Source organism: Eublepharis macularius, chromosome 1, assembly GCF_028583425.1.
Source record: "Eublepharis macularius isolate TG4126 chromosome 1, MPM_Emac_v1.0, whole genome shotgun sequence".
NCBI classification, from domain to species: Eukaryota; Metazoa; Chordata; class Lepidosauria; order Squamata; family Eublepharidae; genus Eublepharis; species Eublepharis macularius.
Window position 1 is genome coordinate 185115459 of NC_072790.1, and position 72089 is coordinate 185187547.

At 42.0% G+C, this 72089-nt stretch overlaps 1 protein-coding gene across 2 annotated transcripts; it reads left to right on the forward strand.

Annotated features, from left to right (window-relative positions):
- Positions 1 to 12506: 12506 nt before the first annotated feature.
- Positions 12507 to 57730, forward strand: DUSP10 (dual specificity phosphatase 10). Of its 2 annotated transcripts, none has more exons than XM_054981429.1 (4): positions 12507 to 12615; positions 15140 to 15981; positions 50925 to 51308; positions 56865 to 57730. In XM_054981429.1, exons 2-4 carry the CDS (start codon positions 15183 to 15185, stop codon positions 57128 to 57130), a joined length of 1449 nt encoding a protein of 482 aa, XP_054837404.1. In that variant the 5' UTR covers positions 12507 to 12615; positions 15140 to 15182; the 3' UTR covers positions 57131 to 57730. The 2 variants fall into 2 exon arrangements, with proteins under 2 accessions (XP_054837404.1, XP_054829632.1); XM_054973657.1 differs by having other exon boundaries at positions 12508 to 12591.
- Positions 57731 to 72089: the final 14359 nt, after the last annotated feature.

Consider the following 72089-nt stretch of genomic DNA (forward strand, 5'->3'; position numbering starts at 1 on the left):
TTCCCTGTCCTCAGGAGGCTCTTTTCCAAACCAGCCTTACTCCATTCTTTTTGGGAAGAGTGCAGTCCAAATGTGTGCTGTCTGGATTGGGTAGTGTGTATTTTCAAAGGTCCCACCCACATCAATACCCTATATCTTCCCTAAGCCCCTGCAGCCACCATTGTTCCTGGTGTGTCACAGGATGGCTTGGGGGATGGATGGACACTAATTAGTATAGTGCCATACCATTTACAAATTAAAGAAATGGTGGTGTGACAGGAAAAAAATCAGGGAAATATGAAGAAAACTGTGTGCAAGTGTGCCCTACATGGTGAACATATTCACCATCATCACTACCCCACACCATGGTGAGAAGGAAAGATGCTCCTTCCTCTCCTCTCCAGCACTCCAGGGAGGGGAGGAGGAAGAGGCCCTGTCACCAACCCCAAGTCCCAACACAGGGAGTGAGGGAAGGAACAGGCTGGTCATGGAAAGCCTGCCAGGGCTGGGGGCACCTCCCAGGGCAGACGCTGGTTCCACAGGAGAGCTGGCAGGGTGGCAACAGGTCTGGTTGGCATCCCTTCACCTATGGCACCTTAGGCAGATGCCTAAGTGCAATTATTGGATGGGTTGGCCCTGGTGAAGTCTCAGGCTGAAAAGAAACAGGTTTCCAAGTGTGGTACAAGTGGTTTGAGTGTGCATTTATGACTCTGAAGTTCTGTGGCTCTCTGAGGTGCAGGGTTTGCCTGGTGGTGGAGGTTAAGGTCATACCAGCTGGCCCTGCCTCTTTGACCACACGTTTTGAGATCCTTTCTGCACATATACCGCAATCCACTTAGGCTCCATATACACCATCTGTATTATCCATTTTTGTTGGAATAGACCGCTCAGTTGGAACCTACACTTGAAGACTGCGCTATGCAGGTAGGACCACTGAACACACAAGTTCTGTGCAGTGAGGGGACAGCAGCAGCAGCAGCACATGGGATCCTCCTGGTTTCCCTCCCTATGCACACACTGTACCCTGGACAATGTCTTCCCAAGGCATTTGTTCTCAGTGCAGAGAATTTCCCCCCCAAACCACTTTTACTATGTCTGTCTGTTTTGATCCTTGATGTATTTGCATTTACTTACATTTTCCCTCCCCACAACTCTTCTTTTCATATGGAATCTATTACATTATAAACCGTTTCTGGCAGAAAACTGTCTATTTTATTCTTTGTACACACATCCCTTAGTTGGATTGTAAACACTAAATAAATGAGTACGTTCATCTGGCCCTCTCTGCTACTGCATCAGAGTCTCGTATTAATTCCACCACCAACCACTACAGTGTCCTCTTCTCTCTTTGTTCCCATTGCTTCCCTCACTGCAGTTTTCATATCACTTTTCTAGCTTCCTACTTGACCTTCTGCCTCTTGGTCTTCTTTAGAAGAAAAAGTAGTGCTTATCTCAGTGGTGAATAGAGGCACACTTGGAAGGAGGGGAGATATTATTTCCATATTCCCTTCCAGAGTCAGAAACGCACCTTGGGAAATGGCCACACATTTAGCAAAGATGCATGCCTTTGTTTGTAAGTAACACAGCCAAGAGCGGGTGAAAGTCAGAGAGTCACGAGCAAGGAAGATGGTTCGGAAGCTCTGCTGCATGTATCTCTCAGTCTTCCATTTGACCTTCAGACATTAGAGATTCATCTGTTTTTTCTGAATGCCTCCGGAATACATTTTTATAACGTGAGGGAAAGACAATGTCTTTCTTTAAGGACAGAGTAAAAGCTCATGACAGGCTTGCTAATTAAACTGCACATATGATCCTGAGATTCCTGACTTTCTAGGTCCCAGGCTCCAATGCCACAAGTAATTAGCCGGTTGACAGTGAGCAAAAACAGAAACCTTATCCTTAAACTTAAGGGCTAGATCCTAAGGAATGTCAGTAGAGTTGTGCTTAAGGAAGGCAATTTCCCCATCTCCACCTTTCAGCCTTTTGTAGTCCTCAAAATTGTGTTCTGGTGGATAACTGGATCCCCATAAACAATGTAGAGGCAACTATAGGAGAGGGAAATTCACCCTCCTCTCCTCAGCAAATGGAGATGGTGTTCCATGGGGATGCTGTTTTGCCAACAGAATGGCAGCTTAGGATCCATACCTTACAGTATCATCTTAAGCAGTATTACACCCTTCCATGTCTACTGAAGTCAATGGGCTTAGGAGAGTGTTCCTCTGCTTCTAATTGCACTGTATCTCATTTTCATAAGGGGTCATAGTAGGCTACCACATAGATTTACTGTGAGGCTGAATGAAATAAGACAATCTTGGCTGCCTAGCCTGAATGTTAGTTTGTTTGCTCTCCCTCTTCTCCATTGAAAAACAAGAGTTTACGCTGAAGCAAAGGAGCTAGAAACAGAAATGTCACCTCGTCAGACATCTTTCCCTATTTATTCAAAATTGCCTCTGTGGGTTTCCCCCCCAGATGTGCCAGCCCCCTTCTCACTGAATTACCAGAGGATCTGGTTCTCATGACTTTAACTCCTGGGAGCTCCCACCAGAGGAATATTGAGGTTGCTTTAATGAGTGGAGAGCTGTTAACACCTCTGTGCTGGACAGAAAGAAACATGAGTGGGATGGGTTTTCCATTCTAAACTGAGCACTCAGAGATTTGCAAAGAAAAATGTATTGAGGAACTCAAGTTTGTTGCATGCTCACTTAAGAAAACCATTCACTGTAATTTTCAGGTCTTTCAATCAAGGCTTCTGAGCCACCTGCAAAGGCAAGATAGCAGCTTTACTAATAGTAAAGACATCCTTTTCTTTGCCTATACAGCCTCTGTTTCCCATTTTGTTCTTGTTTAGTGGAATCAAACTTGTCACAGATATAACTTTTGTCACTAACAAAGTTCTGTCAGGGGCTGAATGTTTATATATTGCAGGGACCCTGGCAGGAGGTCCTAATGTTTGCACTTTACATACCATCACATTGTGTCCTTCCCCCTATGGGTCTCTGTCTACTGTCAGGTTTTGCCCCCCTCCCAGTCCTACCAGATGCAGGCAGAGAGCTGTAGCTTAGTGACAGGGTACCTGCTCTGCACTCAGAAGTTCTCAAGTTCAATCCCTGGCATCTGCCTTGAGTCTAAGGAGATAAAGTAGGATATGAATGTTTTAAATAAATATATATAAATAACTCCAGTCCAAGGATCTCAAAAGACTTTTCGTCTGAGACCCTGGAAAGTCTTGGTTTAGGGTAAGCAACACCAAGCTAGATGCATATCGTGTCTGACTCAGTAGAAAGCAGCTTCATATGTTTACTATTCACCACTGTTTCCCTTAGAAAAGAATAACATCAATTCATGTCTTGATGGGTGGCTTCAGCCTCCTGGGCATAAGATAGAATTCTTAGTCCCACCTCTCCACCTCCATAGTCAATGATGAGCCTTCCTACCGACAACCTGCAAACACCACCCCCTCCCCAGAAGAACAAGTAAGGCCAGCCTAGTGAAGCTGGCCTTACGTAAGAGCTGTCTGTGTCATCCCAACATCCTGTTCTGGAGAAGACGATAAATGCTTCAAAAAACGAAGTTCTGTTTTAAACGTTGACAAGCATAACAGCTGCAGAAGTAGTTGATTCACACCAAGCACAGAGAACTTTGTTATTTGCTTTGTGCCAGTCACTAGGAAAGGGCAATCAGATATACGCCTGTGGGAAGGAGACTTGCCTGGCCGCAGAGACGCAGAGCCATTGATGTCTTTGGTAATCAATTGAGTTGCACTGGTGTCGCTGCGAGAGCAGAGGCCAGTGGTGCTCATCCTTTTAATCTGCATGATGTTTAGTTCCAGAGAAGTGATTTCAAACTTACTCTCTTTCTGAAAGGCAAGGCAAAATCAAGCACATTATAAAACCAAAGTGCATTCATAAAGCAGTCTTACCCCTTCATGTGCAGCCTCCTTTTTCTGTGCCACATTTTTGCTGCATGCTTCTGGAAATTGTTTTTCAGATGCTGCAATGGCCCACAGTTTGCTTTCATTCTGATTGGTCTCATTTGAAGGATTAACATAGAATTAGTTTAGGAAATCAAAAGAAATCATGTCACTGGCAATTAAGGCTACACAGAGAAGCTTCCCAACTTGAGATCAGAGTAGGACTCAGCCCTTGCATAGACTAGTAACACAATTCCCCAGCTAATGCAAGTAAGAGAAACTTTGCAAATGATGGAATAAAAAACAATCATTTTTCATTCTTAAAATAATGGCAATATCCCCAAAGGCACCCAGTCCCCCCAAGTGTCAAGTCTACATTTCTCTACCTAGGGTGGACAGAAAGGCTATAATTTACCCACACTAAGAGATCCATGGGAACGTCTATCTGCAACTAAAGTAACAGAACTACTAACACACAACAAAGCACAATTTTAGTGAAAGTACATCAAACTTAGTCCAAATGTCATTCTTTGAGAGAGACAGAAAGATACACAGACAAGCACAGAAATTGCTGGTTTTATGTATATTTTTATCCTGTTTTAAATTTGTATTATTTTACTGCCCTGAGCCTGTTGTATTATTATTTGTGTTATTTTACTGCCCTGCGCTTATTCATGGGGAGGGCAGAATATAAATATAATAAAACAAACAAACAAACAAACATTAACCCTTAACATCCTTCCACTCAAGAGGCAAGTGGCAGACAGCAAATCCATTCCCATGTCTGCTCCATCTATGCAAAATAACTAGGAGCCAAACTAAGGGCCCTGATTGGATCTCCCAGTGTGTTCTTTTTTACACCTAAAGAACAATTGTGTGGGACAGGTGTGATTCTGCATAACTGAAGCTGCACTGCACGTTTTTACGTCGCACAACATATTCTCAATTGAAATTGACCTTTCCCCTGGGCTGTTTTAAGTCCTGGTAGGGAAGAGGCCAAGGTCCTCTCACTGCTTGCATCCTCCACCCCCTGGTGTAAAGCACCCTAGTGGGAAAGATGTCTGATCAGGAAGGGGTAAAGGAGGAAGAGTAAGTCCACCTTCTCCAGTTTTCTGGGCTGGCCCTAATCTAGATCTGTCCTCTTCCCAATGCTCTTTTTTATGACCAAATTGCACCCCAAAAGTCCATGACTGCATCCAGACATGTAATAGGCAGTTAGATATGACTGACTGTCTAAGGGTCAAATCAGATGTGATACTGGACATCTGTGACTGGATCTCCCAAAGTGTTCAGTTTATTAGAAAGCAACCTCAGGGAGGTATACATCAGTAAAACTGGATCAGAGCAATGGTACTGGAGAGAGAATGTATACTTCACCCCTTCCTGAATGATTTCCTTGAAAGCTTTCAATTACAGCCCAGGGGATAAGGAACCTATATCATCTCTGTCTTTTCTTCCCTTGCATGGTTAAACACTTAAGGGAGAATTCAGAATGAATTAAAAACAGGTAAACAGTACAGCCCCTTTCCTTCCCCAGCAGTATTTCCCCAATTCCATTTTTCTTACCTCCTTCTGCCTTTAAATAAATATTTAAATAAATATAATATATTAGCCACTCTCCTGCCAACCATCTGGCTTCAACCATTCCTCATTTCCCCCCCAATATACAATGGCAGTTATGGTTTCCCCCAGATCCTCTTTTTCTTGCAGGCCAGGGTAGCTTCCTAAAATCGGCCTAACTTTTTTTTAATTACACTCACTTTGGATCCTTGTGCAACAGCTGCTGATACCTTTGTGAAGCTGCCAAAAGTTTTGCAGGCCATCGAAATAACTGAGCATATGAAAAGATGAGACTGAATATGTAGATGAAGCAGGCGGGGTTTCTGAAGCAGTTCTCTTGGATTGCCACTAGATGGCAAAATCCAAGAAGGCTATTCATCAAGGTACAACTGACAGGAATGTGAGGATCACTGTATATGCATAAATCCAGAGGAGTTAGCCATGTTAGTCTGTAGTAGCAAAATCAAAAAGAGTCCAGTAGCACCTTTAAGACTAACCAATTTTATTGTAGCATAAGCTTTCGAGAATCAAGTTCTCTTCATCAGATGCATGATCCGAACTGGTCAAATACAGAAGAGGAGGGATGAGAGGGGAGAAAGAAAGGGACATATATCACAAGGAGACAGAATGCAATTAGCGTGGAGGCAGTCAAAACATTCCTTTGCTTGGAAATGTAAACATCTCCTTTTGGTGTGCAGTCAGTTTGCCATATTCATTTGTAGCAGTGAAAGTATCCAATTCCTATGTAGTATAAGCCTTCGATGACCACAGCTCTCCCTGCCAGCTGCATCTGACAAAGAGAACTGTGATCCCCAAAAGCCCACACCAGGCGTCACTGGGCTCCCCCAGACCACGTCTCTGTAAAGGGAATCTGTTACCTGTGATAATGTGATAACCATTCATAGTCTCTATTCAGTCCCAGCTTGACAGAGTCAAATTTGCATATGAATTCCAATTCAGCAGCCTCCCGTTGGATTTTGTTTTTGAAAGGTTTCTGTTGAACCACAGCGACCTTTAAGTCTTTGGTGGAATGTCCTGGTAGATTGAAGTGTTCTCCCACTGGTTTTTGGACGTTTCCATTTCTAATGTCAGATTTGTGTCCATTTATTCTTTTGCGTAGAGGTTGGCTGGTTTGTCCAATGTACAGAGCAGAAGGACATTGTTGGCACATGAGGGCATATATCAGATTGGAGGATGAGCAGCTGTAAGAGCCAGAGACAGTGTAGTTGATGCCATTGGGTCCTGTAATTGTATTCCCTGGGTAGATATAGGGGCAGAGCTGGCATCTGGGTCTGTTGCAGGGCCTGGTACCTGTGCTGGTGACTCTGCTGGTACCAGGCCCTGCAACAGACCCAGATGCCAGCTCTGCTCCTATATCTACCCAGGGAATACAATTACAGGACCCAATGGCATCAACTACACTGTCTCTGGCTCTTACAGCTGCTCATCCTCCAATCTGATATATGCCCTCATGTGCCAACAATGTCCTTCTGCTCTGTACATTGGACAAACCAGCCAACCTCTACGCAAAAGAATAAATGGACACAAATCTGACATTAGAAATGGAAACGTCCAAAAACCAGTGGGAGAACACTTCAATCTACCAGGACATTCCACCAAAGACTTAAAGGTCGCTGTGGTTCAACAGAAACCTTTCAAAAACAAAATCCAACGGGAGGCTGCTGAATTGGAATTCATATGCAAATTTGACTCTGTCAAGCTGGGACTGAATAGAGACTATGAATGGTTATCACATTATCACAGGTAACAGATTCCCTTTACAGAGGCGTGGTCTGGGGGAGCCCAGTGACGCCTGGTGTGGGCTTTCGGGGATCACAGTTCACTTTGTCAGATGCAGCTGGCAGGGAGAGCTGTGGTCATCGAAGGCTTATACTACATAGGAATTGGATACTTTCACTGCTACAAATGAATATGGCAAACTGACTGCACACCAAAAGGAGATGTTTACATTTCCAAGCAAAGGAATGTTTTGACTGCCTCCACGCTAATTGCATTCTGTCTCCTTGTGATATATGTCCCTTTCTTTCTCCCCTCTCATCCCTCCTCTTCTGTATTTGACCAGTTCGGATCATGCATCTGATGAAGAGAACTTGATTCTCGAAAGCTTATGCTACAATAAAATTGGTTAGTCTTAAAGGTGCTACTGGACTCTTTTTGTATATGCATAAGTTGCAGTACATTTGCTAATATGCCTCTTTACATGAAGTTAGGTTTCCTTTTCTTGTATTTTTGTGTCTGCAGCAGTAACTCTGCTGTGGTGTACTTTTATGCTTGTTTCTCTTCTTTTTATTTTTATTCATATGAATACAAAGTGTATAATAATTCAAAATTCTCTGAATAAACAAAATGTTCTCAAGCAAAAAAACCATTATTACACTAATAGTCACTTATGCAACAAAGTATCAAGAAAAAGATCCCAGTCTAAAAAGGAATACATCTCATGTCTTTAATGTCTCCGTCCATTGCATAATTTTTAACATCAATATTTTTCTGTCGCACAGTGAGCCTAATTAAAACAATATCTCCTTAAGTTTATTGAATCTATATCATTTCTTAGCAAAACTTTCCCATTTCCAATATCTACCATGGATTAGCCAAGCTGCTCTTATCAAAAATAATAATAGCTCTGTCTGAATTTTTTTTCCAAATTCATCTAAACTGAGAGAAACAATCTCAGATAATCATGAAAGAATTATTATTCCTCTTTAAAAAAAAATCTCTTTGGAGTTGTGCACAAACCTAAATAGCATTGGAACATTCTTGCTGATTAGATTTATGTCTTTGTATTGGAGGTATCTGGGATTTCTTCAGAATGATTGTGTATAGAGGGTAGTAATGGAAGTAGATCTCTTCACCACTTCACAGGATGATACAGGCAACCAGCTACCCCAGAGTGAAAACACTCACCCAAAGGCTGTTAGGTTCAAAATGTCAGGCCTCGTGATTCCTTCCTTGCCTCACTCCATATGTAGTGGAGTATTACATGAAGATGTTGAGCCACATTTTTTTTCTGTGGAGTAACTAAGTGGTCACATATTTATGAGTCTTCAAGTACTCATAAAAGAGCAACAGATTTGCATATCATGAGAAAACCTCAATATTGGCCTATTTATAATTAACCAATTAAATCATTAATTTTTAAATTCTGCTTTTCAACACAAATGCTTGGAGTGCCTCACAGAGCCATGCTATATAACCTAGTAGAACCTTCTCTGAGTTGTACTGTCACTCTTTAAGGCTGAGTCTGCATGCTGTCCTTTACTACTGCTGCACTTGACTTGTTCCTGTCCTGTTCCAATTGGCTCTTTTCTGGTAGCTCTCCAGGTGGGGTAGTGGCCAGAATGGATGCTGTTGACAGAGCAAAGTTGATCTTGTGCTACCAAGCCTACAACATAACTAACAACAATAGTGACCAGAATGCATCTAGCTGCTCTGAATCATGGTTGCCAACTCTCTTGTTCTAGCTTGGTTCCTGCATTATTGCAAGCTGCTGACAAGACAATTTTTTTGACTGGTGAAGCTTTACTCACCATGAGCAAGCAGTGACAGGAACAGCTATACCAGTTATTCAGCTGTCTGTTAATATAGCTTGTAAAGGCACATAGCCTTGCTAGAATGAGGAATTTGGTAACACTGATCTCTCTGTCCAGTAGGGTTGCCAGAGCATGCCCGACAACCAGCAGGAGCTTCAGGGAGTGGGGACATGGGGTGTGTGCCATCATCTGTGTCATCTGTGTGTGCCATCATCTGGGAAAACAAGGGAGTGATGTTGGGTAGCTCTAGGAATCACCATAAACTCAATGGCAAAACTCTACAGTCATTTTTGCCCTGGTATACATGGCTGGTGTTGACACCAGGGCCATTGGGTGATTCCAAATGTCATGTGGCCTGTCCTTTTCCTGTGTGAAAGTGCTGAATCATGATTCAACAACACTATCCTACTCACCAACCAAGGGATTTCTCACTATAGATGTTGACAGTATCTTGGCCTATCCCACTCTTCACAGATGTTAATTAGTTCTGCTATATCTTCACAGATATTAGTTCTGCTGTATCAATATAGTTTTGTAATTGTAGTAGTTCAACTCTACAGTTTCCTAGATTAGATCTGATTTTATGTTAATCCTACTTTGCCAGCAGTTGGGAGTGGTTGTTTCCTACAGTGGATTGATTATTGTTTTGATTGGATCTTGTTTTAAACATCTCTCCTCCTCACCACCTTTTTTTTGGTCTGCAAGCCCGAGTATAAACATATCTTTGCCTGTAAATGAAAACTTCATGCATCTGACTCTCAAAGGTTATGTTGGATTAAAGGTTTATTAGTCTTTAAGGTTTTGCTGCACTCCTGTTTAATTAACAGAGCGCTTAGTTAAGCAACTTAAAGCCAGTTGTGGCCAAGAAAGTTGTCATGTGTGTTTAAGCTCTGATTAATACAGTTAAACTGATCGATAAATTCTAATTCAGCATTGTCATGCTAGAGCCTTCCTTTGAAATTCTGTTGCTGACGCATGATGATGTTTAAATAAGCATTCAGTCCCAGTAGACTGAAATGTTCTCTCACCGGTTTCTGAACATTGTCACTGTTTATGCCAAATCCCTGTTCCTTTATTGAGATAGTTCTGAATTTTAAAAGTATAGCAAGGTAGATTGCCTAATAGTGCAATCCTAAACAAAGTCACACCCTTCTAAATCCATTTGAGTCAATGGGTTTAAAAGAGTGTAACTTTGTTTAGGAGTTGAGAAGACTTTGATCGTGTTCCCCCTACGTGGAGTCATGCTCAAAGCAGAGGGTACTTCTGAGTAATCCCAATTTGGGGGGGGGGGAGATGAGTCATAGCTACAGCTTTTAAAACGAAGTACCAGAGGCCCAACAATATGGAGGCTGGGTTTCAAAACAATGTGGCCAATAGGACCAGAATACTGCAGACTGGTTCCACACTCCCAGGAGAAAGGAATGATGACCAAGGGTGTGGCATTTCTTCATACCGACTCTTGCCCCAACTCTAAATTTGGTCTCTCCTGCTCTTTCCCCATCACAGCTCTATCCCACCTACAAGGGCATTATTTTGAATCACAACCAAGTGGGGAGGAGACATTGCAGTTGAGGGTAAAGTTGCCAACTGGTCTGAAGTAAAAAAAAAAAAGTCCTGTCTCTTTAATAGAGGGTGTTTTGGGGAGAGCATCAAGTCACAGAGAACTTAGGGCAGCCTCACATAGTTTTCAAGGCAAGGGATGAGCAGAGGTGGTTTGCCATTGCCTGCCTCTGGGTAGCAACCCTTGGCTTTTTTAGTGGTCTCCCATTCAAGTAGTAACTGAGCTGACTGTTTAGCTTCTGAAATCTGGCCTAGCTCGGTTATTCAAGTCAGGGTAATAGAAGTTTAAGGAAATCCTATTCTTGGATATCATGAAGAATATGTTGCATATCTTTATACTCCTCCCACCCCTTTTAATTTAAGTGAACCTTTAAAAAAACCCTTGTAATATAAATGTATTTAATTTATGCATAAGTATAGCAACTCATTGTATAGAACTGGTGTGATTGCCCCAGAAGAGGTCTCTGCTCTTAATGAGCTGTGGTCATCGATACATGCTTGGGAGGCAGGGCTGCTCAGGGGCAAAGAGACTAGGGGCAAAATTTGGGGGGGAGGGCTGAGGCTGAACAGGTCATGGGATTTGTTTTAATGCACTGTTTGGGTTACAGCTATTTGGTGAGAAAAAGTCAGCAGGACTCATGGTTTGGGCAGGGTTGCTGTGGCATAGTGGTTAGAGGCTGGACTGTAAATCAGCACTCTGCTGGTTTGAATCCCACTATTTTCATGAGCTCAGTAAGCGGCCTTGGGTAAGCCACTCTTCTCAGCCTCAACTCCCCAGCTGCACTGTGGAGATAATAACAACATTGACTTTGTGCACATCTCTGAGGCACTAATCTGTCTAGAGGAGCAGTATATAAGCATAGTTGTTGTTACTGGCAGCCAGGTGTGTCACAAATCCCAGGGGACTAGTCATTTACAAGAATTTCATAGTACCTTAAGAATCAACATATTCACAAACCTTTGTGGATTAGAGCTTATCCATAAAAACTAATGCCATAATAAATGTGTTAGTCTTAAAATGCCACAATATTTGTTTTTGTTTGCCCTACCCAAGTGTCAGAAAGTGGGGACATTCAGAATGAAGTAGTATTCAGGCATTGGCTCTCTCTCCTTATTCTTGGTTCCTTGTTCACATATCACTGACAGTGAATATATAATATTATTAAGTGAACACTCTGCCTTGATTTTTTTCCTTTTGCATGAAAAATAAAACATATGGGTTGGGAGAGCACGACTCTTGCCTTTTGTCTCCTACCTCTATTTCCAGTTTCTGAAGAATGGCAAATTTTGTTCTGTGGCACGTCCGGCCCATAGACTGGCACAGGTGGCCAAATCAAAGGCAAATAATAATTCAGCTTCTGCCTTCTGTGTGTTGCCGGCTCGAAAGAAGAATCTAGTAAATGTGCGATTCATTCATCGATTCGTCCTTTCATTGAAAAAACTGGTGCCATAGAAATTGAGATTGTGAATGAAGAAATTAAAGAGAAAGGGAAAGGCGAGCAAAGACGAGGAATGCTGAGAAAGGCAGTCAGTGCGCCATTGACAATTTTGTGCAGTGAAGGGTTAACCGCGTCCTCCGGGTTAAGTTTACATGTAAATAGAGAGCAGCTGCTCTTCTCTGGGTCAGGCTGGCCCACTGGAGCTTTTGATTGGTTGCCAATGACATCACTCCCTCGCCCCTCTCCGCTTGTTATAACACAGAAGACCCGAAGCAGCTTTGAATAAACCATCCCTTAAGAGACGAGAGTCCAGCCTTTGACTCCACCCACTTACCCGCCCATCGCCAATCACTGGAGTCCCCGTGAGGAGGATCAAGAGGCTTTCAGAAGTGGACTCCTATTGGGCCAGTACGCCGTCTATCCCGCCTCCTACCACGCCCCTTTCGAACCTTACATTTACTGTGTAGCAAAAGAGAAAGTAACTATGTTGCGTCTGGAGATCAATGAAGCCAAGTGAATGGGGGCTTAATGCGTAAATCGATCGCTAAAGACGAGCGCCAGATGCTGGAGGAAAATATTCGTTTATGAAGTAAGCGGAGGACTTTAGTTCTGCGTGAGTTATGAAAATTATTTTTAGTAAATAAGTACTGGCTTTTAAAAAGGATGATTTTTTAAAAACCTAGTTAATGTGATTAACATGGGAAAGGATGTAGGGAATAAGGTATAACACCCCACCCCGTCCTCGGTCTGAGTTTTCTGCCGACCCGCGTGCATTTTTTTGTGAACGATCGCCGCCTGGATCGGAAAAAACGAAGGCTTTTCTCGTTTGGGATTGCTGCAGTATCTAGGGGGGTAGGAGGAATCGGAGTACCCGAGACGTTCTCAGCTTCGGTATCCCCCTCTTTTCCTGAAAACCCCCATTCCCTTGTTTGTGTGGTCTTGATGGACTCAGGAACGGTGAATGCGTGAGAGTGAAAAGCTGCCTCTTTTGGCTGGGATCTTTTAACTCCAGTCTGACTTCATGCTTTGGCTGGAAATATCTTACCTCTGCTGCAGAGATGCAGATCTGACCAAGTACCCTTGCAATATGAAGGAAACAGATCTGTCTACGACTTTTATCAGGGATGTAAAAAATATAATTTGCTGGACCCACAGGTGATTTGTTTACAATCTAACAGCCTGTTTCTGTGTTTCACATTAAAAGAGAATACAGTTTGTCCCCTTCCCCCCCCCACGTCCTTTTTGATTACTCGCCCGTTGGTTCTGCCTTGCCCGTTCTTGATGTGCAGGATGTTACATGTAGCTGCGATTGATCCCAAACATGAGAGAGAAGGCGAAGACTCGTTTTGTAAAGGTTAATCTTACTGTATTTTAGATTTCTTGCCTCTGTGCATTAACCCGTAGAACTGATAAATAGTCTCTTCTCTCTTCCCATTACAATAATAATTTAAATTCGTCCTGTAAAGACTTTTTCTTTCAGTAGGTGATAGAATGGCTTTTTTATGTTATCTGCTTGTGGCATTGGGGTAATGGCCATTCTGAATGGAGATGAAAAGGGACTTTGTTGGATTATAGGAATAGGCAATGTAATGTTGGAAAGGACTAGAGTCATTTTCTTCAGTTTTAGATTTAGCGGTCTTTAGTTTTAGGGGCACTGCACAATTCTGACAGGGGTAAGGGCATATGGGATTATTTCTAGTCCAATCCTAAAGCAGCATCCATAAAACTAAGCTCTTGGGACAGGCTTTTTAGCTTTACTTAGAAATGCAGTTTTTTAAAATTAAGATTTTTATTAAAGTTTTGACTCCCCCCCCCTCCCCAAACATTAGAAAAAGAAAACCTTGAGAAAAGAAAGCAACCATTCTGGTCTGTCTTTGACGGATCCCAATGGATTAAGCCAATTCATTTGGTGCTTACATAGCATCCTAAAGTGGACCATTTTTAAAAAATCTTGAATGGTGGTAGGATGATTTTAAGAAGGAAGATAATCTTAAACTGCCCCTGTGTATGTAGCATGAAGGTGACAAGAGTGTGTGGGGGGTATTAATACCACAATGTTATCATATGAAGGTTATATTAGCCACTGTTTAAAGTGCCACTCCAAAATAGTACTTCTGCTCCTAAGAAACATGGAATATACATTACTTATCTTGCTTCTTTCTTCCAGTATATCTTTGGATTTCTAGCAAGTTTCTTGAGGTATTTTATTCACATAAAAAATAGAAAAGGCATTTCTCTCCCTAGCAAACTATTTGACTTGAACTTCCTCCCAGGGCAGATTGGCTGTTGTGCGTCTTTTTAGTTATCAGGTTTTTGTCATCTTAATTTGTAAGAAAATGTGGGAGTGGAGCATCTTTTCATGCTGGAGCTGCCTTGCTTTGGAGCATATATAACTTGACTTACTTGCATGTGCTCTGCAGGTATGTGGTGTCTGGTGTGTTATGGATTATTTAGATTCACAGGGCTATGTGTACTTTGCCATCACCCACACATGACACACACACACACAAAGTTCTGCATCAAGGCAATCGAAATTGTGCAACAGCAAAAATGAATTCTTTGACTTATGTAAATTAGCCAACTGAAGTTTGTACCTTGTATTTAGCATGATATATGCTACAGTATTTTTTGTTGGTCAAAGGAAGACAGTAAGGGAATTGAATCTCTGCTCAGTGGAAGTTCTCGTTAAGCATCTCCTTGGTTTCTGATTTCACTACGTATTGCCTACTTAAACTTGTTTTTAATCACAAGGGCTAGAAAGTTGCTTTTTCCCTTTACATGAGAAGCTCAGATTCTTGAGCAGATGAATTCTGTAGCTTTTCTACACTTTCCAATATACTCTCTGAACTGCAGCATACTTAGTGCCCTGGTCTCCAGGTGGCTATTGTTTGTTTATTTCCTGCCTTGGGATAAGGGTTGGGATGAATGACCTTCTGACTTCCTGACAGCTTGATGGGTCTACATTTCAAAGCTGCAGAGTATCCAGAACAGATCTGGGTTGAGCTGCAAATAGTGGCAGCTCATCATAAATTCTCTGTTTCATTAGACTGCCAAAAACCCGCAACTCTAGTATTCCAGATGTTCGAATGACATGCTGTGCATCGTGGGATATCTGATATCTTTTTTTCTTTTAACAGAGAGAGCTTGAGTTCCTTTTGGCTTGCCATTCTCAGCCTCCTCATGCCTCCATCTCCACTAGACGACAGGGTAGTAGTGGCACTCTCCAGGCCCGTCAGACCTCAGGATCTCAACCTTTGCTTAGACTCCAGCTACCTTGAATCTGCCTCTTCCACCAGTGAGAGCCACGTGAGTCTCCTAAGCTCTGCTGTTGTGTCCCTCAAGGCTGCGAATCTGACGTATATGCCCTCATCCAACGGCTCTGCCCGCTCCTTGAGTTGTGGATGCAGCAGTGCCAGTTGCTGCACTGTGGCAACGTACGACAAGGACAATCAGGTCCAAACTCAAGCCAGCACCAGCAGCACCTCGGCCACCGTAGGAACCTCGAGCCCTTGCCCTGCAAACCAAATGGTCAACAGCAATGAGAACTCTGGCCCCCTGAGTCCCTCAAGCAGTGTGGGGAGCCCAGTCGCAGGCACAGCAAAACAGTTGGCTAGCATCAAGATCATCTATCCCAATGACTTGGCAAAGAAGATGACCAAATGCAACAAGAGCCACCAAGGGCCGGTCATCATTGACTGCAGGCCTTTCATGGAATACAACAAAAGCCACATCCAAGGGGCAGTTCACATTAACTGCTCTGACAAGATTAGCAGGAGAAGGCTTCAGCAGGGCAAGATTACTGTCTTGGACTTGATATCTTGCCGGGAAGGCAAGGACTCCTTCAAGAGGATCTTTTCCAAAGAAATCATTGTTTATGATGAGAATACCAATGAGCCGAGCAGAGTAATACCTTCCCAGCCACTGCATGTAGTACTGGAGTCTCTCAAACGAGAAGGCAAGGAACCACTGGTTCTAAAAGGTATTGTTCTATGTTCTGTTGCTTCCCCCCCCCCCCATTTGCTATTGTGAAAGTTGAAGTCCTTGTGTTGGGGTTCTAAATGTAAGCCCTGACTTTTTTTGTTTGTTTGTTTGCATGTTGAGGCTTCTTGGTGTAGAAGAGCAAGAGAATTCATGATTAAATGCATGACGTTCATTATTTCAAACAACTGAGGTTAAGATTCAAGGACAGTAAATGATCCTTTATTAGGAAAAAATGAGTTTCACAATGTTGCATTCAAGCTTTTGTATCTCATGGGACATGCTTTTTAGGGCTGCATGTTTAAGAGAAGTAATTGACAAGCAGGAAGAGATGTCTTGGGTTGAGGGTATGATGATAAGCCTTGTCTGCATTTCTTCAGCTTTACGAGGGTGATGAAGAAAGTCCTTTGTGATTGGTAACAATTGTGCCTTGTTCAAAAGGTCCTGGATTATCTAATGCATGCTGGGACTGAGGAGCAAATGGAGGATGTCTTTTTGGAACTGGAAAACCAGCAGTTATCTAAGATCTTCCTGAGCTCTGATTGTTACATGAGGGTCCCTTGTAAGCAGAGTACCAGATAAGGACAAACATGGTAGTCCTCACATTCTCATTGCTAAGGATTAATTTTATAGCGTGCATTAGTTACAGTGTTTGAACATGGATGACATCAAGGAGCTGCTTCCAGTGTAATTAAGGGAGGTGAAAGAAGTGTGAGTGACTTGTGCTTCCTGTTCAATGTGAAAGCAGAATTCATGAGATCCATAACCCTCAGAAGGCTTATTATGAAACTCATAATGGGTACAAGATGAGTATTCCATCCCCCCATATAATAGTGGAATAAAAAATGGAGGAGGCCTACTCCCCCCGCTTCATTTTTAAGCTATACGCACTCTTTGATTACTTTAAGTAAAAAGGTAAAGCAAGCACTGAGTCATTACTGACTTGTGGGGGGATGTTGCATCACGACATTTTCTTGGCAGATTTCTGTTACGGGGTAGTTTGCCATTGCCTTCCCAAGTCACCTACACTTTACCCCCAGGAAACTGGGTACTCATTTTACCAAGCTTGGAAGGATGGAAGGCTGAGTCAGCCTTGAGCCGGCTACCCGAAACCTGGCTTCCGCCAGGATCGAACTCAGGCCATGAGCAGAGCTTGGGCTGCAGTTCTGCAGCTTACCACTCTGTGCCATGGGGCTCCTCTGTGATTACTTTACATGTTCCGAAAAAGAAAACGATAGAATCGGCCTCCTAAAACAACGAATATACTGCAAGCAGATTTTGTACTGAAATATTATTTTTAATGCTATCACGAACGTATGTTATTTGGCTGTCAGCCCAATTAATTTGAATGAAAATTATTTTTAGTAGTAGTTCTCTGCTTGGTAATGTTGTGAGACAAACTAGTTAACTAAGTCACAATTGCTGTATCCTTAGTCAATCTGTTACTAGCTTTAGAATATAGATTAATTATATCTGTTTTGTTTTAGTAGGCCATGTTGGCTAAAAGGCTATCAGAGTTTTTCCTAATAGAAGTAATATGTTAACCTTTTATAAAACCTGTTGAAAGAAGGTGGACAAAGCAAGAAAATAAAATATCAAAGAGTAGGCAACAACCATTCAGAACTCATACATAGGGATAGGGAGCTCTGCTGCTGTGTAGTTACAGCAGCGGTAAATCTGGGATCACAAACTGTGTGGTTGGTGAGGTTTCAATGTTCTTTAGGCAGTAGTGGCTCAGCGATGGAACATATGTTTGCATAAAAACAATTCCATGTTACATCCTTGGTATCTCTGGTTAAAACTATTTCTGGTAGGAAGAATAGCAAAGATGGAATGTCTGGAGAATTGTTGCCGGTCTCCAGCAGAAGTATGCAGTTCTGGGTGAGATACACCATTGTTCTGAGGCAGTTTCTTATGATCAAATATTAATTTTCATCCTTTAATTTGTAACCATAAGGGATTTTATAATTTTTGAGCAACAATGTATTAGCTAGTGGCTTTTAGATGAATCTTAAAGAAGAGGCTATAAAACAGTCTGAATGAGTGCAGCCTGGTTCATAAAGCAATTTTCCTACTAAGAAGGATTTGAGTATACACTTTTGAGAAGTTTGTAGCGAATGCATTATGTACAGTGCAAGCTGCATTGCTGTAAGAAACTGGAGATCTAGAAGTGTGTGTGGAACAACAAGGCAGGTGAATGGCATTCTAAAACATAAATCTGGAAAAAATCTTCCAAATCTAGAGCATACCAGAACACTTCTTGTATCTTGTGGTCCCCTCACCCCATCAGAAATCCAAATGGCTCAGGGTGTTTACAAGGAGAAAACTATTGCTTTGTCAAGGTCTGAATTTAAATCTCCCATAGACAATATACACAATCCATCAAGCCACCTTGTTTCTCAGAGCTTGTTAAAGAATGATGGTGCAAAGAAATACACGATTCTGATCATATGTGATTTCCACCGCTTTGAAACTGGCTTTATGTTATGCTAATTTTCTCCTAACTTTGGCACTGACTTTGTCTTCTATTCTATCCTGGGGCAGCAGTTACCAGGTATGTGATATTTCTTGAGATCTCTTTCTCTCCAGTCATCTCCAAATTATTATTTACCAAAGTACTTCTCTTAATTCAGTGGTGGCCAGTCTTTCTAATATGAGTGCCGCTAATTAAGTCCAAAGTGTTATACAGCATTACTCTTTTTATTACATACCAACATTCTTGTCCCTCCCCCATGGCTTTTCTCTTTAATCTATGGTAGGAGGGGGGGGGCAGACAGCAGTGTAGCCCTTGGAAAGCGCACAGGAGTGTAGGCCCAACTCCCTCTGCCACCTCAATAGGGTTTTACTAGTGGCCTTTGGTGCATGCTATCATTGTTAATGTTTCCCTTAGGGTACATTATTTTGGATGAAGAAATAGTTTAAAAATCCATTGTGGGAACAGGGTTTTTTTTTTTTTGCTTTTATTCTAAATACAGTAACATGTTCCTAGGTCCCACTACTGTCAGTGGAATTTTATTCCCTTCAAACATTTTACATATGTTTACACCCTCTCCTGATACCATAAGCATGGTTTTTAAAGCTCTTGTTTTAATTGCTTTAATGATGTGTTGTTGTTGTTTTGGCTTTTAATGGCTTTAAAATGTGATTTTTATTATGCATGTTTTAATTTATCTGTTTTGGTGGCCTTTGTGAAGGCAGAAAGGCAGGATATAAATTTTGTTAAATAAATAAAAATAAATCTATTTGCAAACGTGCAGTAGAGTAAAATGGGGACATGTTACAATCACAGCTTTATCTTCTAGAAACCTGCAGAATGGGCTGAAACTTGAAGAATTCTAGTCCAGGTGTGCATATAACTTGTAAAAGATACCCCAACATCTGCCAAAAAAGGGAAAGGTTGTTTTTTAAAAAGGCACCAGAAAATATGCACTGTCTCTGTTAAACTGGGATAGTTAGATTACACAGAATTTGACAGCCTGGGAATGAAAAAAAATTACTATATTTAAAACTTAGGGCAATGTCAGGCATACCTAGTAACAGGTTCAGGTTTTTCTGCTCTGGAAGAGCTCTGTTTACATACTTGTTTACTCCCCACTCCTCCCTGGTCTTCAGCTTGGCTGTCTACTTTTTATTCTGTTTTCCTTCAAGCACCAGGCCTGTTTACCTGATCTCATGTTCGGTGACTTCAAATGGTTTATATATGATGTTTTAAAATATTTAAAAATCTATTTGGAGAGGGAGGGAAATTGGTCTGGCCAAATAATGTTGTGCACAGCCCCGCTCTGGTAGGTGAGGGGCATGACTGCCTGGCCCTTGCAGTCACTGTGCAAATCTGGTTTCTGCCACAAACCAGAAGAACAGGTTTCCCCCGAGTCTGATCCATGTAAGAAGGGAACATGTGACAGAAATGTCTTCCAAAGTGGGCTCCCTGCTGAAACTGTGTAGATCTGTGTTCATCTTTAGGCTCTGTACTGAGTCCCTGATCTCGTCATCAGGCAGTGATGGAATCCTTCCAATGTCATTCTGTGAACACAGTTCTGGTTCTGCTCTGAAGTCAAGAGTTTTAAATTTAGATGAAAGCACTTAAAAGCTTTATCTAAAGAAGCTTTATAAGAAAAGATTATTTTGTTCCTTTCCTGTGTCAGCTGGGAAAAATGCATATAAAGATCAAGGGATTAATATTGCAGTTTTTACTAAATGATGATCCAAAAAACCAACAAGAGCAAAGGAATTAACAGAAGCAGGAAAAGGTAGAATAAAGCAGCACCATATGTTCACTAAAAACACAAATACTCAGACAAACAAATAACTCTAAATTGCTCAGGAAGTACAACCTAGAGAGGGAATACATATTATAATATAATAAAGTTCTGCTTCAGTATCTGTGCTTGCAGCATGATAGGAGAGGTGTCTGTTATTCAATTTCACTTGTCAGATGGGATTTTTTCCATCACGCATCAGTAGCTTTTAATGCCCTGCATATGATGCAATTTTTTGTTTTTAGGGATAGAACTAAAACTGAAGCCAGGCTATAAAGCCTCTTTGCTTTTTATGTTGAGTGGAGGCTCTTGCTTGACTGCGATCCAGTCATAATTTATTGCTGGCCCATCTGATCCTCCTGGCTTATGTTTGTAAACATTGGTTGCTAACTGCCCTATCCAAGTTTGTCTCTCCCCCACCCCCCTCGATCCAGTGCCACATTTTCCATGTTTGGTGCGGCCTGTCAGACCAGCAGCTCTGTTGCCATTTCAGTGGTACGGTGTCATACAGAGGAGAAACTGATCAGAGAGCCTTTGCCTCCGGGGATTGAATTACCAGCTTAATTTACAGTTCTGGCTGGTGACCTCAATCAAAATATATATTCCTATGCTAGACGTCTGGTGCTGTTTTTAATCTTTAGAAAGTGAACAGAAATATAGCAATCCCTGATAGATGGCCAGACTTCCCTGCTGATAAAATGCATTTTATACTCCAATACAGACTTGAAGATGCTGGTTGACAGACATAATACAATTTAATTCTCTGCTTCTTCCAAGAAGCTGACAGCCCTATGAGGTAGGTTAGGCTTGGAGATAGTTACTGGTCGTGCAACTGAGCAGTGATCTGATCCTGGATCTTCCCCATCTAGATCTGAGACAGTGCTTAGGTCATGTCTATAAACTAGGACCTTCTCATAAGTTGTTGTAAAGACAGAACTCATGAAAGATTGTAAAGCTCTTCCAGGTTACACTGTGCTACATGAGTATGTACAAAATTATTTCAGTCCAAAGGAACTGTGTATATGTATATTTGCAGTCTGTGTGTGCAGTTAGAGAGAGCGTGGTGATATCGTGGTTACAGTGTTGAACTAAGCTTTTAGACCTTTGAAGATTTTAAGGTGGAAAGGAGGATCAGAAAGGCCCTAAATAAAATAGAACTGAGAAGACATCAGTTCAGATCCCCATTTGCACATTACAAAGAATTCTATGGCTTTAACCATTGTGGGCCCAATTTGTATTGGGAGTACAAGAACAGTGTGCTTATCCTATGAAAGCTTTCTTGGGAGTAAGCTCCAATTATAGGCTTGCCCACAGTGGGTGCCCTCTCCCCCAATCTTCTGCCTTCGAGAAATAGAGTGTGAGAAAAAATAGCTCTCAAATGGCCTCCACGGTGATGCTCTTAAGTGTCCTTTCCCCCAGTCGTCTTGCCTCAAGAAATTGAGGAGCATGAGAAAAAACGGCTCTTAAATGGCCTCCATGGTGATGCTCTAGGAATTTTCCTATGTCTCTATGGTATTTACCGTAGAAATTAGGGGAAATTGCTTAAGCATCACCCCAAAATAATATATCCTCCCCAGGCACTGCCCTCAAATCTCCTGCCATTTACCAAGGCAGTACTGGCAACTCTACCCATCGCATAGACCTGACTAGGATTCTTGGCAGACCTGCTTAGGATTGCTTGCTAAACCACCCCACCCTACACCCTTCACCCCACTTGAAGTAGCTCCAGGGAGCTGCTCTCTGCCTTCTGGGGAAATTTGTTTATACTTACAGCAAAAAGGAACTCATTGGGGCTATTTCAGGTTGGGAAAATAGCAAAGGGCGGGGGGCGGGGCAGCGGCTTAAGCACCTTCTTTTTGCATGGTGCAGTCCTAATCTAAATTGTACTTATATACAGAACTTTCAGAACACATCTTTGTAATGTTGACATCTTTCAGGCCTGAAGCACGCTTCAAGGCCAGTAACACTCTTCCAGCTTCAACTACCTCATAAGGTTGTAAGGATAAGAAAGAACCATGTACATAGCCCTGAGTTTCCTGAAGCAGGAAGATGTGGTAAAAATGGGATAATGTTTTGAGCGCTGATAAATTACTCTGCTCTCTTGTTCTGAAAGTTCCTACCTGAACTTTCCTGTTTGCGAAATCATAACTTGAGGTTCAGTTTGTGGTGCTTCTTCCTTCAGAGGTTAGTTCTGTAGACACTAAGGCCTTCTATTGAATACCCTTCTCTGGAAATATTTGCTTGATGCCTACCCTTGTGTGTTCAGTTATCACATTTTAAATTCTTTTCTGAGTATTTAGTGAATGAGATAATGCTTTTGTTACTCTGTTGCTACTGTTTAATGGCATTGTTTGTTTTGGACTGTCTTTATCTGAAATTTACTGTAACGTGCTTTACTGGTTTTGTAAGCTGCATTGACGGCATGGTAACAGAACAAGGAGGGAGGCATCAATGTTTTAAATAAATAAAACCAGCCTGCCTTAGTTGCTGTATGATCACAGCAATGAAAACTCTAAAGAGAATGCCTGCTAAATGTATGGCTTCTTCTAGGTTAAGCCAGGCTGGAGTTTTGGGGGGTGTTGACTTGTAGGCTGCTGTAACTCTTAGCCCCTCCTTAAGGTGGTAGCAATAATGGGAATATTAACTCCAACCTGCATCTAGTACAGTAGGGTGACAGTGACCTTGGGCCGAGGATGTGAAACTTTGATATATGCAGTTCTTAAAAATTGATCATTCTTGTTTGATCGGGATAGGCAGAGGAGTACTTTCATTGCAACATCCACCCCAGTGTCTCTCCTTCAGTTCACCTTGATTCTGATTTTTCTCTGAAAGATCTTCCTTGTTCTATCATATGCCTTCTCCTTTGTCTAATTCCATGAGAAGTTAGCACTCAAATGTCTAATTTCAGTGAAAATACATGGTCTTATGAATAATAAGCATCTAAAATGTTTTTTCTTTCTGCAGAAATATCACCAGTGGTTAACACTTAGTGCACAATTAGCTGTAATTCTGAGCTTTCTGGATCTAATCATACTTAGAGCTGTTACTATTTTCATTAGGTTGCGTGACGGCTCCCTTTCTTACACTCCAACATTTTAAGAATAGACTGTAGTATCATGTGGCTCTAGAGATGCCAGGCCACCAGCTGTCATTCCCAGGAGCTTTAGGAGCAGGGTGAGGGGTGGAGATGATGTTGTGCCATGTCACCTCCACCTGAAAACCTTAATATGATGGAAATACATCAGGCAACACTCTGGCTGTCCTCAAAATCTCTGTGATAAGTTCTATGAAGATTTCATGGATGGTCAGAGTGCTGCCTGATGCACATGTGACATTCAGGTTTTTGTATGGATGTGATGTAACACAATGCCATTTCTGTTCCTGGACCAATGGCAATTGATAACCAAATGTGGCTTTGAAAACAGAGCAAAACAAAATTCTCTAGTGGTATTTTTTCTTTGAACCTCATGGGCTTTGCCCCCTCCCCACACAGGTCTAGATTCAGAACAGCCTCTGAGTGAGTACACGTAAAATGACAATGTGTTCTACCCAGGCATGTTTTCTGAACATTTGAGGGGCAGTCTTCTCCTCAAATATGAGCTGATTACTAACTCAAGTGTTACAGCAAGGTTAAGGATGTGACCTTCAGCCCTTTCTTAGGGCTGTCCCAGGCAAAGTCCAGAAATAATGCTGCCAATCTCTCAAGTATAGTTATGGGGTGAGGACTGGGCTTTTTTCAGCCTTCATTTCAAAACTGTATCCTCGTTGGTACTAATCATGCTTAATTACCAGTATGCACACTGACTCAGAGTGTTGGTCTAGAATTGGGGAGACCTCAAACAGCTATAAGATTCAATGATCTGGGCCAGTTTATCTTTTTCACCCTGCCCAACTTACCTCACAGGGTTGATGCTAGAATAAAATGGAGGGATGATTCAAACATGCTACCCTGAGGAAGAGGTGGGAGAAAACTAGAACAACCTGGATTTATCTACCAGACTCCAAGGGGTGGGGGTGGCATTCACCTCTTGAAAAGAAATAGTGCTGGTGTGATGACATCACTACTGGAGTGATGTCATCATGCTGCCCCACTTCTGGGCGGCTGGACTGGTCAGCCATTCCTGGGCAGTGACATGCAGGCACCCGGGCAAACGGAGTGGGCAGATGGCTGCTTCACTGGTGTGCAGGCACCTGGACAAGTGGGCTGAAAGCAGGGGGAGTTGGCAGGGCAGCCCCACCAGCCACTCTCCTGGGAGTGCTTCCTGCAGAGGGAGGGAGCAGAGGTGGTGCCAGAAGGCTTGTTGGCACTACTGCCAGCTCCTGCAGGCCTGCAGTCAGCTACACCTCCCCTGGGCAAAAAATACCAGGCATTTATATGTCCGGTATTTTAACTGCTTTTACCCAGACAGTCCAATGAAAATCTGGACTGTCCAGTGGAAAACTGGACACCTGGAAACCCTATGTACACCTCGCATGTATATGTTTACATCCATTTGCAAGAAAGAGCCAATACCTGTTCTCTTTACAAATGAAACCAGGGACCAGAACCTGCATAAATGTGAAGTTAATCACATGTTTAGCTGTATATGTATTGAATGTAACATGCAAATTACTAAATGCAGATATGAAGAAAAATCATGTGTACACTCACTGTAAACATTTTGTATAACTTGTGAACAGGGCTAGAGAGAGAGAACTGCAAACTACTGTATCCTTAGCAGACGTATTTTAGTTGCTACGACCTTGCAATATGTAGAAGAAAATAAAAACAAAGTAGTAAACAAGAGAGTATTTTTTTGGACAGTCTCATAGAGTCACAACTACACTCTATGAACATATTTGGATGTCAAGTTGAACTTTATAACATTAAACTCTTTAATGCTGTACTATTTTCAGATATATTGTAGCATATTAATTGTGGACATGATTATTCACATTTAAACAACAAACATGACATTCATTCTCCAATGCTATAGAATCTTGTAGTAAACATTTTACACAACACATTGTGAGTGAATAAACGTCTTGTCTTAAAAATAATTTCACTAATTCCAAAAAAGAAAATATTTCATAGGATTTTTTTTCAGTTTCCCCCCAAATTTCCAGTGTTCAGCTTGGAATACTGGAAAAAAATTGTCATCAGGAAAAAATGCCCCCCCCTTTCCATTTTGTTCTTTAACTTAATGTCTCTCTCTGCTGCTGAGCACAGTTGGTACTTTCAACCTCGTGACATTTTCAAATCTTCTGTCAGAGATTCTTTTCATAAAGAGCCTATTCTGACAAAAGTATTACAGGAATAATACTCCTGCATTACAGTAGTATGATAGCCATTCCTGGCTAGGGTTGCCAACCTCAAGGTAGTGACTGGAGGGGTCCCAAAATTACAACTGATTTCCAGATGACAGAGATCAGTTCCCTGGAGAAGAGAGGCTGTTTTGGAGGTTGTACTCTATGGTATTGAACTCTGCTGAAGTACCCAGGCTTCACACCCAGAATCTCCCAACGTGAAGCTGGTAGATGCCCCTGAGGGATTCCCCCAAAGATCTCTTATATGCAGGAGAAGTGACCGAATTTTATCCCTTTGTCCTAAGATGGTGCTGTACTAATTACATGACTGGAGCAGTGCAGACTCTCTTAACTTAAAAATGAGATCTAGGCTGTGATATGACATCTGTGTTGATTTTATGGTTAAGTTCTCTGATGAACCACCAGGAATCTACTATTTACTAAATATTTTCTAGATCTCTAAAATTATATATTTGGTTACAAATATAATTATTCATTAAATGCTCTGGAAAACCTATCGAATAGAGACAACGTGCACTTCCAGTAGCTTGGTTGGTATGAGCACTGGTGGATACTTTTAGTCAGGGGTCATTTTGTAGAAAAAGAGCTGCAGGAACTCATTAGCATAATTTATTAGCATATGCCACAGCCCTTGACCAGGCTTAAATGGCCAGGATTTGGCTGCTGCCAGAGAGAGGAGTGTTCCCCCACCTGGTAGTAGCCTGATCAGGGCCGCTTTGGCCCTAATCCAGGCTGAAAGGGGCCCAAATTGGCTCAAAATGGCCATTTTGGGCACGTTTTGGCCTGGATCGAGCCCCAAATGGCCTAGATTGGGTCAGTACCAGGCAGGGGAGGGGTTTTCCGCCAGGCACCGACCATATTCTGGTGGTTTTGGGCCTGGATCAGGGATGAAACAGGCCGGACCAAGTCAGTGCCATGCATGGGAGGGTTTCTCCACCCAGCACTGACATAATTCCGGCCATTCCAGCCCCGATCCCAGTGAAAAAGGGGGCCAAAAATGGCCATTTTGGGCCCAGACCGGGGCTGAAATGGCCGGAACCAGGTCAGTGCCAGGCAGGGGAGGCTTCCCCCACCCGACACCAACCCAACCTGACAGTTTTGCCCAATCCAGACCGAAATGGGCCCAAAACAGCCGAAAATGGCCATTTTGGGCCTGTTTTGGCCCGGATCGGGGCCTAAATGGCTGGGACTGGGTCGGTTCCAGGCAAGGAAGGCTTTCCCCACCTGGAACTGACCCGATCCTGATGGTTTCAGCCACAATCCTGGCTGAAACAGGCCGAAAATGGCCAACAATGGCCATTTTTCCCGTTTTGGCCTGGATCAGGGCCTAAACGGCTGTGACCGGGTCGGTGCTGGGCGGGGTAGGCTTCCCCTGTCTGTCACCGACCTGATCTGGATGGTTTTGGCCCCGATCCGGGCCATTTCCGCCACAATCCAGGCCAAAATGGCCGAAAATGGCCATTTTGGGCCCATTTTGGCCCGGATTGGGGCTTAAACGGCCAGGATCGAGTTGGTGTTGGACAGGAGAGCATTCCCCCCACCCGGCCTGATCCAGGCCATTTCAGCCCTGATCTGGGCCGTTTCGGCCCCAATCAAAGCCTAAACGGCCCAAAATTTTTCAAAGTCAGGTGGGCAGGGCCACCTGACTGTTGGGGGAACTCCCAGAACAGCATTCCGGTGTGTTCCCCCTCCAAATGAGCCCTGCTTTTAGTGTCATTTTTATAGTACCACAAATGATTATCAGTGGCTGGGGGAGAGGAATTCCAACAGCAATTGGTATTCTATGAAAGATGTCAGGCAGGGAAGGGGTGTGGTTCAACGGTAGAGCATCTGTTCTGCATGGTTCAGTCTTTGGCATCTTTAGACGAAAGAATCAGATAGGAGGCGATGTGCAAGATCATTGCTTGAAACTATGGAAAGTCCCTGCTGCTCAGTGTAGATGATATGGAACTTGATAAACTAATGATCTGGAGCATCCTCCCCCAAGGAAAAAAGGTGTCCTGACTGTGCTGTGTAGTATTCTGTTACATAGGTTGTCAGGATCTTTTAAAATCAAAGTTGTTCTTAGTACTTTCCAGGTTTGTTATTACCACAGGTGAACTGAGGTGATTCAGTTTCCTCCACTGAATTATTTGATTGCTTCTTTTTCTTTGCAAAGCATTGTACTCCTTAAAGCATTATCAAAATCCACATTGGAAAATGAATGATAAAAGATTACAAATTGAGCTAAGGGAAAAAATGACGTCCTGGTTCCAGCCATTTCAGCCCCAGTCTGGGCCCAAAATGGCCATTTTTGGCCCCCTTTTTCCCTGGGATCGGGGCTGGAATGGCCGGAATCATGTCGGTGCTGGGTGGAGAAACCCTCCCATGTATTCTACATGTATTCTAGCAGTGAAATGCAGTTGCCTGTATATACTGAAAGAACATGAATTCCAGAGAGATTTCATCTTACTTGGGCCAGGCTAATTACTGTGTCTAAGCAAGCATGTGCAGAGATTTTGACACTTGATTGTTCTAAGTTCAGCTTTGAGCATGAACTTCATCTCCAAAAAACCCACAATCAAAAGATTTGAGAGAGGAAATAGGGAAGGGGGCTTTTGGATAAAGTGTAATGGCTCAAATATCAGACTAGGATCTGGGAGACCCGGATTCAAATCCTTAGTCTGCCATGGAAGCTCATTGGGTAACCTTAGGCCACTCATACCCTCTCAGACTAACCCATCTCACAGGGGTGTTGTGAATAGGGGTGCCAGATCCCCAGTGGGGGCAGGAGATCCCCCGCCCTTGCCCCCCATACCCCGCCCCCACTTACCTGGCCAGCGGGGGGGCATGCACCCTCCATGCGCGCTGACTTGTGGAGCTGCGCACTCCCGCAGATCGGGCCCATTTTGAGCCGCTGCAGAGCACAGAAGTGCTCTTGTGTGCTGCAGCACCCCAAACGGGCCCGATCTGCACCAAAACCGCCACAGATTGGGCCCATTTTGATGCGGATTGGGCTCGTTTTGGGGTGCTGCAGCGTTCAGGAGCGCTCCCATGCTCCACAGTGGCTCAGAATGGGCCCAATCTGGGCCAAAATGGGGCCGTTTTGAGGCGCTGCGGAGCGCAGGAGTGCTCCTGTGCTCAGCAGCGCCTCAAAACGGGCCCAATCCACGGGCGCTTTTGGGGCTGCTGTGGAGTGCAGGAGCGTTCCTGCGCTCCACAGCAGCCCCCAACATGAGCCCCTGCGGAGCGTGAGTGCACTTGGGGGGAGGGCCCTGCACAGCATGATGATGTCACTTCTCGGAAGTGACATTATCGTGCTTAGCGGGCGCGCACCCCCAGCAGGACAGAGGTAAGAGCCAGGCGCTGATCCCCTGCTGGGAGCTTGAGGAGGCCTGGCAAACCCTAGCTGTGAAGATAAAATGGAGGGAGGATAACAATACAAGCTGGCTTGGTTCCCCATGGGAGAGAAAGGCAGGATGTAAATAAAGTAAATAAATAAATAATTGTCACCCCCTTGAAAATGAGTTTATAAAGTACCAACTGGCAAGGCTGTTAAGAAATATTTGATGTTGTAGTATAGTAACTGGTCTATGAAAAATATTTGATAGGGAGCAATGGTGTCTTAGGGCCTTTCCTGACAGCCAGCTCTCCCACCTGACTAGCTATTCCAATATCTCTTAGTACAAATGGGTTCCGGGGTATTGTAGGAAGATCTAGGAAGAGACCCAGTTTGGTGTAGTGGTTAAGAGTGACATGTCTCTAATCTGGAGAGCCAGGTTTGATTCCCCACTCCTCCATTTGAAGCCAGCTGGGTGACGTTGGGTCAGTCACAGCTCTCTCAGAGCTCCCACATGGGCCGATTCCAGACGACTAACCTGAAGGCGCTGCATGCTGCCATGTTCCGGATCGCGACGGGGAAAACGCGATATTTCGCATTTTCCCCGTCGCGATCCGGAACATGGCAGCATGCAGCACCTTCAGGTTAGTCGTCTGGAATCGGCCATGGTGATTATTATGGGGATAATAATAACAAACTTTGTAAACCACTTGAGTGGGTGTTAAGTTGGCTGTATATAAATTGAATGTTGTTGTTATTATTATTAAGGTCTGTGTTCTCTCCCCTTTACGAAGTCAGCAAATATTTAAAGAATCCTGTTAAGGAGCACTGAGCAGGAAGATAGTATAAAGTTGCATTAAAAAGAGCTATATGTTCCATTCAAGGGCAAAGATGTCTATGAGGCTGCTGACTTCTTAGTAGCACATGCAGGGCTCATTTTGAGGGGGAATGCGCAGGAACGCAGTTCCTGTAGTTCTCCAAAGAGATCACATGTCAGGTGGCCCTGCCCACCAGGCTCTTGGCCATTTTGGGCCCGTTTTGGCCTGGATTGGGCCCGAAATGGCCAGGATTGGGCCTAAAACAGCCAGGATTGGGCTCAAAACAGCCAAGATCGGGCCTCTGACAGGTGGTGGATCACTCTCCCGCTCAGCAGTGGCCCAATTCTGACCATTTTGGGCCCCTTTTCAGTCATTTTAAGCCCCTTTTGCCATTTTGGGCCCAATTTCGGCCCTGAATGGCCAGGATTGGGTCCAAAACAGCCAGGATAGGTGAGGTCAGGGTGTGTGGCATATGCAAATCTGTTATGCTAATGACAGACTTCTGGTGATGACAAGGGGCATGGCATATGCTAATGCGTTACGCTAATGAGTTCCTGAAGCTTTTTTTCTACTTGGGTGGGAGATCTCCAAGGATGACCAGGGTCACTCTGCAGCAGCAGGCAATAGCAAACCACCTCAGTCAGTCTCTTGTCTTGAAAACCTCAGCAGGGGTAGCTATAAGATGGCTGAGACTTGGCAGCACTTTACAATAGAGAGGGAAAGTCCTCATAGTCAGCTGAAGGAAGATTTGAACTGGTTTTTGTGCACATTTACCTCATGCTAACTTCAGACAGTTTTCCCTGGTTTTCTGATCAGGACCACAACTTAATTCAGAGCCATTAGGCAGCCTTTTCACCCTTCTCCTCAAAAAAACTATAACACAAACACAGGGATGGAAGCTGCTTATTGCCTTGCCTTGCTGAAAGATAAAAAAAGTTGGGGTAGTAGGCAGGAACTGTAAAAGACCTGTTTTGAGGCTTCAGTTGTTGCTATGATACATATACTTAGATAGCATTCCATGTAAGATTTCCATCACTTTCTCCCCCCCTCTCTCTTTTTGTGTTTTTATGCAATTTTGTATGAGCAAAACTGTAAATATGATTAATAGTACACATTGATATACTAAAATCAAAAAGAGTCCAGTAGCACCTTTAAGACTAACCAATTTTATTGTAGCATAAGCTTTCGAGAATCAAGTTCTCTTCGTCAGATGCCTGATCGGCATCTGACGAAGAGAACTTGATTCTCGAAAGCTTATGCTACAATAAAATTGGTTAGTCTTAAAGGTGCTACTGGACTCTTTTTGATTTTGCTGCTACAGACTAACATGGCTAACTCCTCTGGATCTATTGATATACCAAGTTATGAATGATGCATTTGATGATCTTAAATCAGCAAAATAAGTTTAAGTTTGATAAACAAGTAAATATTTATAATTCCCTATCCCATCCCAAATTCCTGTTTCTTGGAAGAAGGAACCCCCTCCCCCAACAATTTTCTTGCAGCCTACATGATAGGAAGGAGAAGCCAAGGAGTGATTGGAGTGGAAAGATGGATGGGGTAGGTGTGAAGAGACTTCTGAACAAGAAAGCAGGAATTTTCCTCTGGCAAAATGCCTCAGAATAGATTATTCCAATATATATTATATTGTATATTTAAGTAAAAAGGTAAAGATAGTCCCCTGCAAGCACCGAGTCATTACTGACCCATGAGGTGGGGGACGTCACTTCATGGTGTTTTCTTGGCAGACTTTTTGTTACAGGGTGGTTTGCCATTGCCTTCCCCAGTCATCTACACTTTACCTCCTGGAAACTGGGTACTCATTTTACCAGCCTTGGAAGAATGGAAGGCTGTCAAGCTTGAGCCGGCTACCTGAACCCAGCTTCTGCCAGGATTGTGAGCAGAGCTTGGGGTATGGTACTGTAGCTTACCACTCTGTGCCACGAGGCTCTTTTTATTGTATATTTATTTAACAATACATAAAACACTACAGCAGTACAAATTGTCTTATGGTGTATTGATTTTCTTTTTCTGTTAGGGTAGATGAAAAATAAATATGAACCTGAACCTTTAAAAAATATGTTAAACCTTCTCAAGAATGAAAGTCAAATGTCTATGTATTTTATCCCTGCTGAAAGGAAAGGATTTCTTAAATCTGGATTGCTATTCTACCAGCAGAAAAATTCCTACACATAAAGTGTTTCTCTTAGGAAAGTGCTCCACATACTGCTGGGCAGGAACCAACAGATTCTTAAGGGTTTGGGGGAGGGCATATATTCTATACATTACAATGGCATGGTCTACTTCTCTCCTGATATTTGTGTGAGTTATGAAAGCTGGTTTAGTTAGAAACTAGGTTTAGTTGTTCCCCTTATTGAAAAGCCATCTTATGAATATGAAATATCATAAGCCCCTTCCTCATGTGCCATAAGCACAAAATACTGCCTGCCCAGGCAGAACAGATGCCAATCCTGGCTGGAGTTGGAACATTACCAGAAGGTGTGTCAGGCTGCCTCTCTACAGCCAAGAGAAGTAATTAAGTGTAATAAAGACGTCTTCCAAGAGTTCCTGCTTGATCTCATCAACACCCTTTTGTACCTTCCTCCCCCACCTTTCCTAATCTGGGCTATTCAGGGACCTGATAAGCCCTTTCCACCCAGCAATTGTGGGACATCAAGCACCCTTCTCACCTGTCGTTACTCCCAGATATGCACAATCAAGCCTTTCCCAATTTATTGTTTCACCTCCAGGCAAGCCATCAAGCTTTTGTTTTCGGAGCAGAAGACATAATTCTGCCCCAGGATATATTTTGCTCTATAATTAGGCTGCCCCTATTTTGGAAATTAGCAGAGTTAATGCAGAGAATGTGCATTGGAATTAATGAGAACAGACATACACTCCAGTGTAGCTCTGTAAAAATACTTTACTAAAGGATAAAAAATAGGGTTACATTGGAGGAAAATAAGACATTGCTAAACTGACTACATCTTGCTAGAAAAGGGAGTGAGAGAGACTAAAAGCAACTGAGAAGGCAAGTGAGACAAAGAGCAATAAAACTTCAGTATATAGCATCACTTAATTGCCTCCCTCAAACAGGTTGCCAAATAGAAAATCCTAATTCTACTTCATTATGCTTAGAGACTCTCATTTCTATGGCCAGAATCTAAATTTGAGGCCTAAGTGGTTACATGCAAATAAGTTTATTAAGTAACACAAATAGTTTAACTGTTTCATGACTGAAATGGAAACACTTGCTAAATCCCAACACCCCAGCCATGTGTTACGTGTATGTACTTTGGGTTTCCAATTTGGGTTTTTAACCTGAATCAGGGCCGATTTGGAAAGATTCAGGGTTCCCGAATCTGCGCCAGCATTGCTGAGCTGATTCGAGAATCCTTAAGCAAAGCTTCCCGAAGAGATTTTTATTGCTTCGGGAAATTTCAGGCAAAAAGCAACATATTTCTTGCTGCTTGCAAGCACAAGAAAAGTGTTGCTTTCAAAACATGGCTACTTTACAGCTGATGAGAGGGGATTCCCCTCTCATCAGCTTATAAAAGCCTTTTAAATGCCCTCTGCTTTTTTCAGCTGATGGGGATTCCCCTCCCATCAGCTGTAAAGCCGACAGCATTTGAAAGCAACACCTTTCTTCCCCTTTGCAAATGGCAAGAAAAGTGCTGCTTTGAGTTTCGGTGTGCTCTGTAAAGATTTGAGAATCTTTACAGATCACATCAAAGCATTTAAACATCCAAATCCCGAAGCGGCTTGCTCTAGGAGCTTGCTACCTCCCGCCAACCGCTGGTGGGTTGGCGGGCAAGATGGCAAATCCCCGGGAATTCCTGGGAACCCTATGGGTCACCATAAGACAGGTGAGTCTTGATGGCACTTTACACATATCTCTGTATCTCCTTGTTAATAAACAGTTGTGTTGAGCACACCTGTCTCTGCTGCGTAAACCTAAGAGCATGAACCTTAATGAGTACCCTAATACTGACCTAAAGCTAAAAGAGAACACTTAGAGAGAGGATTGGACAAAATGATCTTCACCCACATATGCATGTGCATGCCTATGTGAATGAGGGGATATGACTCCTTTGCTCTCCTTCAAGCCCTATCCATACAAGGAGAGCTAAACAGAACAGAACGCAAGTGCTGCCCCAGGAGGCAAAGCCAAACACAATAGTTACCTCCTCATTTTGCAAAAGAATTGTTGAAGGGATATAAAAAGAAATAAAGGAAGTCCAGGGGAAGCAAGAGAGAAAGATTACAAAGAAGGAAAGCCAGGGGAATGGAACCACAAGCCTGGATGCTTTTGAGTCCTCCTGATCTGCCATTGGCTGATGCTATTGCACTCATGGAAAAGAAAACTTTCATTAAAAGAAGAGAAGCCAATAACAAGCCCTGCCTTAAAAAAGCGCCCACCTACTTTCTGAAAAGCTTGGCAGGTGCCATGGAAGTAATGGCAGGTGCCATGGTGCCCATGAGCACTATGATGGGAAACCCCTGCCCTAAATGCATCTGCAAAACAGTTTCCAATTTCTATAGGTAATGAGTGGGGTGCACACTTCCTCACTTTAGGCCTGCTGGTCGGAGTCAGCAGTGGTCCCTTCTGGGGTTTTATCTGATTCCTACTGACACTGGCCCTTCTGTACATGTGCTTAATCAACACAGTGAAAGTTAAGTGGAAGAATCTCATTATGTGGATACCTTTGGTAAAAAGAACTGCATCACCCAAGTGATAATGCTTGGAATTTTTTTAAAGCTATAGAGATCTTCTGCAAACTTTTGCTTGGGCTGAAGGTTACTATCTTGGGTTAAGCCAGTACCTGTGACTTTGGTTTGTAGCAAAAATTTGATTTCATTTTATTTTGCTGCAAGGGACAACTATTATCTGCCCTTTGGGAATGAAGAAGGTTGAATGTCAGTCAGTGTTGAGGTAATTTGATGCTTAGGAGCAGTCTGGAAGGAAATTCAGTGAAGAAAGACAAGGATGTGGGAGCTATTTCAAGTCATTGTATGTAGAAAGCTAGAAAAATCATATATAACTGCTACGAGCTAATGGTATTGTTATAGAATTGCATGGTGCACTAATTGCATTTTATTGTATTTTGTGAAGGGCTAGCTATTTGTGTCATAGTGAAGTTTGTAAAAATACTATTATTATTTATAACATTTAGCAAATTTTTTTAAAGAAAGATGATTTATTTAGCCTCTTTTCTGGGCTAAAAACTTTGAAGCTAGAAGTAAAAATGTGGGTTTCCTTTATATATAACTTAGCACAAAGATTGTATGGGGTTGTAATCCTACCAGCTTTCCCACTGGTGAAGGAGTTAGAGTCTTCTTTTAATGCCAAAAACACTATGTAGGGCCTGTGGGGCAACAGCCAATATGGGATGTTGGCTATGAGGAAAGAAATTGCAGAAACTTTGGTAGGGTCCAATCCAAGGTTTAGTATTTAGAGCCTTTAGGACTCTGAACTGGGTGGCAAGGTGGTGTAGAAATGTTTTAATTAAATAAAAAACAGCAAATAATTTAAACAAATTTTAAGATGTCTTAATGGTATTCAAACTATAATTAAGAAGAAAATTCGGGCTAGAGCTGTTTCCAGAGGTAGCAATGGTTTTAACTTAGGAAGATAAGTAGTTCCTAGTCAAGATCATCCAGGAGGAGGCCCTTTGGCTATCCAAACAGCAAACCAATGCCAGGCAATGTGCAGCTGAAATGCTGACTTTATTGGGGGTTCTCTAGAGACATGTGTGGCTACTCTCAATGGCCCTTCCTATGGAAACAAGAAATAAAATTGAGAACATGCCCTTCGAAGGACCAACCTTGTTCTCACAGAAGATGTACAAATACTTCTCTCAGAAAATGTTACAGGATTCTCCCTCCTTCATAGCAATCCGCAGGTTCTAAACTGTATAGCACCATTTGAGCAGGCAGTTCTGCTACCAGCCGTACCAACAGTACCAGCCGTACCAGCCGTACTCAATACCATCCATCTCTCCACAACAACAACAAAGAAAGACCTCCCATAGGTCAAGAGACGGGGATTGCAATAGCCTTCTATTAAGGAGCAGCCTCATGAGCAGAAACCCGCTTTCTGACTTAGACCAGGGGAAAAGTCCCGGCCTGTGGTTTTTGGAGATAGGCTCTGCTAATTTGTTGACAATTAGCAGTTTTATCACCACAGATCAATGGGTGTTGTATGTTGTTCAAGACAGCTATATAATAGAATTTGTTGAAATACCATGTTTGAGTTTCCGTCACAAAGCTATCAATAATTCCTCACCTGAGTTGGCAATAAAATTGCAGTCTGTGGTGGCCAAAGGAGCTGTCCAAACAGTTCCAGATTCCAAACACCCATATGAATTCTTTTCCAGTTTTTTCCCAAGTAGACAAAAGAGACAGAGGATTCAGGCCCATACTCAAGAAACCTTAGCAGGTTTGTCAAGATGGCAAAATTCAGAGTGGTTGCATTGCCAGTGGTCCTCCAAATGCTACCTTCAGGCTCTTGGTTCGTGGTCCTTTTACCTACAGTATACCTGTTTCTAAGTATCAATATACCTGGCTCATAAGTTCTTAAGATTCCTTTACAGTGGCCAAATCTACCAATACCAGGTTCCCCCATTCGGCCTGGCAACCACTTCATGGGTTGTTCACTAAGTGCATGGTGGTAGTGGTTGCCTATCTGAGGATAGCAGGGTGTTTGATTTACCCTTATCTAGATTATGGGTTGATCACAGCTCAGTCTCAAGAGACCATGTGGGATTACAATAACCTTATTGTCACTACCTGCAAAAATTTGGGCCTAGTCATCAACTAGAAGAAATCCAAATTGACCCCTTCCAGAGTGGTTTGAGAATCTCCAGATTTGACTAGCAATAGAGTTTTCCTGCTGCTTGAAAAAGTGTGCAAAATAAAATCCCTAGTAAGCTCCTTCTCAGTGATTTAGGTTCCAATCAGCATTAAAAAATTTGATGCTGCTTGGCCTCATGGCCTTTACTACCATGGTAGTGCCTTTGGCAAGAAGGCACATGAGGATGTTACAGCTGTGGTTCTTAGGAGTACATAACCTTACACTCAGAGGCCAGGATGTATTCAGTCCCACAGGCTGTTGTCAGATCTCTGAAGTAGTGTTCAGAGAATGCTCACTTGCTGCAGGGTGTGCTGTTCGATTCCCCCAAGCATTGATGTCACGATTACCACAAATGTCCTTGGAGGCACATATTGGCTGGAGTCTTCTGTGCAGGCACAGATACCCTTCCCTCCTGCACCACTGTGAGCTCTCTATTGATACTTAGCATGGAGACTTATAGTGGTACAGGAGAACTGAGGGAATGGGGTACCACCCCTCCCAGAGCATGGGCTATTTGGGTGGGAAACAAACCACACAGGCGCTCTGAGAGGGGACAGATGCCCTCTTTGTAGCCTTAAAACTATACAATCCTATCAGTCAGCAAGCCTGTGCATGTGCACTCCCATGTGTGCCTGCAAAGGAGACTTCAATGAACAACAGTTACAGGTAAGTGCAACCCTGTTTTTTGCTACTGCCTTGTCCTCAAGCAAAGCTGCACCAGGAGGTAGTGATTTGCTAGAGGAAAGCAATACTTGAGAAGAGTGCTTAAATGCATCCATGGTTGAGGGGAAAGTGGGTGGGGGAGAGCGTCATAGAAGAAAGGTTAAACATCCATTCTGTGCCCACAACTCCCCCCTCCCCACATGGTTCAACAGAGTCTAGTTCTAGAAATAGTATAGAACAAGACTTTTTTCTATTTTCCTGATCCAAGTGGGACATGAAATTTGCCTAACAGCAGTCAGCATTTCAGCACATAGGAAGCCAAAGGGGTGGCGAGATTTTCTCCTTCACACATTTTAATCATTGTCAGGCAGCGAGGGAAGCAGGGATTTCACTGATAACCAGGAACATTATCTATGTGAGCTGAACACAAGGCATTGATTGTCAGAAAGTGTTGAACAATTAGTATTTGATGGAGAGATACTGAGAGGGGTCAGGGATTGTATATTTACTTCACATATTATGAGAAGGGAAGGCCATTCACGAGCACTCTAACTGTACAAGTTCTTGTATGTTACCTGAATGTCCATTTGTGTATCTGTTTTTTTCCATCAAGATTCAAAAGCACATGTGCCCCAATCTTTGAAGTGTGAAGGATGTCTGTGCATGTATGAAGAAGTAATATGAGGCTCTTTAACTCGTACAAGTGCATATCCTACACATCTGACAATGTATTTAACTTGTACTTGGGTATGTGTACCTGAAAATTAAAGAAAAAATTCTTTTGAGGAGGCTTTTCTAACAGACAGATAAAAGGAAAATAGCCTACCAACAGGTTGTTTTCCCTCCCTCTTCACGGGTCTGAGATGCATGTATCTTCTCAGAACTGCTGTTCTTTGGAATTCAGTTAGTTGCTGACGACTTTTTTCCTTGTTGGAGGCTGAAGAGATGTTCATGACAGCTTTATGTAATTGCTTGTTGCTAGACCATTAGCTTGGACTCAAGAAATCTCTCAACTTTTATTTCCAGCAATAAGTACACCATTCTTCTTTCACTGTGGGAAAAATCCAGACAACTGTTTTCAAAGTGATGTCTTCAGGGGTCATTTCGTAGAAAAAGAGCTGGAGGAACTCATTAGCATAACTCATTAGCATATTCCATGCCCCTTGCCACCACCGGAAGTGTGTCATTAGAGTAACTGATTTGCGCATGCCACACCCCCTGACATCACCTATCCTGGCTGTTTTGGACCCAATCCTGGCCATTCAGGGCCAAAATTGGGCCCAAAATGGCAAAAAGGGGCTAAAAATGGCCAAAAAGGGGCCCAAAATGGTCAGGATCGGGTTGCTGCTAAGTGGGAGAGTGATCCACCACCTGTCAGAGGCCCAATCCGGGCCGTTTCGGCCCCAATCCAGGCTGAAATGGGCCCCAAATGGCTGAGAGTCAGGTGGGCTGGGCCACCTGACATGTGACCTCTTTGGGGAACTGCCGGAACTGCGTTCCTGTGTGTTCCCCCTCGAAATGAGCCCTGGATGTCTTGCTTTGTGGAGATATTACAAATTTGAAGGATTCACATTTGAAGGACTACCATTTCCCCATCTCCGGTCATCCATCTAAGATTATGGAATGTGGTTGTTTGAGTTGGGAACAATAATTGGATAGTGACTTTGAAACCAGTCATGAGGGATGCAACCCCTACATGTCACTTTAACATATTTTTTCTTATTTAAGAGGCAAACAGTTCCCCATTACAGATGTTGAGCTCTGTGTGTGATATATGTTGCACCATGTAAAAAAAAAGCTATGAAAACCTGCAATGCTACCCACTTCCTCCTACAGCTAAGGCCTATGATTTCCTGCCTCTTTAGTTTTTTGCAAGGTGTGTATTCAGCCTTTTGAGTGTTGGTTCATGCGGCTTTCCTGGTTTTAATAAACAGCAGTGACTAGAATACTGTAACTGGCCAGCCTCCTTCAGTTCTATAGTACCACTGTCTCTTTTTAAAGAGACGGGGGAGGGAAGAGATTCCTACAAAGACGGTAAGTGCTTGCTTTCCTTTATCATGCTGGTAAAAAAAATAGCTTTTAAGGCTACAATCCTATACATACGTACAAGCCCCCAGGAACTATTGTGACAGGCATAGAAAGGGGCCATAAAAATACAAATCTGATATCAGAATATGTTATATAAATGTAATTGTATATACTGCACCCTAGAACAATTTAGAATTATTATGAAAGAAATGAACGAATGGAGGTCAGTCAGTCCATTGGGGAAAAACCATTGCTTCCAGAATGAATAGTTCTACTATTCAGCTGCTCTTAATTTCTGAACTGTTGCTTGCAAATGTTTCAGAATGAAGGAATTGTCTAAAAACAAATCATGTAATACTTTTTATTATTGAGACCGACCAAGATTACACACCAGTGGGCAAGCTTTTGAAATATCCCAAATGCTTCATCAGGTTGTATGTAAAAAACAAAGAAGGGGGAAGAGGAAGAGAAAACACATTTTTTAACTGGATGGCTTCTTCCCACCATGCTATGGGTGCAATCTCATACTAGCTAGACATCAGAGAATCAGCATGGCTTGGACTAGGATCTGGGTGACATGGCTGGACATGCTGACATCGGTGACAAACTGCCATGGAAGGTTGCTGTGTGACCTTGGGCCAGTCACACAATCTCAGCAGAACCCACCTCACAGGATGGTTGATGTGAAGCTAAAATGGAGGAGGGAGAGGATGATGTTGTAAGCCGCTTTGGGTCCCCATTGTGGAAAAAGAACAGGCTATAAATAAATATAGTATAAATTGGATAATGTAATTATTATCAAAGTGCAAGTGCTCAACTGCAATATAATTAAAGTGCAATCATCAACATTATACATACAGTTAAAGTTTTGGTCATATTTAATCAGGGTAATGATTAGTCATAATCCAATGCAAGAAAAGTCCATATGAAAGGTAAGTCCTACTCTTCATATAGTTCCAATAATCTGTTTCTTTTTTCTTTGCCATGATGAAAAAAATGCTGTGGTGGATTCTCACCCCAACTGACCTATCATCAGTAATGCAGCTGAGACCCAAAGAGTTGGCAATGGGCCTGCCAGCTATGCAAATGTCCTGTTTTGAAAAATCTCCATCATTGGCCAATATTAGCCAGTATTCATTGCATCTCATTTCAGTCAATCAAAAAAGTACTTTGGTAGAAGTCAGTGTCCCTGACATGCAGTTGAGCTGAGACCCAAAGAGTTGGCAATGGGCCTGCCAGCTATGCAAATGTCCTGTTTTGAAAAATCTTCATCATTGGCCAATATTGGCCAGTATTCATTGCATCTCATTTCAGTCAATCAGAGAAGTGCATTGGTAGAAGTCCGTGTCCCTGACATGCAGTTGAGCACTTGCACTTTGATAATAATTATATAATCCAATTTATACTAGATTGTTCCTGGTCTCCTTGGAGTATTTCTCCTTCGGTTGTTTCTCTTCATATACGGAGACCCCCCTTTTTGGTTGAGGTATAAATAAATATAGTCATATCGAGCCCTGTGTGGCCCACTGAAGAGAGAAGAATTACCAGCTCTTCTCCTCCCCTGCCTCCCCATGCTAAGGACAGGATCCTGCATTCCTCTCTCTGTTGAGATTGTAAGAAAACAATTTTAAAATTCTACTCCTCCAGTGATCTTGTGTGGCTCTGTCTTTGAAAACTATCTTTGACAAGCTCCCCCCCACCCCCACCTCTCTATGCTAGGGACATAACGCTGTTTTCAGCTACAGTTCCCAGATAAAATTGCATCTCTGACATGTTAAAAACATGTGTCTGGTGTCACTTAGGCTTAGCTCAAAGAGAACCAACAGCAAGGCCTAAAAGATATGATTCTCCCTCCCTGCCCTTAACATCCAGCTTAATGAAGAGTTTTAGAGAACATGAAACTTGAGCAATGTGATGGGATATTTGGTTGGTCTTAATAAAAGATATTTCGTGGAGTTTGTTTTTGGATTTTGCTATGAACTAACACAGCTGCCAACTTTTTTGAGTGTCTGTTTAAGGAATTATCCAAAAAGTCTTGATGAATAAAAGCAAAGACCAGAATTCAAGATTCAATGAGATATGTATTCTTTCCCTGTTGATTGTGGAAATCCTACAAAAGCCAGGGTAGGACAATACTTAGCTTAATAATAGATGACCTCATTTTCCTCTAGTTCAACCCGGAATTGAGCAAAAAGTAGAGAGCCTATCCTGGTTGTTGCTCTTGTGCTCCTTGGAAGTAACCTTTCTCTCTTCTGATCATGAAGACGTAGAGGAAAGTCAAACTTCAGCTCTGAGCAGAGCAGAAAATGCCAAGTTCTTAAACACTCCGGTCCCCTGGAATAATTTGACCTTTCTGACTGAGGAGCAGGATGTCCAGTACCTTGATTAGAACAAGAACAAAGAAGAATTAAAATTAGCTGTGATCCTAAAGAAATGTATAGTTTTTCCACTTGGTGATGACATTGTCTAAGACAATAAGGCTGTAACCTAACTAACACAATTTGTTTGCATTAGTTAAAACACAAGGGCTAAGATGTTAATTGCCTCTGGGAAAACCTCTCCTTAAACATTAATGGATTAACCTCTATTGTGCGGAGTAGCTTTGAAGGCATAATAAGGCTGGTTTGTATTGGCTGAATTTGCCTTTAGTGGTGCCACTTAACATCTACCCTTGTGCTGTGCCACAGTGTTTTTTCACTTTCGCTTGCACATGCAAGGTGTATGTACAACCCTTAATAATCTAGCTGGTGCACTGCATAACAATAGACTCTGCAGTGGACATTATCTCTAAGGATGATATCGAGGGCAGAAAAGAAAAAGCTCTTCTAACTTCATCTTTGTGATACAGAAATACTAGGAATGATGAGCAGACCATAGACTGTGAAATTCAGCATGAACGCTTGCTGTCAAGTTGGTCGTCTGGCTGGGAGTTGTGTTTAAAACCAGCTAGGGCTTGCATTAACAATGGTATGTTGTTATGCCTGAACCCAAGTTAATTCTGAAAAAGTGAGGGAGAGAACAGTTGCTTTAGAAGGGAGGAAGAAGGAAATTTGCAAGCCCATGGCACACTAACGGTGTTGAGGTGACTGGGAACAGAGTGTACTGGGCTTTGGTTCGTATCTAGCCCAGTATTTTCCACAGGTAGCTGGGTCAGTGTACTACTTGCCTGGTGATGAGGTTTCCAAATTGGCTCGTTTTTCTGTCATATCATATCTATTGGAAGCTAACTGTATCCCCCTCTTGTTAAATGTCATAGTTAATATTATAGCAAGGTAAAGCTGAGCAGCATTTCATTACAGAAAGGTCCCAACTAGCTCAAACAGTACAGTCTTACTCCCCTCTCTTTTCTCTCTCACTCTGTTATGTAGTTTCAATGACATTGCCTTATCCTTCATCTGTCTCGTGCCTTGAATTGGTTTGACATAATGTCCTCTGTTCATTAAAAACATAGAAGCCCTTTAATTGTTGTCTTAGTGGAAAAATACATAAGGCTGTCATCAGCTGTTGCTTTGGCAGGGCTTTCTGCAGCAATATAAATAAATGAGGTCACACTTTTTAAACAAACAGGCTGTACTTGCCGAATTGCACAGTATACTTCCAAACATTATGCATGTACCTAGGATGTTGGGTTACAGCCTCAAATGTTACTAACTTGGAAATGACACACTCTGGGTTTATATTTTCAGGTGGGGCATGGAATCCTCTCTCATTCAAGGGCTTTTTAATCTCTAGAATGTCTGCATTAAATTAATCTTTATACCATCTGCGCCTGCTATCCATATTGCTCAGCTACTGAAGCTGTATATTAAGGCTTAACTTCACTGTGAATTGAATCGAAAATTAACTTTCAAGGGAAAATATGCACTAGGACAGGATTCCCTCCTCCTTTAGTCTTGGCTAAATGGACTTACTATTTGGTTTCGAAACAGAAGATGACTGCAAGCATAGCTGCATCAGAGAGTTAAACAGGACTGAAGTCATTGGATTTCTGTGAGTGGAAAGCAGGGTGGATTTGATTTAAATCAAACTGATTTAAATCACGATAAATCACGATTTAAATCACTAGTCATTAAGGCTTGATTTAAATCATAGTTTTCTACATAAAGACTAATTCTTGCTGGTATAACTTTAATATGCAAGTAGATGCCTGCCTTACCAATAGGTAAAGGAACTTCATTAAAGTATTCCCAAACTGGGTCTCTTCTACGGCCTGCTGCCATTATAGGTTTTTTCCTCCAAGGAAAGAATGTGATAAACCTCAGGTCATACACACAAAAGATCCAAAGACTTGTGCAGTATTGTGCTCAAAAAGTTTCACTTTCATTTTGTACTGCTTGCCCCTCCCTCCTCACACTTAGTTTCTTCTTGTGCAGATCTATTCCACTCCAAACAATCAGAAAAATATTGTTTCTATTCACTGAACTTCTTGAAACTTAGCACTGGAGGGGTTGATTCTGTCTTCATAGGTTTGTAGAACAATAGGATTAAGGTCTTTTTCTCAACTCTGTTCATGTTATAACATTTTTGCTGTGAAGAGGCATGTGATCTCTGCTGAGCTGACACAAATTCAGTTTTGAGAACTGCAAAACCAAGCATCTGTGATAATATCTTGTAGGCAGAGAAACTGCCCAATAATCTTACAAAAACCTCTGGAAGAGCATGACATTGTGAATGGATTAATGGAATTTATTTACCAAAAAAATTAAACATATACAGCCTTATTCTACATAATTAAAAACTAATCTTTATTTCATGATGGAATAACCTTTGGATGGTAATATATTTTCCTCAAAAAGCATTTTACTTTAAAAAATCCGATTTAAATAAAAAAATCCGATTTAAATAAAAAAATCCGATTTAAATAAAAAAAATCCGATTTTTTTGATTTTTTTAAAAAAATCATTGATTTTTATCCACCCTGGTGGAAAGGGAAGGCAAGACTGTGGCAGAGCATTTGCCAAGACTGTGGCAGAGCAGTTCCCAGAATTCAATGCAGGAAGCCACAATAGTTGAATTAGTAGAAAACCAATATAGGGGGCTATGGTGTAAATGAGTCCTCCTACATCTTTCAGTGACTTTGACCTGGTCTAGCAGTTGTAGGGCTTGAGGTGGGGTGGGGGTTCAGAGTTCAAATTTCACTCTATCTGATCTTCCTCCACCGAGACTATGGGAGTTGAAGGCATGGTGTTCAAGTTTGCGGTCTTAATTTTTGTTGCGTTTTATTGGATGTGTTTTGGTACTGTGATTTCAATAGGTGGTTTCATTTTTATTCAGAAGTTTTTCAGCTCAACCCTCCAAAGAGCTCAGAGAAGTTGACATAGTAAGTCTTTTCTGTTTTATTACTACAACAATCATGATGGTTAGGCTAGGATTGCCAACTCCAGGTTGGGAAACTCCTGGAGATTTGTGGGTGGAGCCTGAGGATAGCAGGGATTGGGCAGGGAAGGCACCTCAGTGGGGTATACTGCCACAGAGTTTACCCTCCAAAACTGCCTTTTTCTCCAGGGGAACTGATTTCTGTCATCTGGAAATCAGTTGTAATTCCAGATTTCTTGGCCCCACCTGGAGATTGGCAACCCTTAGGCTATTGTGTGACAATGTGACTTTGAGCTAATCTTCATGGCTGAACACATACTAGAACCCAGTTTCTCCCAAGTCCAATACTCTGACTGCTATATTGTGCTGATTCATCATGAATGCATAGAAATGGTTATATTCCAGAGGCACTTCTGAAAATAAAATAAGCAGCGTGCATCTTTCATGAACAAACTGTTATGTTAAACATCTTTATAGCTGGAGGGAATAGATAGGTCTTTGAGGCTACCAATATAAATTATATAAAGTTGTTTGGGTTTTATTTATTTTAACCACAAAAACTGCAGTTAGAGATCTCTTCATTCTGAATAGCTCTCTTGGCAGAGTGAAGTGTGCCATTCGATGTCCAGATAGTACATTTGATGAATACTTTCTCTTTTGAGTGTGTGTATTAAAGACTTCTATAATGCTGGGAAAACTTGAGAGCTTTTGAAATACCTTAATCCTTTGGGTAGAGAAGCTAGGCTACTTGGTGTGAACAAAATAGCATCACTTTCAGGTTTCAGAAGGATTTTTTTCAGATTTTATTGGAAAAGGGAAAATGTATTATACAATGAATGATTCACAAAAGAAAGATAAAAAGAAAGATACATACAATAATTCATAAATGGAAAATGGATAAATCTGATTTTTCAGGCAGTCACATTAAAATTGGTCCACATTAAAATTCTGCACAGCAAGAATCTTTGAAAATGGTTGTCTGTGATCATTCAGGCCAGTTCCTAAGGGTGGTAAGATCTGCCCTCAAATATGGCAAAAGGATCATTCCCCAATAATGTTGCCATTCTAACTTCAGAGGCATGTATGAATGAATGTTCAGTTTGTATATGGTGACTGAAGATGGCCTGTCCAGTGCCTCCTCACATCACGGAACTGGTACTGGTTATTTGCCAGTGCAGAGATCTTTTATAATCTCTAGATATGGTCCGCTGGATATGGGGGTATGAATGGTAGAAATTAAAGTTCATCAGGGTTTTGCATAACAGCTTTAGCTAGTTCTACACAAGTTTTATCTGGTTAAAATAAATTAATCCCTAAATTAAAAACTGACTTAGTTAGAACAAGCCTCAAGATCTTCATCAGTAGTGAAAGTTTGAAATATAAATTTCATAAACAGTCATTGGTGAAGATAGAAATCCTTTAGAATGCCCAGGCACTTGTTTTGCACTCTAGATACCAAAAGCATGTTTAAGTGCCATATATGCACTGCAGCCCTCTTACCATAGTTATTGCACCCACAATATGGACTGATAGGCATGACTGCAGAGGGCTTGCTATCAAAGAATTAGGTGTCTTTTAAAGCTGGCCAACAGGCGATTATTTGGGTCAACATTAATTCTATAGCTAAGAACATAACTAGTTTGAAAAAAACATACATCAAAATCACACAGGGTAGACCTTAATTATATTCCAGTTCTGAATTTTAACTTATTTATATCCGCTTGCTAGTTCAAATTTTCTTTTTTGATATGTTTCTCTCTACCTGATCCCTTATGTCCACATCTATTGGATTAAAAAAAAATTCTATATCTGATATGATCTTCCTGGAATGGAGATCCTATCTGCTTCCTCTGGATGGTTAATTCAAATGGCAAAATTGTGAATTTAGAAGCTGCGCCTCTTATCAAACCTGTTTATTGGTGGTGAATTTCAGTTATTGACACCTATGAATATATTTTTAGTTCCAAATCTAGATAGTTCTTTGTGTTTTATATTGAGCATATATAAAATGGAGGCTTAGAGCTGGCATGCAATCGACATGGAAAAAATAGCAAATATATTTTAGAACCTGAGGTTTTCAATGTTGGAATTATCAACAAAAATGTATAGTATAAACCATAGGTTCTTGCTAACTACTTGTGTGTTTACCTCTGTTTATATTTCCTTTTCCTTATATAGGTTTTTTTTTTAGTTTTTTTTATGCAGAAAGGATCTAAAACTCTAAAAATCTTCTAGGCAAGCTAGAAAAGTAATATTTGGCATGGTTGTCAGCTAAAGTGCTTGACACTTAAAAACTTATACCCTGGAAAACCTCATTGATCTTTAAGGTGCTACTGGACTTCAGTCTTACTTTTCTGCTGCAGACCTACATGGCTACCACCTGACCTATTCCCATTATTAAAGAGCTGAAACCCCATACTGTTTAATTTTGTCCAGTTTTTAAAAATCATATTTTCCTATGAAGTAAGTCTAGTAAATATAGATCTAGGATGTTTCAAAAATTAGTTAATTTTCTCCCCCTCCCCCCAACTCTGCAATAATGTTCTTAAATGACTGTCCGGCGTACGTTTTGGTGAAGTCCAATGCCCAGGGGTCATTTCATAGAAAAAGAACAGCAGGAACTCATTAGTATAACTTATTAGCATATCTCATTAGCATATGCCACACCCTCTGACATCGCTGTGTCAGAAGGCAACACCCACCCTAAGGCCCCTTTCCCCAAAAATCTCCAGGTATTTCCTGAAAATAAAGAAGAATGAACTCAAACCAGCTTACCCTCCTCTGGAAAGCCAGCCCTAGCAGCCCTGCTTACACTCACTCACTCACGAGTCACGAATGAAAATAAAGCAGCAGAATGAATTTAAAGGAGCTTACCCTCCTTTGGAGAGCCAGCCCCAGTAGCCTGGCTTGCACTCACTTACTCACGAGTCACAAATGAAAATAAAGCAGCAGAATGAATTCAAAGCAGCTTACCCTCCTCTGCAGAGCCCTCATTGCTTGCTGGCCTGGAGGATGGGCCACTGCCACTCCCCCAGCACGGCCGCTGCCCCCCACGCAGCCGCCTCCCCCCATGGTTCCTACCAGGGAATCCAGGAGGTAGTGATGGGGTTGTGGTGGTGGTGCTGCTGCTGCAGCCACTGCCTGCCTCTGCCGCTGCCTGCTGTTAAAGACACTGGCAGTGGGGAGGAAAAGGAATCATGTGGGTGGGGCCAAAACCCACGTGACCTCTTTTCAGATCTACAGGAACGCCGTTCCAGCACGTTCCCCCTCCAAATGAGCCCTGCCAATACCACTGAATAAAGATTTGTGTGATCCTAAATACCATAGCAATGATATAACATATGAAATACTCCTTTTAAAAAAAAACAGCCATACCAGCTGCAGATAGGGCTGCCAGAACCCCTGGTAGGAGTGGGGATCCCCCACTCCCACCCTCCACCCGTCGCCACCGCTCACCTGAACGGCAGGGGAGAAGGAGGGGGAACAAGCCTCCTGGGTGCACACCTGGTGCAGTGCAGTGACGTCACTCGCAGGAGCGGGAGTGCTAGGCCCTGCATGATGACATCACTCCCAGAAGCGATGCCATCATGCCACACTGGAAGTGTGCATGTGAGAAGACAAAAATGGTGAGTGCCGGGTCCCCCTTCCTGCCAGGAGGGTAAGGGGACCTGGCAACCCTAGCTTCAGGCTTAATCAAGCTCCCTTCCCAGTCACCACCTCTACCCCCAAGCAGTGATGTGTAACTATAGGCTTGTTTGATGTTGAGACTTGGGTGTGTGTGTGTGTTAATGATCAAGCAAATGAAATAAAATGGTATAAGGACTACGCCAATGAAACTGAAAACTGATTCTGAATGAAGGGAGCTCCTTATGCAGTACAATCATGGAAGGATCTACAATTCTCCCAGTGACTGTGCTAATTTGTTTAAATTCATAGTTTCCCTTTTTATATTTTAAGTACAATTCCAATAGGTATTTTCTGCTCTTAGAGGATAGCTGGCATTGACTGCATTTTGCCTATCGTGTATGTGTGAGAGAGGGGGAGAGCAGCAAGATTTCAAAAGACAATTAGAGGCGGTTAAATGAATTACCAAATGGGAAAAAAAGAGCATCGGGACTTAGGAAAAAGAAGTTTACTTTCTTGGCTTTGGCCAAAGTTGCAAACTATTGATACCTGCATTTCTTACATAATGGGCAAATACTTTCTCTGCCTTAGGTAGCAATAATTGAACAAGCTTCTTTCTCTGTGAATTGAAGGAAGGGATTTCAAGGACTTGAATGTAGCCTGTTTCTGCTGAATTTTCTGAAACCATATATAAAACTTGGATGGAGTTGGGGGATCTGGACATGCTATTTCTAGATTCTGATTTTTGTATGCTTTCAATGATTATATGATATACCCATGGAAACTATTCTGTTTACAAAAAAAGGCTTAATTCCATTTCTTTTTTACCCAATCGTCCACTTAAAATTATAGTTCAGTTGGGGGGTTTGAATGGGGCAAAACATTTCTGATTAAAAGATCAGGTTGGAACCGTATCATTAAGAGCTTAGCCTGGAAATTCTAAAGGCATTTCAGTTTTGGTTCTAGCACAGAGAATTTTGTAGACAAAATAAATGTCTATCAATATGAAGAACATTTTCTATAAACATAACCATCTCTGTGTTGCCATTTTTAACTTCTGCCTTTCAGCAGCATACATAGTGTGTATAGCACTAGATCTTTCCTTTTTGATAGCAAATACATCACTTTATACACAGCAGCTCATTCTTGACAATTTCCCCCCAGTTCACATTAAATATTCCTCTCTGAATTAATGAATGTATGCATTTAGTAAAACATAATCTGTAATTTTGTATATATACAGGGGGGATGTCTTGGAATTTTCCTTGTCTTCCCTTGAGCAGACGCAGGCCCAACCACCTGTTAGCATTACATCACTGGCTCCCAAGAACACAGTTGTACCAAAAGGCCTCAAACAAAGTAGCTCTTCTTGCATTGTTTGCACTCAAAGAGCTGATGTCATGCCAAGCTGATGTCATTGTATGTCTTTGTGTAATTGCCATGGAAACCAGGCAGGTGGGGAGTGTGAGCTGATGTCATCTTGGGAGTGAGGTGTAGAAAAGTTTTCTAAACTGCTTTTCATTTGTTGGTGGTGGATTATCCACTCACAAACAGTCTGGAAAATCCTGAAGTGGTTTTGGGAAACATAAAATAGCAAGTTAGATCATGTATCTTCTTTGTTAGATTGCCTTTTCCTCCTTCAAATTATTCTGTCCTGAAGTCTTCTTTTCAGCCTCTGTAAATGTTAATTGTGAACAATTTGTTATGCAAAATGCCTTTTTAATAAGCAAAGCAAAATATCATTGTTTCCTTATGATGAAATCCAAATGCTCTGTGGTCCTCAGCATGAAATCCAAATATTGTACGGTTCTTTTGATCTTATTAGCTCAGTATTTTTGGAAAGGGAACCCTTTCCAGGAAGTGAGAGAACTTAAATTATATATGCAAAATACGTATATATATTATAGGTATATATTATAGGTATATATTTAAAAAATAAGTTTTAAAATTTCATGTTTGTAGAAACAGGTGCTGGAAATGTTTAGTGAAGTTTATACTTGAAGGGTATAATGATGTGCACATTGACAATAATAAATTATGGATATATTATCCTTGGAGTCTTAGAATCATAGAGCTAGAAAGGACCCCAAAGGTCATCTAGTACAACCCCCTATATAATGGACATTCACACCCATCTGTCCACTCCCTCACTGACCCTTTTTCAATGTCCAGAGGAAAGAAAACCGAATATGGCTGTTTTGGAGAGTGGACTCTATGAAATTATACCCCATTGAGGTACTACCGCTCCCCAAACCCCACTGTCTCCAGGCACCACCCCCAAAATCTCCAGGAATTTTCCAACTTGGAGCTGGCAATCCCACCAGGATCCCTGGCCAAGTGGCAATTGGAATTACCATGAGCACATAAGAAAGGGTATGGTTAAGGAGATGATAGTAATTTCATTCTTAGACACATAAGTAAATAATACATGCATAGTATTAGCCTGTATATAGGAGGTCTATCCATGCAGACTTTATACCTGCTTCACAGCAACTGTGTAAACAGCACAACTGTACTCTGTTTCATGGTTGCTGTTGCCAGCAGAAGTGAGAGTGGTGAGTAAATAGTTCTGAGTGTGGTACATGGGGCCTTATGTTCCTGAACAGTCTTACTGGTTTTAGCTGTTCTGGAGGAAGTTAATTGAGAACTGTAGCTTCTGTACCGCATTAGGTTGTTTGCTTGTTGCATTGTGAATATTCCACAGTTCAAGTTTTGATCAGTTTTCTGAAATAACTGTCTAACTTCTCTCCAATGCAGGTGGACTCAGCAGTTTTAAACAGAACCATGAAAACCTCTGTGACAACTCCCTCCAACTCCAAGAGTGCCCTGAAGGAGGAGGAGGAGGTGGTGGCGGCGCCATGGCAGTGACAGCTACACTACCTCAGTCAATCCCTACCACTCCAGACATCGAAAACGCCGAGCTCACTCCCATCTTGCCCTTCTTGTTTCTTGGAAATGAGCATGATGCTCAGGACTTGGAGAAGATGCAGAGGTTGAACATAGGCTACATAATCAATGTAACCACTCACCTTCCCCTCTATCATTATGAGAAAGGCTTGTTCAACTACAAACGGCTCCCTGCCACAGACAGCAACAAGCAGAATCTCAGGCAGTATTTTGAAGAGGCTTTTGAATTCATTGGTAAATATCTCTACTTGGGATTCTCTTTCCTAATAAATTGCTATAATCACTGCTTTCATGGCTTAAATATTTAATGCAAGGTGGATAAGTATAGAATTGATTATCTATGCCCAAAGGGGTGAACAGTGAAGTTATCCTTATTTTGAGAACTGCATCACCTGAGAAAACTGTATCTGTCTTTGGTGGTGTCCCAGACCAATTCTCTATTGGCTGACTCTGAAAAACACTTCTTGGGCCCTTTTTGTGTATTATATATATATTTTTTTTCATAGCTACAAAACACTACACAAAACTATCACAAGGAAAGGGGAGAGGGAAGGGACAAAGGGGGGGTGGAAAAAGAAAAGGGGGGGAATGAACTACAAACACTAAACACTACACTTCAATGTTTCCCTTCATACTGTCATAATACAAAAATAGCTCCATAAAATAATGATGGAGTGGTTAATCATACAGAGAATAAACATTTCAAATTCTGGTTAAACTTTCCTCCCCCTTCTAGGTCCCGGACGCAATTCTCTCTGTGCAACTGCTGTTGCGATGCTCTCCTCCTCCCCCCCCCCTCCGGCTCCTCCTTTTCTTCGTTCTTGGTGCAGCAGAGTTCTGGGTTTTTATTCTCAAAATCCTTTAGTTGATCTTCTGATAATATCTTATAGGCCTGATCTTTATATCTGAACCATATTCCTTCCGGGAATAACCATTTGTACTTTATTCCATGGTCCCTCAGAAGTGCTACAAACTTTTTATATTTAAAACGCCGTTTCCGGACTAGAAATGGAACGTCCTTCAAAATCTTGACTTTCAAACCCATAAAGTCCAAATCCGCATTGTATGAGTTATATAGGATGGTGTCCCAAATCTTTTTAGATGAAAAGTCAATAATGATCTCACGAGGCAACTGTCGCTTTGTTGCATATTTTGAAGAAGCCCGACGGACCTCCAAAATGGCGCTTTTAACCTCTTCTTTAGTCGTCCTCGCGGGTGTCGCCAGTAGTTCCGAGACCAAATCCCACAGATCCTCATTTTCCTCCTCTTTCACGTTTTGGAGACGCAAAATTGTCTGCGTTCGTTCCACCTGTAGCCCGATCAGCTGGTTCTCCACCAACTTCAGGTCCTTTTTTGTAGCCTTCACAAGTGACGCACTTTCCAGAGCAGACTTTTCTGCCCCCCCCCCGCTGCTGCCTTAATGGTTTTCACCTCGCTTTCAATTAAGCCCACCCTTTGATCAGTTTCGTTCAGCTTGTCAACAAAGGGTTTTATAGCTTCCACCACCGCCCTGCGTACCAACTCTTCGAGCGACTCCCCCTTCTGCAAGGTAGCCGAGATTGACTTACCGAGAGCGGGACTTTGCCTCTTTGCTGCCATTTTGGGGGGGGGCGCCAACAAAATTCTGGAACTCAACGAAGGGGAAGAGCGAGTCTTCTTCAGATCAACCTCTCCTTCACAAACGCTTGTAGAACAGAAGGGATTCGCTTGTTTACAGGCTTCCGCCTGTTTCTTTTACTTGCCGTTTCTCGTTGCCCGGCGGCACTCGAGGCGCCGCGCACATCTGCCGGCCTCCATAGGGACAAACGGGCAATTCCCCCCCCCCCGCATTGATTTCGGGGAGTTCTTCCCGCCGCGTCCCGGACCCTGGCTCCCTCCCTGGGAGTCCTGGGGGCTAATCCTTGCGGGTCAGCCGCCCGGTCAGGGTGCCCGGTCGTTTCCTCCCGGACCAGCCGAGAGGAGCGTCCGGCATGGCTGAGAAAACGAAACCGAATCCCTTTTTGTGTATTATAGATGAGAGAGGTGGCAACAACAGACAATTCCCTCAGGTTTGATCTTTCTGAACTTTGAGAAATTATTAGAAAGAGCCATAGCTCGAAAAAAAAAATCTTGGAAAAACCCAACCCATTCCTAGTGGAGATGGGTGAGTCTTCATCATCATTACTTACTATGAGATTTCATGATAACTATCAAACACCATGTATCATGTAAATGGCAGCACTAAAGAAGAATGAAAAATTAGTAGTCAGTGCCCCCACAGGATGCACAGCAATCACACTAGTTTAAGGAACAGCTAGATTTATGTACATGGCTTGCATGCACTTAACATAGCAGAAATTTTGTATGAACGTGGCAGATGTGCAACTACAGCTGGACTCACTGTAGTTGTACTAAAATACTTTCATTCTGAAAATATTTATCCTCAAGTTGCAGAAAAAACTGAGTGAATTGCCAATATACTCTAAACAATTATGGAAGTAAAGAGGAAAAAAATAATTTGAAGTAATTTCTATCTACTCATTCCAGTCATACAGTTGCCATTGTATTTTCAAAAAGTCCCTCTGTGACCATAAGAGCAAGAAATGTATAAAATACCATGATACCTTCAGGAAGTCTTTGAGTTAGTGTGGGCTATGCATAGTAATTAGGTTCAAGGGCTAGAGATCACATGTCCAGATGCAAAACTGGGGTAAGAGGATGGAGCTGCAAAGAACGCTTTATTCACCTATGGCAGGGTTAGCTGTAGACTCAAAAAGGTTGAGGAACCCTGTCTTTAGCAACTGAAAGAGGCAGCTTTTCTCCTAGGTAGTTGTATAAGTTATTGATATCTAGCAGTGGCCTCATTGTTCTTTGGTACAATTGACTGCAGTTTGCAGAGACATATATGACTATGAATAGATACAGAATTTTACATCTGTAAATGTCTATATATCTTCCGTTATAATTTCCAACTGCAAGTCTTTAGTACAAGCTCCTTTCTGTAGCAGCAGAATAGAAATGATTTCCTGCTACTAGTTAAGGAAGGTCTGTTCTTTTTGTGTTCCAGAAACAGGTTGAGTTCTGCTATCTAAGCATGAACAGCTAGGTCCACAGCTTTCCACAGCTCAGCAAATAGCAGCAAACGTTTTGGTATGCAGACATTAGGAATGTAAAACCTGAGGCCATACCAAGACTTCTCTACCCTAGTCCAGCCAAGCTGCCTTTGGCTGCCATTACTTGGCAATCTTTGTAAACTTCATAGAACCATAGAGCTGGAAGGGACCTTACAGAGCAGTGAGTCCAACCTCCTGCCCAATGTGGGAACAGCCTAAAGCTTGGTTGGGAGGAGGGAGGGAAAAAAGAACAGTGGAGAGACTTCCAGCCATGATAAATATGGTTTAGCAAGCAAGTGTATTGCCTACTCCTTGGCTAGGTGGCATGGTGTTTTTTTTAAAATAAATTTTTATTTCAGTTAATAACTCACAAACATAAAACAAACTACAAATTCAACCTGAATATGATAACAGTCCAGGATTTTAAAAAGCAAGCAACGATATGGTTATATGCATCAGTCATGACATTTTGGTGTATTACAATGAGGGTAATGCAAGTGGGCTGGCATTGTAGTTGTAGTGAAAGGACCACCTGAATGGTTCATAGTAGGGTTGCCACCAGTCCCCTGCTCCTGCCCTCCCCCCTCTGCTATGTTAAGTACATGCAATAATTGTCTAGTGCCATGTTGACCAGTTCTCTGCGCACTGTCTCTTCCTGTTGCATATACCACTTAAGGCAATGTACTTGAAGAGATCTTATTTTCTAAATTCCTTTTTTCCTTCACTTTGATAACTACAGCCTAAAGCTATGCCTGAGTGTTGGATAAACAAAAATGTCTTCGTCTTGACTTTTTAGTAGGATAAATATTCTGTTAAGTAACTAATCAGGGCTTAGCTTTGCCCTGGGGACAGTTTAAATTGGATCTGAAAAGATCTGGACTGTCTTAAATAGATTATTTCTCTGCCTCTTCCACTGCTGGGTTTTATAAAGGTTGAAACAAAGACAGATGGTCTGTCTGCAGAAACAATGCATATAGTCACAGTCTTTGCAAAAGTAAATGCTGACCTTTTTAAGTCCTAAGAAACCTTCCCTGGTCAAGTGTGAAAAAAAGTTATGGTGGCCATGCTGGATCAGACCAGCTCTGAAAACCACTTTGCACATCGCATTTTTATGTACATATATCAGGGATTCATGGATGGCTGCAGCTTGCTCTTGAATATACAGTTTGTGGCAAACCCAGGTGTGCCTCTTTGTTACATGTGACATGGATCTGAGCCAAGAATGGCCAACCGGTGGTTCTTGTAAAACTCATGAGAAGGGAACGGATAACACTTTCAGAATTAAAATTCCAGGTTCTGTCTCGTGACTTCCATAGGTGTAAAAATGCAGAAGTGTGGCTTCAGTAATGTTATGTAATTTTTAGCAAGCCATGTCACACCAGAGTATACAAATAATAAGGAAAGACACTTTCTCCCGCATCAGAAGGGTTGAGGAGGAGAGTTGGGTCATTTGCTCCTCTAATATGTAGAATAGCTCACATCTCAAGCCATCTGGTATAATGTAACTAATCTTGAATTAATACCACTTTTCTTCTTGCTGCTTGCTTATATTGTATATTCTCTCTTGCACATTCATACATACCTAGTGTCAAATTTGAACTGCTTTTACTACAGCACACTGGTTACTTAAAAAGTGAGTTCAATGGAAAATATGCAGAAGTGCAGGCTGTTGTGTGAATTCACAGACAAAAAATGCATCAATGAGCAGCATAAAATGCATATTGAGGTACATGTTGTATAGTCAGGAGGATAGTCTTCCAGTTAAATGAGAAAATCTGCAAGATTTGGCAGCATAAATGGAGTATTACATCCTTTGTCCAATTGATTTGCACAGAGCTCACTTGATCACTTGTGTACATTCACTGGTCACTGTGAGAATAGAACAAACTTCAATGCATACAATTCTGTCGAGTCAGGCCTTGTGAAAGTTTTCCATGACTTCCGGACCAAATCCATCTTGTGATGAGAGAGACTTTGCCACAGCTAAAACTTGGATTGGAGCTTCAAGATCTCTTTATTTAAATGAATTATAACTAGGAAACAATGGATTTCTAAGCTACACCCCACAGCACTTTCTGTATAACAGATCTTTCCATAGACCTACTGTGTCATGTCGAAACTTGGTCTTCAGAAAGATTCTATTGTACTGCTTTGCTCCTCTGGCTTGCTTCTTGTTCAAGATGTAGGCCTAAATTTCCTTTTGACCATTTGGCTGCATATTAAAGAGCATCTGGTCTAGCAGCCCACAAGTCTCCATATCTTTTCCCTCTAGCATTGGCAAGTGTTGGAAACCCCGAATCCAAACCCATTTTTAAATGTTCTGGTCTCTTCTCAGCACAGAAATACATTTCATAATATGTTTTTGTGGACATGTAATGAGGATGATCAGAAGACGGGAAAGGAAGAAGTGTTAGATAGGCTTTTGGCAATTTCACTACTGAAAATAAGAAAACCCAACATTATGCCATTGTGAAAGCTTCATCTACCAGGAAGTAGGAGGATAAAACAAACAATGTTCGCATTCACGTGAAACAAGGACAATTCTTTGTTTTGTGTTTGCTGTAAGAGAAATGAATGAACATAAGTTGGCTGTTTCTATTGTGAGATGCATTTTAATTTTATATATTTTGATTTGTTTAAAAAAAAAAGCTGCCACTATTTTGAAGAGATTGATTGTATTCATTTCTGTCTTTTTCAGAGGAAGCTCACCAGTGTGGGAAAGGTCTTCTTATCCACTGCCAGGCGGGCGTGTCTCGCTCTGCCACCATCGTCATTGCTTATCTAATGAAGCACACGCGGATGACCATGACTGATGCCTATAAATTTGTTAAAGGCAAACGACCAATCATTTCTCCTAATCTTAATTTTATGGGGCAATTATTGGAGTTTGAAGAAGATCTAAACAATGGAATCACACCACGAATTCTTACGCCAAAGCTTATTGGGGTAGAGACTGTTGTGTGATGGTGAAGAAGCTGACAGACTGTCCTATTCTTCACGGTACATGGATTGGGAGGCTTGGCTTTTCCTTTTCAGCTTTATTTGGGGGAGGGGGCTCTCTAAAACAAACTCTGAACCAAAACCTTTTGGAAAAAATGGGTTTAAAAATACAAGAACTTCACAATGTTGAGCAGAATGCCATTGCAAATCCTTTCTCCAAAAATGGCTGAAGGATAGATACGTAGAAAATAAACCAGTTTTTTTTTTAAAAAAAATCTACATATGTGTGAGAGAGAAAAACTGGACAGTAGATATTTTTCCTTCCTGTTTTGGTGATTCAGTTACTTGTAGAGATTATGACTAAGTAGTCTGTGCAGGTTCATAGACAGAAGACAACTATGCTTGGAGAACACAAAACACAACCAGCCAAAACAAAAGCAAAAAGATAACAAAATCCATGGGCCTTGAGTTTGCAAAGGCTTTGCTAAAGAAAACCTAAGCAAAATGCTTGCTGATGCAAAGAAGATCGGAGCAGCTTCAACTATCTGCAAAGCACTTCTCACCCTCCTGACTAGAGAATCTTTTTATTTGTTGTTTCATCTTCTGGTACTATTTTTCTATTTACGGGAGGGAGGGTGGGTGGGTGTATAATGCAGTTTTAACACCAAGGGACTTGTCCATTTTATGCCATATGCCTTTACTGGCTACTTGTGCAATAACAGTTAATGAGAATAGAGAGAGGAAACCCGCGTTTGCTGGCTGCCGAATAATATTTTTTCTTGGAAGTGCAAAGGTGGGTGATTTCAAAGAAAGAATGCAACAAAAGCAATTTTTTTTCCCTTTTCTGATTCTGGTTATAGTGCCATAAACCTTGTTACATATGTATATCAGAATGTACAAAGATCAAGAATAAGCAAAGTTTATTTAAAATATTTTTTCGCACAAAATACTGGTGTGTTTCTGTTCATGTAAAAAAGTTTGATTATAAAAATGAAAATTGTTTTGGAAATTGCCTGTGTGTGTACTCTTTAATTTTTTTTAAAGCTATTGCTCAAAACTAAATGTTCCATTTGTAGTATGTAGTGAAATGTGGTAGCCTCATGTAAGCCACGGATGAAGAATTTACCTAGTTAATAGTGCAATCCTATGCTGAACTACTCCAGCCTAAGTCTATTAATGTCAATGGGCCTAGACTGAAGTAATTTTGCATAGAATTGCACTGTAAGGGCTTGGCACCAGAGTCTTGCCTATGTGTGCCAGTTCCCTGCTGACATGCTACCACTGGCCATGTATGGCCAGATACATGAGCATTTAAACTGGACAGGTGCTATGTGGACTTCTCCCACAAATTATTCATGGTTGTAACTGTGTGTTGGTACGTGGAACACACTTTCATTCAGCCTGACAGAAATCCATCACCGAGTCCCTTTTCTTCCGTGTTTTAAATGTTTGAGTTTATTCCCCATTGCTACTTTTCTGTCAAGAAGTTCTTTTCACATTAGCTAAACATTTTTCCATAGCTTACTTTAAAGTGTGTAAGCATTAATGATTAGACAGTCTGGGAAATTAGTCTGGGCAGTTGGTCTCAGGTAGGGCTTTTTGAGAATGCTCATTTGTACTAATCTAAAATATCTGACCCCTCCAAGGCCCAAACCTGTTTCCTACTCAGCTGCATAAATGCAGGGGGGTGGTTGTTGGTAGGTATAATCTCTACATTGGAATCTTACATAAATATCATCCTCCTTCCTTTTTAGACAGCAGTGGCCATATTTCCATTTTAAGTACTAAAGTGATTAACCAGCAGAGAAAGAAGTAGCTGAGCAAACATGCTTTTAGCTAATGCTTGGCACCCCAAAACTCAAATCCAACTATATTTAAGAATTCTAGCTATGGGTGGGGGGATGGCAGGGTAAACTGAAAAGCTGGTTTGTCTCATGTGCTTTCCATTTTTATAATTTAAGGTTAACTCTTTCCTTGGTAGACACTGCTGACTGTTGGTTCAGTCATTTTTTGCTACTAGTTTATTCTTGATTAATTTAATTCAAATAGGGACCAGAGGAACCTACTGTTTTTCTTATGGCTTTCTGGCTTCCAGATTGTCTCATATTTGAATAGTATCAGTTTATAGATTAAAGTCTGTATTTGTTATCTGCTTGATTTCATTTAGCTGTCAACATTTTCTTTTTGATCCTGGTCCCTTAATGTGAAATCTGGTATGCAACTTCCTCATTTACCATTGATCTTTCATTTAGATGTAACAGCTATTCTCTTTGTATGGCCCTCTTACAGTATGTTCTTCCCATTGCCAATTCAAGGCTTGATCTCAATCCATTATCAAGTTCTCCTGTGCAAGGACCATTGAATTGAATGGCAGTGGCAATAGTGCTCTTGTGTGGCTCCTATTCATTTTATGGGCTCCTTTCCAAATCAAGATCTGTCTATGGTCTGAACAATGTAAAAATAAGATGTCTGTCAAAGAAAATTCTGAGTACTCTAGACATGTATATTTTCATGCACTTTTGCTTAACAGTTTTATTACTCTACAAATAGTTTCCTGACATTTAATGTCTTTTATTAAACTATTTTTGTACTAGGAGTGATTACTTTGCTTTCTCTGAATAGTGGTGGTCTTTTTCTTAACTTTCTTAAGGACTAGTTGCTATGGTAGTGAAGGATCAGGAGTTGATAGATCCTTAGATTCAATAGCAATGACTGCTTAAAGGAGAGCGTTCTGCTAAAAAGGTGAGGCTGCACAATGGTATCATCATGGATCAGCAAACTGATACCTGCATTATGGGATGGATTTAAATGGGTCTTCTTTGTTGCTAACAAGTGCTACATGTTATCTGAAAAGATTGATTCCATCTGAGACAACTCACATAAACCTGAATTCAGGGTAAAATGAGTGCTCAAGAAAGATAAAGGCTTAGTGTAGAATGACTCTCGTGTCTGTATTATACAAGATAATTCATTGATGTTGCCATCCACAGCAACAAACTTTGGTTTGTCACAGGTTATGCATATGCTTTATTTATTTTACTTCATTTATATCCCACCTTTCTCCCCAGTAGGAACTCAAAGTGACTTACATAGCTCTCTCCTCAAATTCTCACAACAACCCTGTGAGGTAGATTAAGCTGAAAGTGTATGATTTGTCCAAGGTCACCCAACAAGCATCCATGGCTGAGCCTCCTAGGTTCCAGTCTGACACTCTAGCTACTACACCATGCTGCCTCTGGGTTGGCACGCTTGGTTGAGCAAATACTGCTATGGAATTTGCTGTTTTGACAAAGTAGATTTTTTTTGTTAAATTGCTAAATGAATTGCACATAAAATCTTTGTAACTGTGTGGGCTGGTGTATATACACAACTGTGCTTCCCATCCCCAGCATTGTAGTCAGAGCTTGCTGCCTGCAGAACACGGAAGATCCCAGCAAGTAGAGCAGAGAGTAGGTGTGCAACATCCCTTCTTTGGCTATCAAGGTAGCTGACTGTGTCAGTCTCTGAAACCTGATTCAATATCTGTAAATATACCATAACCATCTCTTAGTTGATATGTGAGCATGTCTTGAGGTTATATAGAAAACCCTTACAACCAGGACCAGACCCTAGTAATCATCATGACTCCAACTAGAAATACAGGGTTAACACTGAGACCTCGAAATCTGTGCCTTGCCTTTTAAAAAGCTGTAATGGCAATAGAAACTGGATTAGATTTTGCCACCATTATGTATTTAAATTTGGAACTATCTCATCTTCAATAAAGCAAGGTTGGAATCTTACTGCTTCCTGATTCCACTGTTTATAAAAACTGCTGCCTGACTGTTAACAAATATCCTTTTGCATCTGAAAGAAAAACAGCCTGTGTGATGCTGCCCCTGGTTTTATTATCTTATATTTAAACCAATCCCGATTTACTCAGAGGGCTACACCAAGTGGCCTGGGCTCTGATAAGCCACAGTTCAAGTTCTCAGCATAGAAATAGCCCCAGAATAGCTCGAGTGTTGTTTCTAATTGCAACGGATGAGCAGACCAGCTCATTAATCCTCCCCTATCAGCAGTACATAACTTGTCTGCCCCAGAATAGCCCTGATCTCAGCAATCCTGCATTCAGCCTTGGGCTTGTGTGTTCAACGTATTTGGAAAAGGCAAGCTTCCACAGCAGGCCCAAAGGGACTTTGACTTGACTGAGCTGACTTTATATGGCTGAGGCTGTACATAACCCGCTAAGGTTTGTCATTTCATAAGAATACATTGGTGCCATAAGTTTGCATGGCTTTTAAACTGCCTTATTGAGCAGCTGTTTTGTTTATTCTTTTGGCAATCTATAAAAGCTTGTGTTCTGGAGGAAGAATAGGAAGAAGCCAAAGGACTTTTTTTCTTCTTCAAATATAGTGTAGCTGCCTAAAAATCCCATTGATTTACAACCACATTTCATTTGTATTAATCTTTCCAAGACACATTGCGGGTACAGTGGAAAATGCAGTTTTCTCTGCAGTCAATGTTGCTTAAGGTAAAGGAAGCCAAGTTCATACATTCTTGAAAACCTTTTAGTCCCCCCAGATCTGGGAAGAAGGCTGAATTTCCAGTTTGGGCTCTTTACAGTGCAGCCCTATGCAGGCACTCCAGTTCAAGTCCACTGATTTCAGTGGACTCTGACCAGAGTAACTCGCTGTTCCTCTTCTTTAATGATGTTTAAAGGAGTGGTCCTTGGATGAACTTGCAGCTTCTACTAATTGTAGAAGTTGACTATGTGTGCAGGGCAGGGGGGAGGAGTTTGCTCCTTCATATCCATTCATTTGTAGGCTAGCTCTGTACTTACTTTAGCTGGATATTTGCAATGGTTCTAAACATTAGCTTGGATGATTTAAACTTTGATAGACAAGGTTTCTTCTTGGAATATAGGCTTCATTCCTCTGTCAATCATAACATTTTAAGGGCATTCTGGGGTATTATTAATTGGTAATTTGAAGCAACAGTAGACTAATTTAAATCAGCAGCTTTAAATGAAGATTTTAATAAGGTCTTTCATGCATTTGCTGAACAAGAATACCTATTAATTTGTAACAGCTAAAACGTATCTGGTTTGCAACTAAAATAAGATTTAAGGGCTCAGTCCAAAACCTTGGGTCCGGCAGCCTTTCATGATGTTCTCTTTAGAGACAATGGAAGGGAACAACTGAGAAATTAACTGAATTATCTTTGGCTCTTTCTTCAAGGTAAGGAAGCAAGATCATATAACTGAAGATAAGGAAATTAATACAGTAAAGAGTAGTTTGTACTAGATTATGGATCAAATGCCTAGAACTTCCCAGAAGCAATGAGAATAATCATTATTGAACTAAAAGGATTTTTTCCATCAAAAATAAAGTGAATGCCCTTGTGTTTTGGCAGATGGTCATAATTTGCTGCAATAATAAAACTATAGGCTTGGCCTGTATGTTAGAGAAATGTGCATTGAATTTTGAGAAATGTAGAATTGAACATGTTGAATACAATCTTTCATATAAAATTTTTAGAAGTTATTTTTGAAAATTAAATTCATGATGGACAAAACATATTCAAAGTTGGTTGTAACCTGCTGCTGCCATTCTTAAAAGCAGAATAAGCTTGGTGCAGTTATTTGACATAAGAAGCTGTCTTATACAGAATCTGAATATTGGCCTATCTAGCCTAACATTTTATTGGATCTCTGCAGATATAAGGATCATTGGTCTTTCCTGAATTCCTTTTCGTCTAGCAGGCAGTAGTTTTCAATGACCATAAAGTTTATTCTCAGGGCGGCAGGTTGATTAATAGCCATGTTGGTTAGGAGGCTGCAGTGGGGAGGGGCAAAGGGGCAAATCACAGATCTGTACAATGGAAAAGGAACAGATAGGAGTTTTACTCCATTCACCCTCTCTTCTGCCTCTTCCATTAGTGTAGGTTTGTGATTTTGCCCTTTCCCTCTCCCTATTGCAGCCTCCCACCCCATGTGACTATTAGCCCACACGAGCATGTAACCATAGTCAGAAGGGATTGCTGTGGGGAGGGAAAGTGGGAAAGATCTGTGAATGGTGGCATCTTGGCATCTTCTGCTGACAGATCACTAGATCCAACCCATTGTTTATTTCATTTATTTTAGTCTACCTTTCTCATTGAGACTAAAAGCAGATTACACGGCACAATCAACCTGGTGAGACATCTTGTGAAAGGACTAGTAGTATACTTGAAGAAGTGAGCTGTGGCTCATGAAAGTTCATACCCTGCCACAAATTTTGTTAGTCTTATAGGTGCTACTGGACTCTTGCTCTTTTCTATTGCTACAGACAGAGGCTGAATCCACATTACCTCGGCATGTCCCTGTGTTGCACTAAATGTTCGCTAAACACTCAGAAGTATGGCATCTTTTTAGCGAGATTCAGAAATCGCGGTTGAAAGATGCTATACTTCTGGGTGTTTAGCGAACATTTAGTGCAACATCGGGACATGCCAAGGTAATGTGGATTCAGCCAGACTAACATGGCTAACCATCTTGATCTAAAGCCTGAAGTATTAGACATAGGGATGCCAGACTCCCGCCGGGGGTGGGGGATCCCCCGCCCCCCACCCCCACCCCCGCTTACCTGGCGAACAGGAGGGAGCACACCTTCCATGCGCACTCCCCTGCAGCACTGCACGGTCCCGTGCACTGCAGCCGCCTGGATTGGGACCATTTTGGCCCAGATCAGGCCTGGATTGGGGCTGCTGCAGAGCACAGGAGCACTCCTGCTCTCCACAGCAGCCCAAAACATGCCAGTTTCAGCCCAGATCAGGCTCATTTCGGGCCTGTTTTGGCACGGATTGGGCCCATTTTGAGCCGCTGCGGAGCACGGGAGCGCTCCTGCACTCTGCAGCAACCCAAAATGGGCTCAGTTTTGCCTGAATTGGGCCCATTTGGGGCTGCTGCACTCTGCAGCAGCATTCCTGCACTCTGCAGCAGCTCAAAATGGGCCCAATCCGTGCCTGATCTGGGCCAAAATGGACACATTTTGGGCGTCTGTGGAGACCAGGAGCTCTTCCGCACTCCACAGCATCCCCAATCCGGGCCCCTGTGGAGTGTGGGCATGCTCCCAGGGGCTGCATGATGACGTCATTTCCTGGAAGTGATGTCATCGCACTTGTGGGAGCACATGCACACTTTGTGCATGTGCGCACACACACTTCCACAGGTAAGTGCCAGGCCCCAATTCCCCACCAGGAGGTTGAGGGGGCCTGGCAACCCTAATTAGACATTTTTCAGACCCAATGCAGAAAATTTATTTCATAAATATAAAGCAGTAGAGTAGGAGCAGGATAAAACATACTGCAAACAGATAATTAATAGGGGTCCTGGAATTCTGACACAGGGTAGTGGAAGCACTTTAACAGGATGCCTTTTAAAAATGTACTTATTGTTTAAAATATTTTCTTGCACACACACAGCTTACCTTCAGTAACACAGTGAAGATCCTTGTGCTGTAGTGGCAGCTGCTGATAAAGCAACTTTTAAAAGATCTGCACAGCCAGTCAGATCTCCAATGGCCACACATTGTAAATCAGTGCAATCTAGTCCTAGGCACTCTGTAAGAAATGTCAAACATTGCACATTTCTTCAGAGCTAGTCATGTGTTTTTGATTAGGAGCTCTGAAACAATAAATTTAAGCAAATATGCACCCATAAAATGTGTTAGCCTGCCTGCAAAAGAAAGGGAGTGAATTCTTAACATGCTCCCTTGTTCCTCAGGGACTAATCCCAAAAGTTGCATCTGATTTGCTCGTAGTGCAGGATTCTTGTGTTAATTATTCTATAATCTAGCTTCAGAAAACAGGATAAAGTTTTGGTTTCCTGCTGAGAACCAGGTAACTGTAAACAGAATGGCAAAATGGGATTGGCCTCCTTATTGTATCATCAGGAGGATGTTGCCTGGTGCCGTGAAAAATTAAGTACAATCTGCCTATCAATAAATCTAATTCTCCACATGGCCACAGTGGTAGATACTTTAGTCTGGAGACTGGGGCCATGAACAGATAGGACAGACCTTTCTACAAACCTGAAAAAAACCCAGGTTCACAGAAAAATCTGAAAAAATACTTGTGGGGGGAGTAACTCCTCCAGTAATAGAAACAACACCTGCACTTTTAATGGATGCCTTCTGGGGCCATTGTGGGGTATGCTAGACAACAACAGCACTGCCAGAGGTCAAGCTTTTGTTTCTGTCAGTAAAAGGCAGGAGGAAGGTCACTTTCCAGGGATATTTTGTCCTCCGCATCTACTCCTTCCATCAAAGGGAGGTCTCATCAGGACAACCACCAAATAACTTGTTACCAATTGTGGTCTGGCTACTGGATAACATAATGCCACATAATTTGCTTGAGGCCAGCAGCAAATTTAGCACAATCTACATGACTTATGGGGCCTGACAGTAGCCACAACACAATTCACCTAAACAGCTTGCTACCACATAAGTTTAGCAACTTGGCTAGACTTTTTCCCAGGGAAAGGCTGCTAGGGGGAGGAAAGGAGGGAAAGCTACCAGTATGGTGTAGCAGTTAGAGTTTCAGATCAGAACCTGAGATACACAGGTTCATATCCCCACTCTGCAATGGAAGCCTGAGTGACCTTGCATCAATCATCATCTCAGCTTAATCTACCTCAGAGGGCTGTTGTGAGGATAAAATGGAGGAGAGGAAAGGAGAATGATGCAAACTGTTTTGGAAGAAAGGTGGGGTATAAATGAAATAACTGATAAAGCTGAAGATTTGGAGGGGTAAGTAAAAGAAAGGTTGGTTGGTGAGTGGGAAGCAGAGAAGGAAGCAAAGAAAAGGAAGAGCATATGGGGGCTGCCACAAGATGAGAAAGAAAAAATAATGTGTGGAAGGGGATATAGGGGAAATGATCCCTGCAAGTCCTTGTGAGTTCCCTGTTTGTGTGATTATAGTAAGTGTAATCACTGATCCTCAACAGCATGCATGCTACCAGTGGCAGAAGAAAGGGTAAAATACCATGTGTTAGAAATTAGTTTCATTCCACTTTTGGCATATGTGGTGAGGATCACCTAGGAAACTCAACCTCCCTTTGTACACACCCAGGAATGAATAAGGCACAGTAACTACAGTGCTGATGCTACAAAATCCATGGCAAAGTTCTTACTGGCTTTAAGAGCAGTTTATATCCAGTTTTGTTGAATGTGCCTTGCTTATTTGCTGACATTGAGGAGGTATCACAGGATGTCTAGTATGGAATTCAACAGGAACATACTAAATGAAGCGGAGGTTCTGCAGCCAGTGGCATCAAATATTGAAGAGTTTTTCCCTATTTGTAGGAGAAATAAATAATTGAGCACCAGTTTGAATTATGAAAGGAATCCATTGGTGCTTATAAATAAATCACACAGAGCCTGCTTGAAGGGTTAGGACAGTTATATCCCAGGACTGTGCACATGCCGTGCATTCAGAAGGATGGTAATGAAAGCACGGCTGTTAATCTGGCACAGAATTGGGCTTTCTTCTATGAGATAACTAGAGTATTGGCAGCTTTCTTAGGCCCAACCCCAAAATCAGGCACAGGGAAACGGCCAGCTTGAATTCAAAGTCCAGATATTGGTTAAATACAAAGCAGCAGTTCACGTGAGAAGGGATTAGTGTTCAGTGAAGGCAGAAAAGGGTTTTGACAGTGTGGTTTGGGGAACCTGCATAGAAGCTAGCATGAGGTGAGGAAAACACCACTGAAGTGTAAAAAGGCCTGCAGAAATCTACTCTGGGCTCAATGAAAGGTGCTTTTCTTTTTTAAAAAAATCCCTTTCTCTGGGAGTTGCTTACCACCTGATGGACCATAGCTCCCTGTGGGAGCCCACATCGAGTTCATCTGGTGAATTTCTGATCACATGCCTAATAAAGGCTATGGAATCATGCAGAAAAGCACTGTCTTAACGTTTGTTTTGTGTATGCATAAACAAACATAAGTTGTTCTGGATGTAGAACTTCCCTGATATGTAGGATTGTGTTTTTCTTCCATTCCATTAGTTTAGAGGTTTAGTACAGAAGTGCTGCTAGAAAAGGGGGAAACTCTTTTGCATGCAGTTAGACTACACCTGTGTAAGTAGATAATGAATCAAACTCCCACCTGGCAGCCTTTCAACTTTTTAAACTGAATTGATTCCCCCACCCCTGTCCCTGACCCCCTGCTATCTTAAGAGCAGTAGTGACACAAACAGGCTGAGCTGTTTCTTTAGCTGCTCTGAAAGGCTCTTTGTGTCTCTCTACCAGACAGGTGTCAGGGAACTGGAGAATATTAGGGAGACACAATGAAGGTAGCTCATGCCTTTTATGTTTGTGCTTAAAAGCAATTTTGCTTTTTCCAGGAGAAATTAGTTTCTCTTTAATGGCAGTGTTAGGGGAATTTGTGACCCCAAGGTCTTTGTTATTCAATAATTGTAGGCTTTATTTGAGATTTCATAGCACAGCAGAGGTACAGTCAAAGAATTGGCTGTAAATAGTGAGCTGTAAGTGGTCTGACTTGAAAGACACCATAGCAGAAGGGGAGGAGGAGACTTAAGACAGAATAAAAGAGATGGCTGCGTACTGTAATGTATATAAGGATAGCAAGGGGAATTTGAAATGTTTTGCTTTGTTTCTCCCTGCCTTTTACCATATTAATTACATTTGCTTGTAACTGTACCTGAGCTATCTTTGTAATGTATACTTATCTATCCTCGGGAGTGGAAGATCAAAATCACACGTGATGAAAACACTGGAAAGCTGAAAATAAACTGTCCTTGGTGGAAAACTGATCAACAGTCTGCAGCGGGAAAGGGGCTGAAGAAAAGCACTAGCATGTGTGAATGTTGACAAAGCTGAGAGAACTGGAGGGCCAGTCTTCCCTCCTGAAGGATGCACAAAGCTCTGCCCATACGTTTTCAAACCCACCCACCCACACACTTCTAATGGAAGTTTACACTACATTAAGTAATGAAAGGCTTGCAGCCAATGTTTTATTTGAAAGAAGAGAACCGTGCTTCCTTATAAACTTTCCCTTGATTCTGCAGCTGTTTGGGAGACCAGTGCATGGCCCTCAGACAGGCTCTCTGTAAGCCCTGGTCTTGACAAAGCAATTATGGAATGAAATGCTGCCTGTATTATGCATTTTTGATGGATGCTACCTGCTTCCTATCTCTTTGGGACCAGTTTATCCTGGCCATATTGCAATCAAGCAGAGGCCTGTATGAAGCCACAAGAAAAAGTTTATTCTATTACCAGCATTCTTTTATCAGGCCTCTAGCTTCTCCCCCACCGCAAATGGATTCCTATGTGCATATTAGGAAAATGGTGACTGGCTTGATTCAAATGAATCATACTCAGTGAAACTTACTCTACTGATCTCATTCTTGCCCCCATTGGCAAATTAGTAATATTCACAGGACGCTTGTGTCATTCTGACATTAAAACCTTGCCCATCATTTTAAATGTGAACACAAATGCAAGATAATAAATTTATAACAGTGTATGTGAATTTGAGTGCAGTGGTAACTTTCAGTGATTTTTGTCTTCCTTTGATTAATTCCACATAGAGGTCTTTTTGGAAAGTCATAAAGCTTTTATTGGCAAAATGACAGCAAAAGGAACCAATATTAGAATGTAGAGCTAAGGATATTCACCTTACTCTGTGATGAAGTGTGACTGATCAATGAATAGTGTAAGATTCTTTAAGACCCATATTCACAATCTTGCTCCTAGTGTGGTAGCTGCTACACATTGTGCAAGTGAAACACTTGTACCAAGAGCAAAGGTGACATGGGAGGGAGGATTGTGCACAGGTTGGTTGAGATTCAGCATCTAAAAACTGAACAGTTTAAATACATAATTGTCTTATCTATCTTCAGAAGATCACTTTCAGGTCCTGATTTAAATGTGATGCAGGTAGGATAGAAGAACTTACCTGAGGGATGGTTTTGGACTAGCTTCTGAAATCTGATGAGATCAGGCTCTCCTGGGCTACCTAGTGTCTCTTCTAAATTCAGCCCTCATCCATTATGAGTGTACTGTTGAGTATTCCAGAAATAGTCCAGCTGGTTGTTACACGGGAGTGCTAATATTGTATCTATGGCAGGAGGACTGCACATGTAGTGGTCCAGATGCAGTCATTCAGGTAAATTCTTTTTGATCCTCAATATGATGTTTAAATTAGACCCTGGAAACACAATGTGGGATATGGTTCAGATTCTGTTTGCCTCCACTTCTTACAGTGTAAAGTAGCCATAGCATCATAGGTATTACATAGGGATGTAATACCCCTTGCCACTTCAGCTTGGGGGGTTTAACTTGCTTCAGTATGCTCTGTAAAGATTTGGAGCATACTGGAGTGAGGGGGGAAGTTGCCTGTCTCCAAGCCACCCCAGCCCAGCCCCCCAATTAGTCCCCCATCCTCCATACCCCCCACCCCACCCCACTTACCTGGCCGTGGAGCCAGGAAAACCAGCTGGGTGGCGGGGAAGGCTGGAGCTGGCTCATCCACCACCTGCGGCTGCCTCTTCCACTGCTGCAGCGGCCAGCTGGGGGACGAGGAAGGCCAGAGCAGGCTCCTCTGCCGCCTGCACCTCCGCTGCCACAGCAGCAGCCAGCTGGATGGCAGAGAAGGCCTCGATCAGCTGCTTGGTGGGGATCTCCCCACCAAACAGCTGATCTGCTGGTTTAAATGCCCCTTCCATGCTACTTTGCAGTGGCATGCAAAGGGGCATTTAAACCCCCACCCGCTGGATCAGCTGTTTGGTGGGGATCTTCCCACCAAACAGCTGACCCGCAGGTTTAAATGCCCCTTTGTGTGCTGCTTCGTAGTAGCATGGAAAGGGGCATTTAAAGCCCTGCTGGCTGGATCAGCTGCTTGGCAGGGATCTCCCCTGCCAAGCAGCTGATCCCAGCTGGTTTTGACCCGAAGCTTCTCAAAGCGACCCAAAACTTGACCTGAAACTTCAGGAAGCTTTGATTCGGCATTTCTGAATCATTGCAAATCGGGTCCAATTCAGGTTGTTTACCCGAAGGAATAGCATTCCAATCTTTATAAGATAGAGAAGATAGGTTTCTCCTTTTTTAACCATTTTTACAGGTACAGCAACCAAACCCTACCAATCTTCAAAATACCTAATGTCCCTAATGGATTCCCTGCCTAACCAGCAGACACTCTATCCCTTCTTCTACCCAAATCCAGCCTCCCTCAACTTTGTCAGTTGGTTAACAGTTAAACTGACGAATTCTTCCTTTTTTCATTTTCAACATTCCAATCCACTGTTTGAAAGTGATTAGCTGAGGCTTCTGGAGGGTGGAACTTGAAACATCCATCACAACCACACAATGTTTGATAACATTGCCATTTGTATCCAAACTCTGTGTGTACAAACAATGTAGGGGTTAAAGAACATTGAACTGAAATACTCATTTTTATGCTCAAAACTGAATAGAAGGAAATGCCTAACTATGTTGTTCAGGCACAGGCACTCATCAATCTAGAGGCAGTCAAAACAGATATACAGTTCTACCTATCTGAGAAGGAAGGAGGAAAAAACATTACCCAGAGCAAAGAGGAACTGAAATGAGATCATGCCGAATTCTTTCATTCATCCCCTAACCTCATCCTCAGGGATCTCATGTGTGAGTTCTTAGAAATATATCCAGTTGGCTCACAAGATGGGAATTTACAAGATATGCTTTTATGGTTCTGTTAGTCCAAAGGATCTCATTCAGTAGCCTTAGCTATTGAGGTTCTATAATCTTCAAATGTTAGCTTTCCTGAGGAAAGCTGCGAAAGCAAGTGAGTTTAATGCTGTGGTAAATGAGAGAGAGAGAGAGACTGATACTATATGTAGAAATTAGGGGGAGAAGCCTGATTATACACAATGAGTCCCAGTGTTCTGTTCCTTAAAGAGCTCTCCTTCTAAATTATGAGGTAATCATTAATTTATTTCAGTATAGTCACAGCCCCACAGCCTATTCCTTTTAAAAAAATCTACTCTTATATTTCATGTGCAGGAGACCTAAGATCAAACAAGGGTTCACCAATCTCCTAGATGTTCATCCTCAAATGGTTCACTGGCAAAGGAATAGAAAAATTGGAGTTAGCAGAACCATCAACTCAAATGCCATCACGTTACAAAATCTAATACTTTTCTGTCCACCCTCAAGTCATCTAGAGGCACTTCCATTATTTGTCACATTTTTGCATTCCACCCTTCCTTCAGGGAACTCATATTTACTTACCTCATCTTCCTCTCGAATCTTGAAACTATGCTGTGTGAGGTAGAAATGGTGACTGGCCCAAGTGAGCTTCATGATTGAGTGGAAAGCTGAAATTAGGTCCTATTACTCTGAGACTGCAACTGGTATACCATAGGGGCCCTCATACAGATTCTTTCAATGGCTCCCTGCTCAGGCTAAGGTGAGTTTTTCAGCTTTCTTACTAATTTTACTGTTTGTGCAGATAGTGGATATGTATCTGGACTGCAGCCCTTCAGACTGCAGAAGGGATTCAGAGGACCAAACATTTCTCTATACAAAAAACTTTCCCCTATATATAAAAAGGGATCCTTATTTAGAATCATTCTCCCTAACATTTAGTTTTCTGTTTTATTTGGGGAGCATTCAGTCACGTAGGCCTCTTTGCTTACAGCTAGAAGTGGTATAGCTCAGGCACAAGTTTATTTCCTCTAGGAGAGTTAGTCTTTTGGTCCAGTCAGTCAGAACTGTGTGTTTTGCAGGCTACATAGAGGCATTCTAAGAGAGATGCATATCTAACAGTGTTGTGTGGTGTGTGGGGAGCTGCTCATTTGCATTGTTTTTTCTGGTTCTTCAGTCTTGTTTATGTAGGATTGGTTATGGACTTATGGCACAGCACAGGGAATTTTCATGCCTCTACATGGAAGCACCATGGTGTGTGAGGGATATATTTAACAGCATGGTATAATCACTGTGGTCAACTGCAGTCATTTGAGCAAGT

Excerpts from the sequence above, each read along its gene's own strand:
- DUSP10 (XM_054973657.1), top strand. Across the intron at positions 15,982-50,924 it reads GGAACCACTGGTTCTAAAAG|GTGGACTCAGCAGTTTTAAA; the intron begins GTATTGTTCTAT and ends TCTCCAATGCAG. Across the intron at positions 51,309-56,864 it reads AGAGGCTTTTGAATTCATTG|AGGAAGCTCACCAGTGTGGG; the intron begins GTAAATATCTCT and ends TGTCTTTTTCAG.